The 72,089-nt window shown below is 39.2% G+C and overlaps 1 protein-coding gene across 1 annotated transcript; it reads left to right on the top strand.

Moving 5' to 3' along the window:
* Nucleotides 1-24,686: 24,686 nt before the first annotated feature.
* Nucleotides 24,687-71,409, top strand: RAB32 (RAB32, member RAS oncogene family). Its single transcript, XM_027850671.1, has 3 exons — nucleotides 24,687-24,939; nucleotides 67,180-67,457; nucleotides 70,164-71,409. Exons 1-3 carry the CDS (start codon nucleotides 24,687-24,689, stop codon nucleotides 70,308-70,310), a joined length of 678 nt encoding a protein of 225 aa, XP_027706472.1. The 3' UTR covers nucleotides 70,311-71,409.
* Nucleotides 71,410-72,089: the final 680 nt, after the last annotated feature.

The following is a 72,089-nucleotide window of genomic DNA, read 5'->3' as shown; positions in this document are numbered from 1 at the left end:
GTGTGTGAATTTATTTTCTTCTAAATGTGCGGATGGAGCCTTCCTAACCTGTTTTATAAATCCTTAAACCTCTCAGTAATCTAGTGCTGGTTCTCACCACTCTATTAAAATTACATTCTTGAAGGTCACCAATTTCCAAATTCAAATACCTTTTCTTAGATCATTCCTCTTGATCTCTCTGTTATTAAAAACAATATTCTCTTTAAAATTAAATACCTTGCTTGGAGGGAATGGGAGGGAAGGGAAGGAAGAGAAAGAAAAAGACATTGAGGGAAGGGGAAGGGAAGAGGTAAAGGGAAGATAGGGGAGAAAGGAAGGAAGGGGGAAGGAGAGGGGAAATGGAAAATTATAAATATAAAATATATAAAATTATACAAATACAATTATAAAAATTTGTAAAACTATAAAATTTGCAAGAGTCCTACACATTTGAGATTAGCAGACCTTTATCAGGAAAAATATGGGGATTCCTCCACTGTTCTTGTTCAACTTTTGTCTCAACTGTACTTCTCTACTCCCCTTTTTGCTTCCTTCTTTTTCTTCTACTCCTTACTCTACTCTTTACATTTTTATTAGGCCGTGTCCTTTGCAGTCCTTTCTTTTCTCCACCCAATCTCTTCTTTAGAAGATTGATCCATTATCATAATTTCAGCTATCAACTCTTTATAGATATTATATTTCTAACTTTAACTTCTCCAGACATCTCCACTTGGAACCTGACATTTTATCTCATCTCCTGGTTTCTTGTCCTATTCTCTACCAGTGACCATGTGATCACAAGCAAGTCTTTGACTCTCTTGATTAGATGATTCCATGAGTTCCTCTTGAATCTAACTTTTTGGGTGGTTCCTCTAAAAGCAAATAAACTATATTTCCCATCATATCAGCTCACTCTATTGACTTCTTTATTATTGTCAGGGATCCTATTATTATCCCCAAACTTTGAGGTACAAAAACACTATTGATTCCTCTTTATTTCTCATACCCCATACTCAGTTGGTCACCAAATCTTGTCAATTTTTTTCTTTCTAAAGAAGACAGGTAGGGCAGCTAGGTGGCACAGTGGATAAAGAATTGGCCCTGGATTCAGGAGGACCTGAGTTCAAATGTGACCTCAGACACATAACACTTACTAGCTGTATGACCCTGGGCAAGTCACTTAACCCCATTGCCTAACCAAAAAAAAAAAACAAAACAAACAAAAAACAAAAACAAACAAACAAAAAAAACTAAAGAAGATAGGTAATATGATGTATAGGTAGTTTGCCTTGAAATCAGAAAAACCTATTTTCAAGACTCATTCTGACTATGTGAATCTGGGCAAGTCACTTACTTTTTCAATGTTCTAGACAATTTGTTAAGACTGTAAGTTGCAGAGCAGATGTTGATTTGCGTTGTTGGAGAAGAAAGGTAGCCCATTATATGCCAGGAATTGTGCTAAATACTTTACAAATAATATCTCATTACTAGAGTGAATTTCTGCCCCAGAAGTTTCCTACACCAATGAAATCACAGATTTGGCTTAGAAAAAAAAAGCCTCTACTTTCCCTTTCCATGCCCACTGTCATCATACTAATTAGTGCAAAGAACATAAGGGACAATCAGTTATAAAGTCCAGAATTTAGTTGTTTTTTTTTTAAATGTCATGATACAGAACCCATTGGAACCCAACAATTATATATGCCTAAAAGTGATACCTCTCCTACCAATGTGGCCAATTTTAAAACACTTAGATTTGCAATAGTAGCTTTATTCACACTATTTTCTTTAATATCTTTAATATTTATTTATTAGTTGCAGCTAAGTATTTTTATTGAGTTTGACCAAGTGAAGTTATGAGACCTTTTGTAGCCATTAGCCATCTCTTACTGAGTCCACCCTCTCCTGTTTTCTTCAGTATCCTTCCTTGGCATCCTCTTACTTCTCCAAATCAGCCACTATTTTTGCTAGGAACAGAACTCTTCTCCCAATTCTCCCCCTTCCAGAGCAACCAAGAGGCAGGAGCTCTCTTTTCCTTTTAATACACAAAGATATGCATCCTACAGTGTCAGCTATGGGGAAAAAAAGTTTGCTGGTGATTAGATTTTTACATAACTTTTGGAATCCTGGAAGAGAAGCTGAATTATTCAATGCTGATTCAATTGTGTGAAAATTTAATATTTCATGTCATTATTACTGTTAATATTCTGGGAATTGGAAAGCCCAAGTATATCAACTAGATTAGATCTATCCAATGTGTTTGCCAGAGTGCTACTCTACATAAAGAAGGCAATGAACCTTAGGGAAATCACCTGGGAAGTTAAAGTCAGATGGGATACCTGCCTCCAACATAATAACAATTTCTTATGTATGTGGTACTTAAGGTCTGCAGGGCCCTTTGGGCACACTATCTCCTTTGAGCTTCATAACAATCCTATTACAAGCATTCCCATTTTACAGATGAAGAAACTGAGTTTCTGACAGCATAGGTGACTTACCTCTAGCTTTCATACCTAGTTAATATCAGAAACTCTACTCCAATTCAGATCTCCGCAGACTCCAAATCCAGCATTTGGTCTATTGCATTTGTGTTGTTTTCTCTGATGGAATATAAACAAAGGCCAAGGGCTATTTCATTGTTTGTCTTTTTATTACCATGCCTAACAGAGTGGCTGGAACAAAAAAGAGGGTTTAATTAAGGTTCATGAAGTGATCGACTATCCACGTCCTTCCATAAATCCTTCCCCAAACCTGGGACCTTCCTTTGGTTTTCTTGACCTTTCTTTGAGAACACGCAGGCAGATCTCAGACTCTCACCACATCAATCAATGACAAGTTACCCATGGGCTTTTCTAGTAACGGACATCTCTGATGACATCCTTTTCTTCCGTTTCTCTTGCAAAAGTCTTGAATAGAGTAAGTTGCGGCTTATTCATATCCACCATGTTTTTCTCTCCATTGCTCTTTGTGTGAGCCTCAGTGACCTACTGCTCATCTTGAACTGAATGTCTCATAGACATCTTAAACTAAATATGCTCAAAACCGAACTCATTCTCTTTTCCCCAAGACTCTGCTCTTCCTAATTTCCTTGTTATTGTTGAGGGTACCACCATCCTCCCATCAGGCTCACAACCTAGGTGTCATTCCGCTCCTCACTCTCACTCCCAGCCAAGTCCTGTTGATTCTACCTTCATGACATCTTATGCATGCCACTTCTCTCTGCCACCACCCTTAAGACTTAAGTGTGTGGGCCCCTATCCCCTTACACTTAAGTCTATTGCCATAATCTTATGGTTCACTTCTCTGGCTCAAATCTTGTCTCTTCCCACTCCAGTCTATCCTCCAATCAGTTGCCAAAATGATTCTTCCTAAAGGGTAGATCTAACTCCTTATCCCCTATTCCCCATTCAATAAATGACAGTGGCTCTCTATCACCTCCAGAATCAAATATAACTTTCTGTTTGTCTTTTAAAGCCCCTTCATAACCTGCTTCCTTCCTACCTTTCCACTCTACTTATACTTAACTCCCTCCCTGTACTCTGGGATCCAATGCCACTGGCCTTCTTGCTGTTCCTCCAGGCATTTTCACTGGCTATCTACTATGCCTCAAACTCTCTCCCTTCTCATCGCCACCTCCTGCTTTCCTTGGCTTCCTCCAAGCTTCAGCTAAAGTCCTACCTTCTACAAAAAAAGCCTTTCACAGGCCTAAATCTTAATGCCTTCCCTCTGAGATTCTCTATATTTTATCCTGTCTAAATCTCATTTGTACATAGTTGTGTGAGTGTTGTTTCCCCCATTAGACTGTGAGTCCCTTGAGAACAGGGATTTTTTTGCCTTTCTTCATATCTCAGGTTCTTGGCAGAGTGCCTACCACAGAGTAGTTGCTTAGGAAACTAGAAGGACAGGAAACTTCAGAGATTGCTGAGAGACAGAAGACATGAGTTGACCACTTCATTTCTTCTTGTGCACTATCATACCAGATCTTCTGACAGCCCTGGGGGAAAAATCTAGTATCTGTTATCCTTTGCCACTTAATCCATGAAGATTACTTTGTTCATATTCATGGTACGAAATCTCCAGACCACTTGGTGAGTGTTTGTTGACTTGACTATGGTATTCCATTACTGGCAGCCATATAGCACTATTCAAATTTAGAACACCCAAAGGGCAAGGGAGTCAAGCACTTAGGAGAAGGAGTAGGGATTTAAAATATACTGTCAGGGAAAGGTGTAAGTAAAAAAAAGAAGATGGGCTGATTATGTGATAAGATCAAAGTCACAAGTCAATAACCAACGGGCAACCTGGTGTCCCATTTATCTCCTTACAAAGTCAAGGGAAAGAGAAGAAGACCCTTGGAAGGCTGGATTGGCTCCTTGGGGCAAACCAATGTGAGGCCATGGATAGGAGTCATGCAGGATGAGTTTTGATCATTGTTGAAGGGAGTACCTTCATTGATGAAATCCATTTGGGTATTTATCCTAGAGAGTAGTAAGTATATTTTGACCAGCCTCTTCCCTCTCATTTTCATTGTATAAACAAACTGTATGAATGATCTGAGTAGCATTCATTTTATTACTTAAATGTAAGCTGTGATGTACACATGACCTAAGACTACTTTGTGTTGAAATAATTAATGAAAAAACATAGTTAAAACAATAAAAAGAATTCTCTGCTTTGTTATCTGTGGGCAAAAAAGTTGAAGGGTAGATTTGATTTAAATTTTACAATACAAGAGGAAATTACATGATAACTCTGTTATTTTATTTACCAAAATTATCAAGCCGTGAATCACTGAGTGATAAAATGTTTTCCTTTCATCCAATTAATTGTAGGTTCATTAGTGGGAATTTTTTGTTGTTGTATTAAGAGAAAATAAAGATCACCAGAGATTATGTATTCCATTTTTTTAAAAAAAAATTATTTTGTTTTAATTATGAACTTAAGAATCATGAACAAGTAAACCAATAGGGTGTTCCTTTCACTTTAGAGGATTTTGAATCCTGGTTGTTTCACTTACTACTTGTGTGATCTTGAGCTAGTCATGACCTCCCTGGGCAAATAGTTACTTCATCTATAAAAAGAGAGGGTTGGTCTCTATAGTTTCTAAGGTCTCTTCCATCTTTAAATATGTGATCCTTTTATCTACAGCCCTACATATTTCAAACAGAACTTATGCATTTCAAACCCTTCAATTTGTAGATGAAGAAATTCTGACTCATCCTAGGTTTCACAGTGGATAGTGGCAAAACCAGATTATTTCAGCTCTGATTGAAGTCATCACCTTCAAAGCCACTTAGTTATACTCTTTGTATAGTCCACTCATCCTTGTCTTAACCAGTAATTAATGTTTGCTGTATGTTCTCAAATGAAGTCTCTTTGCCTGCTGTCATGATTTTTCCTCACTAGTTTGAAAATCAGTCATAATTTTATCCCTTAATTGTCAGAAAATAAACTTCCCAACAATTAGAACTCTTTAAAAGTAGGATGGGTTGCCCCAAAGATTGTGAATTCTTTATCACTTGAGGTCTTCAAGAGAACATCATATGATCATTTGTAAGGGATTCCTATTCAGATATGAATTGTACTAGACAATCAATGAGATTCTTTCCAGCTCTAAGATTCTGTGATTCTTCCTTTGATATTTCATATTTGTAATTCATGGGGCCCCTTTCCTAATACTGTTGGGTAATATATCTCAAGTGCTGTTTTCCTGAGTCTGAGAAAAAGGCAGCATGTCATTATATTAATTATCTATTGAGGGAGTATACTATCTGAGTTGCTTGGGTGCTCATCTGCAAACTGGGTGAATATCTACTTGAGACACCAACCTCAAGGTCTCTGATTAACATATGGTATGGGCTTCCTGAAAGCCTGCATTATCTCCACTAGCCACCAGAGGTGTTCAGCCTGAACCCAGACTGCTCCTCCAACCACTGAAACAGTGGTTTCATTCTGATCAGGTCTAGAATTAATCCAGGGGGTAAAATGGAATATTACTCAAAGTATTAAAATATCATATCTATTTTCTGTACATAGCTCTAGATCCCATAAGTCTGTGTTCTCTTTTGGGTCACAACTCTCTCCAACACACACAGGACTCAGATACTTATTCTCTAATCACATAGTTTATTGAACACTGTGGGGAAAAAAATGAAAAGGAAATGAAAGGGCCAGACATCTTTATGTGGAACTATCCATATTTAGCCATTTCAAAAGCCTTCTCCTGATTGTTCTCCCAGAACTTTGGGGGGATTGAGTAGGAATTTCCAAATCACTGGCACCTAGAGCTCATGGAAAGGGTGTGTATGTCTCCAGAATCCTGTCTCTGGATCAGGTAACATAAGAGATAACATAAGAAAACAGGAGAAGAACAAAGAAAGAATCACCCAATCATAGATTTACAGTTAGAAGCAACCTCATAGGCCATGTAATCCAACCTTTCATTTTACAGATGAGAAATTGAGGCCAACAGAGATTAAGTTACTTGCCCAAGGTCACACAGGTAATAAGGGGCAGAGATGGGATTTGAACTCTGGTCCTCTTACTCCAAATCCAGTACATTTTACACTCTACCATCCTGCCTCAAATCAGTTTCCCTTTCCTTGCTCACAAGCCCATTAGGATATACGGTAGCTGGTAGTCTTCACACTCAGGTTCCTCTCTTGTCAGAGCTCCCATATCTATGCCTGCCCCAGATCAGAAACTCTCCTGTTGAACTGGTCTCTGGCAGGCTTATTCACCAGCCAATTGAGTCTCATTAGGTGCCCCCTTCAGCAGCAGTAGTCACTATGGACATAATTTCTAATAGAAATGCAGCAGGACCAGTCCAACAGCAGTTGTTCCCTAGGTGTAAAGGAAGCCTAACTCTCAAGGACTGGAGAAGAAAGAAGCAGCCAACCCTGAATGCAAAAGCATTCTGAGTGTGATACTGTGATACTGTGTCAGTGACAAAGTGTGTGAGTTTAGGGTAGAAAAGCTTCCTTTCCTCTCACCGTCCTAGAGAAAATGAGGGCAGTCTCATTTCCCCATGTCTCACAATTTATCTTTCATTGGCATCCCTTTGTGGAAACTTCCAAGGGCTTTGGGTCCCCAAAGAGATGAAAAGGCAAGGCAGAAGCACCTGCAATAAGGATAAGGGTATTTTTCACAGTTGTTTTAAGGCTGTGACTCAGTTTTTACATACATAAAAAGGAAATTATAATCATAGAATTATGCCTCTCAAAAAAAATATCCAAGTGAACTGTTATCTTCTATAGCTGGCGGGAGGGAAGGAGAAGAGAAGGTAGACAATGTATTGTTTCCCTCCTTGTAATGATATTGTTAATGTGCTAAATCTAGCCTTGAATTTTCCTCAGAATATTATGCATTGGACGTTTCTTCCATGATGTTTTATGACATGTGCTTCTCCACTCAATGGCATAAGTTGAAATAATAGACTTTAAAGCAAAACTTGCAAAGGTCTCACACTGTGCTTTCTTCTTGCCTGCTGCCCCCTTGAAATGAAGCATGGCATTGTGGGAAAAGAAGTGTCCTAGGAGAAAGGAGACTTGGGTTCTAGTCAGCACCAGGCTGATAAATGCTTAGTAATTAGTTCTCCAGGGGGAAAAAAATGTATGCACAACACACTTTAAAGTTTAACCAGCATTGTTAACATTTTATTTATCACTCTCTTAAGTCTACACAATTATCAAAACAATAAATTAAGATTTGTAGCATTTGACAATTTCTGGGGTGTAAATATGCTGAAAAGTTAACAATTGGCTCTAGCAAGCCCTTTCAACCTTAATCCAGCACACCACTAGTCCTAGCTCTGCTGTTGTTGTTTTTGTTGTTTGTCCTTCATTCTCAAAGAGGACCATGACATCAGAAAGATGTTGCCATGACTTGCAAGTGAGTTGGATTTAAGTGAGGGAGGGCTGTGCAAAGTCAGCCTCACTTTCTCCTCCAGAGCCATCTGGGTCCAGTGGCAAGATATAAATCAAGACTGGAAATGCCACCCCACCCCACCCCCAGATCTGTTAGTGAAATGAGGAACAACATGCCCATCATTTGCACCAACCCTAGCATAGTATTCACACTTCTCCCTGCAGCCCAGCATCCTCCCCACCTAGTCACCTTGGAACTGCTTTTACCTTCCCCTTGCACTGTGAATTTCTGACCTGGACTGGTTTCAGCTCTGCCTTGGAAATCCCCCTGCTGCCTAGTGATTCTAATAAAAGTAATCCAGTGTGGGCTTAAATATGGCTTCTGGGTACTCCACAGGTACTATTTATTCTACAGCTGCTGTTATGCCTGCCCTCCTTGCCAGGAAGGGCAACTACAATGCTACATACCAGACCTGCATCTTCCTCTTTAGACTCTTTCTTGCTTAAGCCTCTAATCTTCCAGTCTGAAGATTGCGTGACCTGAGTGACCTGAATGACTAAACTGAGTATGTATTTCCCACTCATTTCTCTTTCACTATCCATTCACTTCCCCTCCTGGCTAGTGTTTAACCTACATGATACATAACTCCTTTAAGACTGTTTATCTTATTTTTATTGATACATCTTTTTATATGACCTTAAATTCCAAATGCACACCCGTCCCCTCCCTTGCCACTGAGTCATTCCTTTCAGTAAAGTGCATATTTCTCCTTTTTTTCATACTTTTGAAAACTAGACCAGTGATTTCATTGGTATAAGGAACTGTCAATAAAACAACTTCCTCTCTCAATTCAGATCAGCTCCTTTTTCCATAAAACATCTTAATGAAGTCAGAAACTTTCAGCTTTAAGCCTATGCGTAAAGGAATTATTCCTTTTTTCCCACTTTTTCTTTGCAAATATTTTAAGCAGACAGAAGAAAACTACTTTACAACATAGTTGTACTGTACTTTCTTTTAAAAGTTTCTCTTTAAAGAAGTAGGTGGAGGCAGCTAGGTAATGTAGTGGTTAAAACACCAGCCCTGGATTCAGGAGGACCTGAGTTCACCCAGCCTCAGAAAAATAGCTGTGTGACCTTGAACAAGTCACTTAACCCTGATTGCCTCCCCAGAAAAAAAAAAGAAAAAGAGGTAGGTGGTCTCACATAAGGGACACATAAAATTGCTATACAAGTAGGTTAACACGTATTATATGAAAAATTGGAGGGGGGAGAAAGCACACAGGTATTTTCTCAAAATCTGCCCCTTATAGACATGAAATACATATAGTAGGTAATGAAATAAGTTCACTTTTGAAATTTTATTATTATTCAGTCATTTCAGTCATGTCTTACTCTTTGTGACCCCATTTGAGGTTTTCTTGGCAAAGATACTAGAGTTGTTTGCCATTTACTTCTCTAGGTTATTTTACAGATGAGGAAACTGAGTTAAACAGGGTTAAGTGACTTGCCCAGGGCTTCACAGCTAGGAAACATCAGGCAAGATTTGAACTCATGAAGATGAGTCCTTTTTTTTTCTTAATTGCCTTTTGTGAAACAAGACAGGATCACCAAAGCAGGAGTCAATAACTGGATGAGGGGCAGCTAGGTGGCACAGTGGATAGAGCACCGGCCTTGAAGTCAGGAGGACCTGAATTCAAATCCGGCCTCAGACGAAACACTTGATACTTACTAGCTATGTGACCCTGGGCAAGTCACTTAACCCCAACTGCCTAAAAAAAATAAATAAATGAAATAAAATAAAATAAAAAAACTAACTGGATGACTGAGAACTCCCTAGCAGACTAGACCAACTTTGCCAGTGAAGAAATAGTTTAAAAGGATAGTCAGTCATATGTTCCCTTATAAATGACTGTGTACCTCACCCATTACTACATCTAAAACACAATCAATACTATGCTGAGGGAAGGAAGTTGTATTTGGCTCTATGAGCTTATGCATATTAAGTCACTGTGCAGAGTAGAGAGAGAGAGGGGAGGGAAAAAATAATATGCAAACTGGCAGAAATTTCCATTCACTCTACCAACCTGTTCTACATTGATTAAAGCAAATTATACAAAATGAACATGGAATTAAAATGGAAATGATTAGATAAGCATACATTATGTATGGAAAATTATAGTAAAATTTAATAGCTTGAAAAAATTTTATAATTATCTAATGCTTTGATAGAACTACATAAAGCATAATTAATATGATAGTAATCCCAGGAGCATTACAGTTTTTTTTTTTTACTAGGGAGACAAAGCAGTGTGGTTTAAAGGGCACTGAACTGGAAATCTGGAGCCCTCAATTCTAACCCAAGCTTTGTCACTGCCCAGCTATATGACCTTGAATGCTGTGTGACCTTGAACAAGAACTTAACTTCTCTGTAAAATGAGGGGGAAGAGTTGGACCATATGATTTCTAAGGTCCTTTTTAACTCTAATAGGCTATGATTACAATTTTGAGCCCCTGAATATAGTTGGCATTGTTGCTGTTCATCCTTTCTTCTCGAAGACCAGTGACATCAGAGGGTAATGTCATGACTCGTGCATGAACTGTATTTAAGTGAGGCAGAGCTGTGCAAAGTCATCAACCTCACTCTCGCCTCCAGACTCACTAGAGTCCAGTGGCAAGACAAGAGGCAAGATGTGGTGGGAGATCTTAGCATTTCTTAAATAAGGTCTTTCCCAGGTTTCAGTTTGTCTGAGGCAGCACCCATTCAATGACTAAGGGCTAGGTGAGAATTGAGACAAAAGATGGCTTGATTTGCTATCACAAAGATATCAATCTGGGAGGAGAAGACCCTTAGAGCTTTTGGCCAGAACAGAAAATAACTGCTATTCATACTCATTATAAGCCATCAAGACCTAAACAATGAGCTGCCCAGGCTTTGGTGGCTACTGTTGAGCATTTAGTGAATGCAGAGTGAATTGGGTTTAAAGCTAGTCAAGTAGCTCCATTTGAAACACAGAGGGCTTTTTAAAAAACCTTTTTTCAGAGCTATATTTCAATAAACCATAAATCAAAACTGCACAGGACAAAAATAAATTGTCCCAAGTTCTTGAGAAAAATATCAATAATAAATTAAGTAAATAATTTTTTTTAAAAACCTAGCCCCCAAAATCCAAAATATCTTACATGTAGTGGTGGGAAAGGAGATAGGAGGAGGAGGAGGAAGAAGAGGATGAGGAGAAGAAGAAGGAATAGCAGCATTTTCTAACTTCTGGTCAAATTGTCAGGGTGAGTTCCCCGAGAGCAGCTACTCCTATTCTCAAATAACATGGTAAAGACAGTTAATATAAAACATTCTCCTACAAAACCTCATTCACTCCTTCCCACAAATACACACAGCATCCATGGGAGGAGTAACCTCAAACTTAGACCCTAATAGTAGTCAGGCACACATGTAAGAAATATGTGTGACAAAGGTTTAACCTACAAGACCTGCACTTGAAATCCTTCTCCCTGTGTCAGTTGCTGTTACAGGCACTGAAGAAAATATGATTGTTTCCTAAAGAGTTTTACTGGGGCAGCGAGGTGGTACAGTGGATAGAGCACTGGATCTGGAGTCAGGAGACCTGAGTTCAAATCTGACCTCAGACATTTAATATTTACTAGCTGTGTGACCCTGGGCAAGTAACTTGACCCCCCTACCTAGCAAAAAAAAAAAAAGAGTTTTACCACTTAAACAGATCAATATACACTATATGTGTACACATATACATATCTGTGTATATACATATATACATATAAACACAGAGCATAGTTCTAAGCATGTTCTAAGTCAAATTATATAAAAAAATTACTAAGTGCTTGCTATATTCCAGGCACTGTGTTAAGTACTGGGCATACAAACCTAAACAAGAAGAAAAACAGACACTGTCCTCAAGCAGCTTACAGTTTAATGGGAGAAAACAACACATAAAAGGAAGTTGAAAAGCTCTGGGAGGGAAACAGGGAGTGGGGAGGAAGAGATTTGATCTGGGCACTTTCTTTAAAATGGATATTCAGGGGGCAGCTAAGTGGTGCAGTAGATAGAGTACCAGGCCTGAAGTCAGGAGGACCTGAGTTCAAATCTGGCCTCAGACCAAACACTTGACACTAGCTGTGTGACCCTAGGCAAGTCACTTAACCCCAATTACCTTAAAAAAAAAAATCGAATGAGTAAAATGGACATTCAAGGAGGAACTGACCAATGAAAGGAAAGGTCCACAGGTGAAAAGTGATCTCATTTGAGAAAACATAGATGCTGTGTGTTTTTGTGGGAAGGAGAGAATGAGGTTTTATAGGAGAATATTTTATATTAACTGTCATTAGCTTCCATTTGCCCAATTCTAATTTTTAACAAATTGTTTTCTTCTATTAGATTTTGTACCTCCTTCCCCATTTGGCCAACTGTATTTTTTAGGGACTTGTTTTCTTCAATGTATTTTTTTTTTAGTTGGTCAATGTATTTTTTAGGGACTTGTTTTCTTCAGTGTACTTTTTTTCCTGTTGGCCAATTGTATTTTTTAGGGACTTGTTTTCTTCAGTGTATTTTTTTTCCAGTTGGTCAACTGTATTTTTTAGGGACTTGTTTTCTTCAGTGTACTTTTCTTCCAGTTGGCCAATTGCATTTTTTAATGACTCTTCTACCTCTCTCATTTGACTTTCAAAATCCTTCTTGAGCTCTTCCAAGAAGGCTTTTTGGGCTTCAGACCAGTTCATATTTCCTTTTGAAGTTCCAGATGTGGCTTTGTTGACAATGTTGTCCTCTTCAGAATTTCTGCTTTGATCTTCACTGTTCTCATCATATGAATCTATGGTATGTTTCTTTTTACTCATGGTGTTCGCTTATTTCCTGGCCTTTAAAGAGATTGAGTTCTCCTGCTGGGGAGCAGAGGGCACTGACCAAGCTTCTTGTGCTGGGAGCCGTGGGCCTGGTCACTGGCTTTGTGTGCTGGGGCCTCCAATGTTGGCAGTTGGAGGCTGTAGGGTTCTAGCAGCTTACCTAGTGTTGGGCTGGAATCAGCAACACTGGAACTCTAGGGGTAGGATTGGGTAGTCTGGCCCCTGGATGTTGCCTGCTTTTCCTTTCCTTTCACTTTCTTCAGCTTCTGTCAGATACATGTTGCAGGATGTTTGTCTGCCTGGGGCCCCTTGGAGGGCTTCACAGATTTTTGCTGAGGCACTGGGACACTGCTGGAGAATGCCGAGGCACCTGGTGGTTTTCTGAGCTGGTTTCCACCAGTTTCCCCACCCTCACTGAGGCACTCAGGGATCCAGGTGTTGCTGTTTGCCTGTTCTACCACCTGGGTTTCAGGATCTCCTCCTGGTATGCTAAAATGGGGCTTTCTGCTAACTTGCTGGGAGTCTCCTGTTCAGTACTGCTCCCTTTCCCCCAGGGCAAGATGGGCCTTTCCCATTAATCCCTCAAGCTACCTGGGCCACTGGACTACTGCACCTGTCTTTCTTCAGGTTCAGCTGTTCCAAGGTTTTTCCTGGGGCGATATTTTCTGGGCTTTCAGAGATTGATAAGGGAGGGTGAGAGTGATTTATTTTTTACTCTGCCATCTTGGCTACTGGAAGCAGAACTTATATTAACTATATTTACCATGTTATCTAAGAACAGGAGTAGCTGCTCTCAGGGGACCCACTCTGACAACTAGACCAGAAGTTAGAGAATGCTACTATTTTTTCTCCTCCTCCTCCTCCTCTTCCTCCTTCTTCTTCCTCTTCCTCTTCTTCCTTCTTTCTTCTTCCTTCTTTCTTCCTTCTCCTTCTCCTTCATGTTGGAGAAAGAAGTCTGAAGAGTTAGGAGTGGAGCTCCTGCAGGAATGCAATAGTATTGATTGAGTTTTAATTCTACTTGGGTATTAAATACCAAACATATAGCATATTTTATATCAGTGCTGCCCTTCATGTCTTACAAGATTCAGAGCTTGAAGAGACCTCAGAAATCAACCCTCATACAACACCCTCATTTTATAGAGGAGGAAACTGAGGTCTGAGAAGTCCAACACCTCCCTTAATATACCATGATGGGGGAGAGTTATGCCACAGGATGCAACCAGGATGTGATACTGAGGAGTCTGTGGCAGAGGATTAAAAAGACAGGTAGGAATACATATGAAGAAGACTTGGGGAATGGCACCCTGGGCAGTCTTCCTCTCTGGTAGCCTGGTTCTGACTACGACAGCCTGGCATCTCTTTCCTATTGTGGTCAAGATTCAAATTGGATGAGGGAAGAGAATAAGTGCTTACATGGAACCTTCTATGGGCCAGGCACTGTGCTAAGTGCTTTTTATACCAATATTATCTTAAATGATACTCCCAACAACCTTGTGAAATAGGTACTATTATTATTCTCATTTAAAGGAAACTGAGGCAAACAGAGGTCAAGTGACTTGCCCAGGGTCACACAGCTAGGGTCTGAAGCCACATTTGAACTTGGATCTTCCTGATTCCAGGCCCAGTGCTCTATCCACTCTAATGAGGACATGTGAAAAGTGCTAGACATGAATTAAGGCTGCCTGAATGGAAAAGAAATTATCACATGCAGATTGTCTATTACACTTATACCATTCTTCCAAACAGATTCACAGGGTCATAGGATTATAGCTTTAAAGTTGAAAAAGACCTCAGTAGCCAGCCATCTTATCCAACCCTTCATTTTACAGGTGAGGAACAGAGAGCAAGAGTCCCATTACTAGTCTCTGAGATAGGATTGGGATGTAGGTCTTCCTGAGTTTCCTGAGTTTCCTAAGCTCAGCCCTTTATTCACTGTGCGATGCTTCCTAAGTCACTGTAACAGGCTGGACACTGACCTCCTGGGAGTTTCTGTCTTACATGGAAGAGCCCTGGACAATGGTCTTGGCCAATTCCATGTTGGAGAGAATTAACTGTCCATTGATTTTGTCCAGTCTGCCAACAGGAGATTCTAAGGAGGATTATACTAATTGGATGCAATGATGTTAAATTGTTCTAATCTATCTCTACTACTTTGATTAAAGTTTTATTCAATAAAATAACAAATGATAATAGCTAACATTTATACAGAGCTTACTATGTTTCAGGCATTGTGCTAAGAGCTTTACAAATATCTCATTTGATCCTCACAGGTCACAGACAATTATCCAACACCTATACTCAAAGCCTTTCTGGCTTGGCTGGCTCTGTCAGAGTTTGTATCCTTTTGACATAATTTTTCAGAACCAAAGATCATCTCCTCACCTTGATGAGGCATCAGTGTTGGACTTTAGATGAGCTTCCCTATTGCACAAAAGTGAAATTCCATTTTAATAGATAAGTGTTTATTTTACAGGAAAAGTCATGTGATTAGGAAGCTATAATATTAAATAGTATTAATAATATTAATATTAATTAATTATTCATACTAATACTAATAAGCCATCCCAAAAATCAAATAATAAAAATAACAATCCTATTATTATCCCTACTTTACTAGTGACAAAACTAAGGCAGACAGAGGCTAAGTGACTTGCGCAGGGTCACACAGCTGGTAAGTGTCTGAGGCCAAATTTGAACTCAGGTCAAGCTCTCTATCCAGTGTATCACCTATGGCCTATTTTCTAAGTGACTTAATGGAACTCATTGGGGTAAGGGATGAGGAGAGTTTTCCTAGTAGGATGGGGGGTGATAGTCATAATCTGATTGGATAATATATGCCTAACTTAAGATCAGCATGAGAATCTGTACCAACCACAAAAGGGCAGAGCTAAAGGGAGAATGGCAGTTAGCTCTCAGAAAGATTGAGAGAGGCACAAAGAGCAGGGATGGTAACTCACAGCAGCCTCAGGTATTGGAAGATGCACTTGTCAACATTTGCTTGATAACACATACCCTGGCTTTAACTTCTAAAGAGGATTAGACATAGTGCCCTGTGGCAGCACACGAGTGAGTTACCCAAAGTCACACAGTAAATAGCAGAATCCAAAATGAACCCAGGTCTTCTGATGGTAAAATCAGTGTTTTTACAACTAGAACACATTACAGGAAGTTCTACTTATTTACATAAAATGTATGTATGTCACTGAGTTCTCATATGGACAACTAAGAATCAGAGAGAATCACTGATGTTACTGCTTGAGGAATCTCAGAGAACATCTAGTCTGCCCTCCCATCCCATTTTACAGATGTAGAAACTGAGGTAAGAGAGATGAAGTGATCTGGCCAAACCATGATTCAGTCCTAGGTCCTCTGGTTTCAAATCCAATATTATTTCATTAGATATTCTGGGGTATTTTAAAGACCAACTATTTCATCAGTGTGGGTACTGACTTCACCAACAGAGATTCCACTGCTCTATGACTTGGTTAATGGTCTTTAAGGCCATCTAGCTGAAAAATTCATCATCATACAAGCTGACCTGGTGATAAGCTTCTGAACTTAGCCAGCTCACAGACAATTATCCAATACCTGGCTTATACTCAAAGCCTTTCTGGCTTGGCTGGCTCTATCAGAGTTTGTATCCTTTTGATATAATCTTTAGGAACCAAAGATCATCTCCTCACCCTGATGAAGCATCAGAGTTGGACTTTAGATGAGGTTTCCTACTGCACAAAAGTGAAATTCCATTTTAAAAGATAACTGTTAATTCTACAGGAAAAGACATGTGATTAGGAAACTATGACAGTTCAAGCCTGAGTTGAACGGAAAACAGAGAAAACTGATGAAAGATGTGTATAGAATTCTGAACTTCAGAAATCCAGGACTGGATATGGAGTACTTTCTATGGTTTCTTGAGGGTTAACATGTACTTTCCACACTTTTCTGGAAGGAGGAAGAAAGCCAGAGGCCAGTCACCTTTAGAAATTCAGCTAAAGATTTGGTATCATGGGGATTTTCCAGCTAACATGTAGTCCCACCCTCTTAGAGATCCACTGGGTATGTGTCTTAGATGCTCTGACAATCAGAATAAAGAAGAAAATAGCCAGAGTGAAAGAATCATTAAATAAGGAAATAAATTGTATCTTAAGCAGCATATTAGAACTAAAGGAAATTTTACATTTACATAGTACCTTTTGTCTATAATCACTCATATCTTTTTATGGAATGGGGATGGTGGTGAAAGCTTTTATATATCTGGCTGATCTATAGAAAAAAGTTAGCAAAGGTCACATAAATAAAAAGCAATAGATTAAATTAGGGTTTTTGTGGGGGAGGGGAAGGAATGGAGAAAGAAAAACTAAATGTTTAACTTGTCCACTTTTTTTAAAATTCAACTTCATTTTATTTTTTGCTCTGAATTCTCTCCCTCTCACCTCCTCCTCTCCTTGACCCATTGAGAAAGAAAAACAAAATCCATTGCAAAAATATATAGTCAATAAAAACAAATTCCCACATTACTCATGACCAAAAAAGAAAAAAAAAACTCCTTAATCTACACTCTGAGTCACATCACTTCTCCATCTAGACTTGGGTGGAGTATTTCATCATGAGTGCTTTGTAACTGGGATTGGACATTGTGCTGATCAGAGTTCCTACATCTTTCAAAATTTCTTTATAATACTGTTGTTATTTTATATAAACTGTTCTTCTGTTTCTGTTCATTTCTTTTTGCATCAGTTCATTCAAATCTTCCCAGGTTTCTCTATATCCTGTCAGCATTTCTTTTAGCACAGCAGTACTTCACCACATTCATATACCATAACTTGTTTAACCACTCCCCAATTGAAAGGAATCCCTTCAGTTTCCAATTCTTTGCCACTAAGAAAAAGCTGCTATAAATATTTTTTGGACATATGGGTCTTTTTCCTCTTTCTTTGATCTCTTTGGGGTATAGACCCAGCAAAAGTATTGATGGATCAAACAGTATATATGCACAATTTAATAGTTTTTTTGACATAGTTCCAAATTGCTTTCCAGAATAGAAACATTTCATTAATGTACCTGTTTTCTCACAGCCTTGTCATTTTCCTTCTGCATGGTACAAGGTAGTACAAGCAGTAACTCAGAATTTTTATTTTTTAATTTGCATCTCTCCAATCATTAGTGATTGAGATCATTTTTTTTATATGGCTATTGATAGCTTAGATTTCTTCCTTTAAAAACTGTCTATTCATATCTTTGACCATTAATCAGTTGGGGGATGACTTTTATTCTTATAAATTTCAATCAGTTCCATATATATCTTGGAAATAAGACTTATCAGAGAAACTTTCTGCAAAAATTTTTTTCCAGTTTCCTGCTTCTCTTCTAATTTTAGCTGCATTAGTTTTGTTTGTGTAAAAACTTTTTAATTTTAAACCACTTGCCCCAATATAATGAACCACCTATGATGGATGCCATACTGGTAATAAGTAATACTGGTTTTATTTTACTCTCTGTGGTGGTTGGCATATAAATCCTCAATATCACATGTAATATAATTTGTGTAGGAATAGAAGTTAATTAAAAATAGATGTGCGCATGTATAAGACATAGTTCAGTCATATCCAACTCTTTGTAACCCTATTTTGGGGGTTTTCTTGGCAAAGATACCAGAGTGGTTTGTCATTTCTTTCTCCAGCTCATTTTATAGATGAGGAACTGAGGCACATGGTTAAGTGACTTGCCCAAGGTCACACTGTTAAAAGTATCTGAGGCCAGATTTGAACTCATGAAGATGAGTCTTCCTAATTCCAAGCCCAGTGCTCCATCCACAGTCATTTATCTGTGCCTAATGTACGCTTAGCCTCAGCTCTATAGATTTGGACATATATAATAGGTAGAAGAATTTTATCAGCTAGTTACTGCGATGGATAAAGCACCAGAGTTGGAGTGAGGAAGACCTGAGTTCAAACTCTACCTTAGACATTAATTTCCTAGCTTGGTGACTCTGGGTACATCGTTAAATTCTCTCTGTCTCAGTTTTCTCATCTATAAAATAGAGGTAATAGCACCTACCCCACAAGGTTATTGTGAAGATCCAATGAGATAACTAATATAAAGCACTTTGCAAACCTCAAAGCACTATGAAAATATCAGTTATTATTATTATTGTTATGGAGTAAAATGAATTCAAATTACTTGACAATGTATTTTGGCTACTTTATGTTAGAAAAGCATCTCAATGAAAACATTCTTATTCCATTTCTGTTCTGTGAAAATGGAAACAGTCATGGAGAAAAACAGTGGAAAAAATAGCTTGTCCAGAGACCCATAATTACAGTGTTGCACCAGACACAGCTCAACTGAAAAACAAACATTCATTTAAAATATGTTGAAGTTCCCTTTTTTATGTCTGAAAAATATTATTTAGTCATTTGCTAGTGACCACACCCTCTTTTCTCATCTTCCCTTATGAGCCTGTTGATAGGGAAATCTCTTCTTTCAATTTTTGTGGAAGTAGACACATCTTGGACTTTTCTGCTGGAACACTCATCTGATTTTTCTCATAATTCTCTTATCAAATTCTCTCCTTATGAAAACACGTTCTATTTAAAATATTTAATGACATCAGGTATAACAGGATGGGCTCCTTAAAAAAAGTATTATAATACAAACGTCTTTGAGATATAGTTTGTCAGAAAGACGCAATTTGCATTTATTACATTACCTATAATTCAGGAGGGCTTTTGCTAAGAATACCTTGGTCCTGATTACAGGTTAAGACAAGAAAGGGTGCTTTACTTCAGCAATCACCAACCCAATTTAGACTTATCTTTTTGCTTGAACGTGTAGTTTTCACCCTACCTTGCCAATGATCATTTTAACTTGAATGTAAAGAAAGGATGTATATCAGGTAGGGGAAAGAAGGAAGGGAGAAGGGGAAAAAATTGTTGTGCAATGAGAATCTCTACCCTGGGACTGTATATAAAAGATAGGGAGAGGGACTCAACATGAGATTTTATTGCTATAGAAAACTTCTGATGGGGAAGATAACTCTATCAATGCAGATCAACATCTGCCCTGCAACTTAGAATCTCAAAGAGTTTTCTGAGTTACTAAGAACATAAATGACTTGCTCAGGGTACCACAGCTCTTATGAATCAAAGGTAGGATTTCAACTCAGTTCTTTCTGACGCTGAGGCTAACTCTCTATCCATTGCACCACACTGCCTCATGACATATGAGGGAAACCCAGTAAATAAGGACAATTTTCATTCTCGCAAGCATTATTTAACCATGATGCATACTTTTAATATAATATTTTATTTTTCCCAAAATTGCATGTTAAAGCAATTTGTTATTTTTTTTTATTTTGAGTTCCAAATTCTCTCTTCCCCCTTCCCCCCGAGATGGTAAGCAATTTGATATATGTTATCCATGTGCAACATGATGTATATTTGTTCATTGGTTTTATTATTATGTTGTCAGAAGATGTGATATGGATTATTTCTGGAAACAATTGGCATCATTTTTGGTCATGTTTCTGAAATAAAGTAGTATAGTAGATAGTAGTACAGTAGTATAGTAGATAGAAGATATACTTATATCTGTTTTGACTATTAGCTACTCTGCATCTCTTAAGTGGGGTGGGGGGCAGTTAGGTGACACAGTGGATAGAGTGTAGGGTCTAGAGTGGGTCTAGAGTCAGGAAGACTCATCTTCATGAGTTCAAATCTGGCCTCAGACACTTACTAGCTGTGTGACTCTGGGCAAGTCACTTACCCTTGTTTGCCTCAGCTCCTCATCTGTAAAATGAGTTGGAGAAGAAAATGGCAAACCATTCCAGTATCTCTGCCAACAAAACCCCAAATGAGGTCATGGAGAGTAAGACACAACTGAAAAACAACTTAAAAAATGACAACTAATCTCTTAAGTGCATTTCAGTCCAACAAACACTTATTAAGTGGCTACTAGACACACAGCTTTGTTCTGTGGACTGGTAATACAAAAATAAAAACACAGACTTCTCTGCCTTGGAGGAACATAAACTCTTCTAAGTAGGACGTGACACGTACTGAAATAATAATGATAAAAGGTAGAATGTGAAAGGTGCAAAGAACAAATCTAGCCAACGTGCTCTAAAGAATATGTGAGGAAGGAGTGAATCCAGCTGGAAAGATCAGGGAAGCTTCACAGAGGAAGCTGTACCCGAGTAAAGAAGGATTTCAACATCTGGAAATGGGGAAAGAATGTATTCTAGAGCTGGGGAAAGCCTATAGGAGCGCACAGAGGTGAGAAGAGAGTGAAAAAGTTAGTAGGCCAATTGGCTGCAAGGTAGTATGTATGATGAGAGGTAATATAAACTAGGGCTAGAAAGGTAGGTTGGAGTCAAGTTAAAGAAGACCTTCAATGCTAGGCCGAGTGTGTATCTGTCTGTTTTTGGTTTATAGGCATTAAGGAACCTGGAAAGGTTTTGAGCAAAAGAGTGATGTGGGCAGACCTATGTCTTAGATATTTTGATAATCAGTCAGTCAATAAGCACTTATTAAGCACCTACAATGTTCCAGGCACATACATGTTAAGTCACTGGTAGCTGTATAAAAGATAGGCCAACAATAACAGAGACTGGAGACAGGGTCATCTGTTAGGAGGAAATTATCATAACCAAGGGAGATAGGGACTGGACTTGAGATTTCATGGCATAAGGTGAGGTACCATCATCTTCCAGTACAAGGTAGGACCTTCTATACAACTTACAGAGTTAGTTGCCTGGAAAACTGAGAGGTTAAATAACTTGTCTAGATTGACACAGCCAGTGAGTGTCAGAGGTGAGAGGGGCTCCTGGCTTTGAGGCCAGGTCAGTTTTTTTCCACTATACTATGGTATCTTCATAGTGAAGACAAAAAATAACGTAGGCCTGGACTATGAGGTGGCAGGGCTTGAAGAGAAAGGGGTAACCACAGAAGGTGGCATTCTGGGAGAAACTACACACATTCAGTATTATCTTTAGAAAAACAAAATCAGTAGAACTCATACAGACAAACGAATACTGTCCTCTTCAAAATAGTTACTTAAGGAAATTCTATGTTTATTTTAAAAGAACACCACATTGATTAAAATGAGCTGGTTCATCTGCCATGATAGAAAATCACTCCTGTTCATACTTTTATGATTTAACCAACCAACACAACATTATCGAATTTGATAACCTACCTCTAGCAACAGACTTGACCCTGAACGACTTTTGGCTATTTAAAAACAAAACAAAAACCAACAAAAAAAATCTTACCTTCAAGAATAAAGTTAACCCCTTTCCTCCCACTGAAGCACTCAAAATAATGTACTATAGGTTTTGAAAGCAATTTCAAAAGAGGAGTCCTCAAAATGTTCTCATCCATGACAGGGTCTTTGAACTCAATGGACAGAAGGCAGTCCTCCTGAGGAACCTGAAGAAGGCCTGAGGGAAGAGAAGTTGTTCTAGATGCTACCTTGTTAGAGAGTACTCTGCCTCTTTGGGAGACACAGTTATGTTGGTTTTAATGATACATGGTCCTAGGATTTTTAAATATCATTCTGAGTAAATTTTTGTTTTCAAATCTCTCTTTAAGGACATAGAATCCTAGTTCTGACAGCTTTATACAGTGTATTATTTTAGCATTAGACATGGGCATTCCTGAGGGCAAGGGATTAGAACTGACCATAGCTAACACATATTGGTAAAAGGTCTAAATTGAAATCACAGCTTTCCTATTTAGTATGTGTGACTAAGGGCCAGGAGACCATTTTGAGACTCAATCTCCACATCTTTATAAAAGAAATCAGCCATCTCCTTTCCTTAGGATCCCTCCAGGCATTTTCTGCTTACATTCCAACAGCTCTTCTCTTCCATGTAAGCCTTTACATGAGGTCCTAGGGGCAGGTACCAGGGTACCAGGCCTGGAATCAAGAAGACCTCAATTCAAATCTAGCCTCAGATACTGACTAACTGTGTGACTTAGGCAAGTCACTTAATCCTGTTTGCCTCAGTTTCCTCATCTGTAAAATGAGCTGGAGAAGGAAAAGACAAAACAATCTAGTATCTTTGCCAAGAAAACCTCAAATGGGATCACAAAGAGTGGAATACAACTGGAAAAAAAAAAAGACTTAAACAACTGAACAACAAGGCTTTGTTAAAACTAGTTATCTCAATCTCCTCTGTTCTTTGTCTTCCCTCTTAAAACAGCTGCTAAGATCAGTTTATCAGAGACTGCATTGGCCTATGGCCAGCATGAGCCCAGAGCTGTCCTGGAAATTTCTCGAAACTCCAGGAACATGGTTACTCAGAGACGATAAACTCCTTGGCTGTTTTCTAGCCACCTGGAGGCTCAGTGGATAAAGGACTTGGTGCTTTGATACCATGAAGCCATCCCTTTGTTGGATGCTGAACTGGAGGACCTGATGATTCAATGGTGCTTTTAAAAAGAAAGACAAGTTCTGCATCGAGTTCTCCTGAGGCCCTACAGGCACCATCAAGTAACTCAGAGATTTCTTCCAGAAAGGGATAAGGGTTACAGATAGGCAGGGCTGGCCTTTCTCCGCTCCTGAATCATGGCTACCTTTCTCTTAGGCAACTCCAGTAAGGGGACTCCATTAGGGGAGTTTTCACCAGGGCCTCTGGGTACCTCTTTGGATTAATAAATGCTAGTTGACTGACTTTGTGTACTTTCCCTCAAGCAGTTGATTGAGCATCAAGATGGACATCTAGGCTTGGAGGTAGAGAGGCAGAGGGGTCCAGGGTCCATTGAAAAAAGCTGACCGGAAGCAAGGAATTTCTGTCCTGAAGAAATGACCGTGATAAGGGGAGACCAAGGCCCTGACTTGGCCTGCCAAGGAAGCAGTGCAGAGCTGAGGGGAAATAGAAAATGCTTTATCACCAGTCCTGCAAACTTTACTTTCTAATGAAGTTGAAGCATCAGCTTCCCAGCGGATTATAACAATAGTTAGTGGTTGTTGTTGAATTACGTTTTGAAGTTGTTCTGCGGAGGTTTGCTATGAGCTCATCTGTTCAGTATTTCTTTTGCCCATAGGAATAAAATGCCTGTCTTATACCCAAATCATACTGTAAACTGAGTGCTTTATTTACTCCTCCCTTTAGGGAATACCTAGATATGAGTCCCAAAACCTATATTTAAATAATTTCTCCCTGGGCTGTCCTGGAGGGCGATTATGAGAGACAACCCAACTCTTCCCTCATTAGACACCAGGCTCCCCCCAGGCCTGAAACCATCTGCATCTAATGTCTGCAGCCACAGTAGAAAGCGGATGAGGTCAGTCCCCTAAAACCCTGAAACCAGCGTCGGTTCCTTAATGTTGGATTAGAAGCAGAGAGTTTTACGTAATTCCTCTGTGGGCAGAGAGGCAGGCACCCTCTCCTCTACTGCACCTCGTGGGGGCTCTAAGGAACCCTGGGGACAAAATGCAACAACTGCCCTAAGGCTTCGAGCCCGGTCTGCCCGTGGCCAGGCTCAGCACAGCCCTATTCAGCCTGGTAAGAAGCGTGTTTGCCTACAGTGAACCAGCTGGCCCGTTCTGCAGATTCATTCCCAATTTCCGCCCAGCCCAGGAGAGGGGGTGGGGTGCAGCGTCAATGTCTCCAAGTGAGCTCACTACTTTACTTGGCACCAAAGGATAGAGAGAAGGGAGGACGGGAAAGCAAACCGCGGCAGAGGAGCTCAGTCCTCCAGGCCGGGATGAGGAGGGAGTGGCCGGGGGGCCGGCTCCTCCCCCAACCAGCCCTTCCCCGCCCCGCAGGAGGGGGTTTTATAAGGCGGGAGGTTCCGGGTCCTGTGACTCGAGTCAGGTGGTGTGTAGGAAAGTTTCCCGAGAAAGTTGAGCGCTGCAGAGGAAAGTTCTGAGCTCTGGTGGCGCGCGGTGCGCCCGGCGGCAGAGCCGCGTGCGCTCGCGTCCGGATCGGGCAGCAGGGGCTGGGCGCTCCGGGGGGCGGCGGGGATGGCTGGCGGGGCGTCCGGGGAGCCCGGGCCGGGGGCGGCCGCGGGCAGCGCGGTGCCCGAGACCCAGGAGCACCTCTTCAAGGTGCTGGTCATCGGCGAGCTCGGGGTAGGCAAGACGAGCATCATCAAGAGATACGTGCACCAGCTCTTCTCTCAGCACTACCGGGCCACCATCGGCGTGGACTTCGCCCTCAAGGTCCTCAACTGGGACAGCAAGACCCTGGTCCGACTGCAGCTCTGGGATATCGCGGGTAAGGGATGCGGGACGCTCCCGGCCCCCCTCCTGACCTCTCGGCTAACCTCCCACCTCCTGCAGGAAGCCTTCCCCAACCCCTATTAATTGCAGTGCCTCCCCTCTGTTCGTTATTTCTCATTTATCCTGAATATAACTTTCTTTGTTTGCGTGTTATCTCCTCCCTTTGATTGTAAGCTTCACGAGGGCAAGCACTGTCTTTTGCATCTTTTTGTATCCCTAGCGCTTAGCACTGTGCCTGGCACATAGTAGGTGCCCAATAAATGTTAATTGACTGATTATGGATTGACTGGTTGTCCTCAATGCCCCCTCAGGCTTGGAGGCAGCTTCGAGGCGTCAGCTGTTTATTTATTTATTTTATTATTATTATTATTAATTATTTTTTTGCTTAGGCAGTTGGGGTTAAGTGACTTGTCCAGGGTCACACAGCTAGTAAGTGTCAAGGGGGCGTCAGCTGTTATATTGATTAATTGATTGTCCTCAGTCAGTTGGGGGCATCCACTCCGCAGTTGGGCCCAGAAGGGAGTTGTCTGCAGACGTTCACCTTTCCAAGTTTTGAAATTAAAAGACTTTAATTAATGCCTGCCATACTGTATAGAGAGCAGGCCTGGGGTCAGGAAGACCTGGCTTCAAATTCTGAGGAGGGTACTTAAAACCACTTAAGTGACTTAACCTTAGTGGCTTAAGTCAGTTCTCTCTCTGTCTCTCTCTGTGTCTCTGTCTCTATGTTTCTGTCTCTGTCTCTCTGTCTCTGTCTGTCTCTCTGTATCTCTCTGTCTCTGTGTGTGTGTGTCTCTCTGTCTCTCTCTCTCTGTCTGTCTCAGCCCGTGCTGTGTCCACTGCGCCACTTAGCTGCCCCCAACTTAGTTCTCCTTAAGACAAAAGTTGGTGGTGAACTGCTTTGACAAAGTTTTCTCTCTGGGCGTTTGCTGTGCCAAGGAAATCATAAATACAACCCTCCCTCTCCCTTTCCAACAAATAAATAAAACTCAGTGCTAAGTTACTGTCTTCTAGGAGTCTTCCTTCTGTTTGGAAGGCTAATTGGGGAAAAAACAACAAAAAACAAAACCACTGACAACAATAATAACAAGATTGGTAGGGAAGCATAACTCCTTCAGTGTCGTACTGAAACTTCTCTTTTTTTAAATCAGAATCCTCAAATCGCCCTGCTGAGTATACCCATCTTCCTGCCAGGTATGGGGTAGGAGAGGGAAACGTTTAAATAGAGTACTTTAAGATATCTGCTGGCTGGAAATTGACCAATGCAGGACCAGCGGCAAATTGGTAGTCATCTGGCCCTTTTAAATAGCAGTTCTTCACTGACTTAGAAAAAAGGAGCTCATGACAATTGAGTGTTTAATGGGATTTTAAAATGTGCCAGGCAGGAACCCTAGCTGGAGAGAGGGAAATGCATGCAGACTTCCTTGAGGGCTGCAACTTACTTCAATTTTCTTTGTATTCACATTTTCTTTCCCTGTGCAGGATACCCCTAGTAGGACAGTAGGCCCTTAAACCTGTGTTAATTACCAAGCACTGGGATATAAAAGGAGGCAAAAGACAGTTGCTCTCCTCAAGGAGTTGAGCTTATTTGAATTTGTTCAGAGAAACTCTTGGTTGAATAGGTTGATTGGAAAATTTTTTTAAGGAGCTGGAGGCAAGAACAAATAACCTTAAATCTAAGCTAACTCTAAGTCACACAATTTGAACTTATAAGAGTGCTCTAAAGTTTGTGGTGAGCTTTTGGGGATTGAAGTGGTCCAGGAATTCTTTCCAGAATTTTTTTTTTTAACATTTTATATGTGCTCTAATACTTAATAACAACAAAAGGAGGGAACAGGAGATTGATAGAACTGAGTGGGTCCTTATCAGTCAACTAATCCTCCATCTTACATAGAGAAATGAGGAAACTGAGACCCTTACAGGTAATTTCCCCAAGGTTACACAGGTGACTACTGTTAGAACCCCAGGTTCCTGCCCTATTTGGTTTAGGAATCCAAACCTAAAGATACTTTTGTATGAGAAAATATTTTCCTCTTTTTTTCATCTCAGTTATGGAAACGTTCATATAAATTGTGCTTTGCTTAGAGTCAGTGATTAACGTGAAATGAAGTTTCCAGACCTTGGCTCAGCCTTCCTCTCAGTGGCATTTCTGAAGTCATCCGTCGAAAAGTCTTCTTTGTAAGCCAGATATTTCTCTTTTGAAATACTTCCTGTGATTGCACAGAACACTGATGCACAGAACTCGGTAACTGCCTTGTTTCCTAACAAAATCTGTCCTTTTAAATAGTGCTTCAGCATGTGATCATCATTCTTTTTGAGGCCTCTTTTCAGTTGTGGTCTTCTGTCTAAATGGAATTTAAACATGGTGATTGACTCTTTTTTCTCCCAAGGCAGTATGGTTTAAGTGACTTGCCCAGGGTCACTCAGCTAGTAAGTGTCAAGTGTCTGAGAGTGGATTTGAACTCAGGTCCTCCCGACTCCAGGGCCACTGCTCTATCCACTGCACCACCTAGCTGCCCCTATTAAGTTTCATATAAGAGTATATTGCTCATATTTAAGAAGAGATGCATAGGAGGCCTTCAGTAATCCCTCCTTTACTTCAAGATGTCTTCCTCCAGTATTATTAACCTGAAGCAGGGGGAAACTAAATTTTAATCAAACTCCAAATAGAATCTTCCCTACTGTTCTTAAAAACCAATAAACCTGAGCTTTGTTGGAAAGGAAAGTTTTCAACTGTATTGATGTGTAAGTGGAAAAATGGAAATAGCAGATGATATAATTGTTAACATATTGGCTACCATTAGCATGGGGTGTTCTTGCTTTGCCTTGTTCTTACACAAATTAATGAAAAAGCAGTTATTGAAGACCTTCTATTGGCCAGACACTGTGGTAGAGATAAAAAGGATAAAGTGAGACAGTCCCTGTCCTTGAGGTACTTGAATACATTGAGAGTGATGTGTGTGTGTGTGTGTGTGTATGTATATGTATGTGTGTATATATATACTTGTACTTTAAAATGAAGGAGACACACAGTTGTTTGCAAAGTGATGCTAGTGTTACTGGGACCTAACACTTTTTATATTAAATGACTTAACTACAGGCCACTTGAATGGAGTAGTAATAATGGCTCCCAATTATGTAGTTCTTTAGGATCTCAAAGTTTGTTTGTCCTTGGTTCTCTAAGAGGACCAATGATATCAGGGAGGTGATGCCATGACGTGCAAGTGAATTAGATTTGAGTGAGGGAGGGCTGTGCAGTTTTACCAGCCTCACTCTGTCCTCTAGAGCCTTCTGGGTCCAGTCGCAAGATATAGATCAAGACCACTGGAGATACTTTTTACACAAAGGCCCGTCCAGGAGGTTGCTCAAGTACTTTTTCCATGCAGATGAGCTGTGACTTGAGAAGTTGAGTGACTTCCTTGTGGTTATACTCATTGAGTATCAGAGGAAAGGTTTGCACCCATGTCCCCAAATATCCAAGTCCAGAGCTCTTTCCACTACATCAGATTGTACCTATAGAAATCTAGGGACTCTTCATGTTTTGAATTTATGGGCCCAGTGGTGCTTGAAGCTGGGGCCTGATTAATTCCCTCAAAAATAGAAGTGTGGATTGCAAAAGGGTAGGTAGGTGCAGTCTGCCATTAAAACAATGAGTAATCTACGTGTTGTACTGGTTACTGAGCTTCCTACAATCTGTGTGCCTGGGGGCAGGGGGTGGGGGGAGTCTTTAACCAAGTCAAGTGGCAAGAAACGATTTTACCTTTGAAAGCTTTAATGCTGAGTGGCAGGGCTTCAATATTTAATATTTTCTGTAAACTATCAGAGTTGATTAATCTGAAATTCCTGTGAAAAAAGGCAGGAAAGAATTTGGTTAAGTAAAGTTATGAGTCATTCTGATATGAGACCTGTAAATGGTTTCTCACTGCATACAAAAGAGCCTAGATTTTAATGTAAATTTAAATCCCATTTCAGTGTTAGGGTGTTGCTGTACCTTGAGTTGTATTTGAGGTCTTCATTCCCCAAATCTTCATTAAGGTAAAGGCTTCCCCGCTCCATAGGATAGAGAGATTCTTAAGCCTGAAGTACTTTATCTTGAAGGGGGGATGGATGTGAGCTTATAGGAATGCCTGCTAAATTAAGATGGAGTCAGATGTGCTTTATAGACCGAAATGCCCCGTTAATCTTTTCTTGCTGCTTCCTAATTTATAAGAAATAGTATTTAGCATACTGTTCAATCAGTCAACAAGTGTGAGGTGCCAACTATACAAAGACACCCTATGAAACTATACTGAGAGAGAGCACATTCGTATCTAATTATATACAGATTAAAGAGAAAACTTTGTACAAGGGAGAGAGGGCAGTCGGACAGAAGACAGATCACCAATGGCTTTGTGTAGATGCTTGGGCTGTCTTGAAGGAAGTGGGGGATTCTTGTTAGAAGGATGAGGAGGGAAGTACATTCTAGGCAAGGGGAACAGCCAGCATGGCATGGAGATGACAGATGAAAGATTGCCTCTGAGGAAAAGATGACTTGCACTGGACAATGGGAGTAATCTATAATGAGACTGGAAAGAGATAGGGACCAAATTGTGGCGAACTTCCCCAGCAAAACAGAAAAGTTTGTAGTTGATCCTGGTATTAATAGCATTTGTTGAATAGGAGAGTGACCTGGTCAGATCTGTGCATTAGGAAAATCACTTTGACAGCAGAATGGAGAGTGGATTGAAGGGAAGGCTTGAGATACAACATTTGGGAGTCCATTACAGCTATTGTTGTTATTTTGTTGGTTCTTTCTTCTTGAAGAGGACCATGACATCAGGAAGATGATGCCATGACATGCAAGTGAAATGAATTTAAGTGAGGTTGGGCTGGGCAAAGTCACCAGCCTTACTTTCTCCTCTGGAGCCATCTGGGTCCAGGGGCAAGATATATATCAGGATGACTGGAGATGGTCCTGCATTGCAGTAGTCCAGACTGGAAGTATCCTTACCCTAGTAGAGAGAAGTGGTGAGATGGGAAAGATGTTATAAAAGGTCAAAATGGCAAAATTTAGTAACTGATCAGAGTAACAGGATAAGGGAGAATGAGGAGTTGAGAACACAGAAGTTACAAACTTGGGAGACTGGAAGGATGGTTGTCCCTATAATAAAGTAGGGAATGGGGAATGGAGGGGGGTTAATTTTTGTGAGAAAAACTATGGAGTAAGAATATGTTAACGGTACATAAAAAGCATGTATAACTCAGTTATTTTGGCAGTGACTAATAAGACCTTTTTGAAAACACTCCCAGCAGTATCATTTACAAATAGCTACGCAGTTCTGTCAATTTTCCTCACCATTTATCTAACAGCATCTTATTCCTTGCCATGTTTCTTTACCAGGTCTTCTCTGTTTTTGAGTCTTAATGTTAGGGATTTTTCAGTATGGATTAGATATATTCAGTAATTAAATAAGGCAATGTGATCTAATAGGAAGAGAAATAGACTTATTTTAAATGGCTTGAGTTTGAACAAAAATTTACACACTTAACTTTGGGTTTGAAAATGGGCAAATTACTTGATATCTGATCCTCAGTTTCTACATTTGTAAAATGAGGATAACGTTTATGTTGTTTACCTTGCAGGGTTGTTATAAGGAAAACACAGATGCAAATTAATATTGAATAGCTAAGATATATACACACACATACATACACGTATACACAGATACATATATGTGTATGCATATATGTGTACATATGTATGTATGTGTAGACACACATATTTGGCTACCCCAGTCTGATAACTTTAATAATATTTAATATTGATCCCTCTTCTCATCTCCTATTTATTTTCTCTTCATTTAGGGCTAAGTTTGTGGTAGACAATCACTTTTTGGAGAAATTTCCTCACTTTTTGCAATAGAAAGGATGCAGAAGTAAGATAATTGTCCAAGTGACATGTGCCCATGTATCATTGGGCACATCTTTGAAAAGTACTGACTTGTGACACCAGCCATAAAATACCATCAAAACTCAAGGGCATTAATAGGAGACTATTGATGTGGTTGCCATAGAGGAAGTTTATCAGTTTCAAGCCCTCTTGTGGTATGTGGCAGTTTAAGGGGAGTTCAAAGAAATTGGCAGGGGTCAGAAGTCACAAAATTCACCTTTCTGACTGGTTGGCCACATAAATGAATTTTCTGCCTAGAAAATTGTTAGACCTGAAGAGTAAGTATAAAACATTACCTCTTAATTTTTGAATTGTTGTCTCAAGGGTTAGATTGGGACATATCTTATGTGTTTGTTTCTGGCTAGTTGTGATATCTATGAATTTTCTAGGAAAGAAGCCTTTGTGGCATAGAGCAAGTAGAAGGTTATGGTGTCCGGCCTACTGCCTTTCAGGTCTTTACAATGTAATACAACTAACTGAACTCTAGCTAATCGTTCCAATATATTGAGCCAACACCTATTGGCCAAGTACTTGAATGTTTTTTACACAGGCAGTTATAACATGATTTCTTCATTGAGTCATGGAAACTGGTTTTTGTATTTGTAAAGAAGAAGGGCCTTGGAAGTCACATGACCTGGTTTAAAGTTCTGACTCTGCCATTTATTAGATGTGTGTGCTTGGGCAAGTCACTTAACCTTTGTGGGTTCCAATCTGCTCATCTATAAAACAGAAATGATAATACCTGCACCCACAGTTTAACTCACAAGAAGTGAAGAAAGAGTCATGTAGATGAATTATTTTATTTTTCCCTAACCCTTCCATGCCTCCTGATCTCAGCTACTGACACAGTATCAGAATATGTTAGAGATGGAAAGGACCTTAGAGTTCTAATTCTCAAGTTTTACAGAAGTGAAAACTGAGGACAAAGAAATGAAGGACTTGCATGGAGTCATCCAGCTAAGTCAGTGGTAGAGGTAGATCTAGAACCCACATCTTCTGACTTGCAGCCCTACAAAGGGCAACAATAAGAGTTTTAATATGCGTGTTAAATTGGCCAATGTACGGCTTGCATTCATAGGCTTTGCAAGCTTTAACTTACATACAGCTGTTGATTTCTACTTTACTTTCCATCCATCTAACTGGTTTTATATTTGTCTTCCCATTAACAAATATTTATCGCCTTCTGGCTGTTTATCTAGTATAATATCATTGAGAGATTATAAACCAATCAGGGCAAAGAATTATCAGCTTACCTAAAGGTAACTGAGATAATGATTTGCTAGTCAGTTGTTAGAGACCACTTTAAGATGTTACCTTAGGACTAATCCATAGGCTGGGGCAAAGCATTGTTCCTAATAAGAACCAGATTCTACCTTTGTAGCTCACATTTCTGTATTATATATTGAGAAGAGACCTCATGAGCAAGCTGGTTACTCATACAGGCATGAGAATACTTTACATCTTCAAACAATTTTGGATTTAAATTTTAACATTCCTTGGTGTCTAGCATTCTTTTAAAGAAGGAGTTATTGAGCTGGGGTCCATGATCTTTTTTTTTTTTTAAATAAAAATATTTTGATAACTATTTCAATATGAACATTTTCCTTTATAAACCTATTATGCATTTTATGCATTTCAAAATGTTCCTAGAAAGATCCTGTAGGCTTCATCTGACTGCCGGAAGGGTCTGTGACTCAGAAAAGGTTAACAACCCCTCTTCCAACGGCAGAATATTCAGGAGCACTTAGAGGAAGTTGTGGTCTTTAGAGCTATGTTTGCAGAACTCTTCTGATGTGGAGGAGAATTTGAAAGCTTTATATTGTGTGATTCTTAGGCCGCCTCCTGAAAGTGGCAAAGAATACGCCTTCACATCCAATCAATAAACCTTAGGGAAGGTAGGAGAGAGTGGGTTGAAGCTGACAACTGAGTTGAAATGTTACAATGCTACTAATATAGAAATTCTATGTTGAATTATGAAAAGGCAAGGTACAGGGATGATCCCAGGGAAAAAGGTTTTCTTGTTTGTTTTTAAATAGAAGGTGATAACAAGCAGTTTTGAGGTGGTTGTTTTGGCCTTTGATTAAATAATTAATTTTTAGAAAGGAACCCACATTATACTGCCCAGATATATAGTTGTATCCTCTTTATGTGACTTTCCTGGAAAAGAAGTAAATAACCATCAAGAAATTTATTGGATACTCATTTAAAAAGAGGAGAAACCTCCTTTTCTGTTCCCTGTATCAGTAGTCTAAGACTTAAATGATGAAACTGTGAAACTTTTTCCCCCCCTCAGTGTGAGGGACTGTCTGATGTTGGCAGCTACCAGGTTGGGCGCTGTGGCAAGAGTAGGGTAAGATCTGGGTATTTTGGAAGTTGAGGCAGGGGCTGTGGTAGGCAGAGTTGTGGTGAACTGGGATGGGCTGGATACGGAGAAGCCCTGAGGCAGTGGGCAGTGCTATGTGAGATAAGCTGGGTGCAAGGAAGTAGCCGGAGCTTGAGCTTCTGAGGCAAGGGGCGGTGCCACGTGAGAGTGGGACGGCAGAGGACTGAGTTCCCTTTGCTTGGTCCCCTCCCTATATGCAACGTCATCCCCAGACGCCTCTTGTGACTTTCCTGACTTCCTGGGTCCCTTTGTGCAGCACTGACCCCAGTCCCCTCCTCCCAGTATTCTGAGTCTGACTTCCTAGGTCACGTACTCTGTCTATGCGCTAATCCCAGATGCCTCCTCCCTGTATCCGGTCCTAGCCTCCTACGTCACTCCCTCCCCCTTGGTGTGCTAAACTCAGACAGCCCCTTCCGGTATCTGACCCTACAATCATTGGCTAGTAAGCGGGCTGGGGAGGAGGGGCTAGGTAGGTATTTAGGAACAAGCGTGGTCAGATCACACGCTCTCTCTCCTGGCTCCTGCTCTGTTGCTCTGGCCTTGCTGCTTGGGCTTGCTATGATGGCTTGCTGTGATGGCCTCTGAATAAAGCTCTGGTGTTGGCGCCTCCCGATGGCTCATCTCTGTGTGTTTATCCGGTTGAGGGCCGAAGACTCGGAAGTGAGTATGACTCTGGTAGTGTGCTCCTTATAGGAGGAGAGGGTACCGGCGTGCGGCCGGCAGAAGGTCGGCATGCGGCCAGTGCACCTCAGGACTATAAAATGCTGAAACTCCTGCTATGGTATTACTGAATACTAGTTACATATATTGGATAGCATCAGGGAACCTAGGTTCAAATCATGGCACTGATACTTAATAGTTGTGTGAGCTTGGGCAGGTCATGTAATCTCTAGCCTCAGTTTCTTTATCTGTAAAATAAGGATAATATTTTTGCCATCTATTGACAGGGATATTACTGTGAGGTTAAAATGAGAAGAAAGGTCAAGTGTCTGTAAAAACCCAAAAGTAATATGGAAATCCAGTCCACATGGGTAAAGATAACTGCCTGCAACAATTCAGATTCTGCCTGTTGGGATGGTGGGGGTATGGATGAGGGCAGTGGGATCTTCCTTAGTAAATGCCTCTGTTGGTCATTGTTTGGGTTTTGATGGGTCGGAGTGACTGTAAATACCAGTTTCTGTTCTGGCCAGAAACCCTCAGGGTCCTCCCCTCACAAATTGATTTTTTTTTTTTTTGAGTAGGTAAAAGAGGCTGTTTTTTGCCTCATTTCTTACCTAGCTTTAATCACTGAATGGGTGTTGCCTCAGACAAACTGAGACCTGGGAAAGACCTTATCTTAAAAAGTGCAAGGTCTCCTATGAATCCCAGGCCATCTCCAGTCTTCCTGATTTATGTCTTCCCACTGGATCTGGATGGCTCTGGAGGAGAGTGAGGCTGGTGACTATAAAGCCCTGCCTCACTTAAATCCAATTCACTTGCAAATCATGACATCACATTCCCATTGTCATTGATCCTCTTTGAGAACTAAGGACAAACAATAGCAAAGTAATGTATAAATGTGAGCTATGAAAAATAGAATTTGGTAATTTCCCAGAAGAGTTATTTAACACGTTTTTTCATGACCACATATCCCTTTAGGGAACCCCAAAAGATGCCTCATGGAACTCTAAAGTTTACCATTTAAAAGCTACCATTAACAGTGTACACGTATTCCACTGCTATTGAAAAATAGGTTTAAAAAATTTTTTTTTAAAGTTTGGATTTTTATTCCCATTAGACCATTTATGACAGAATTAATGACTACCTTTTTTTTTTTTTGTATATGATGAAAAAAGAAAAGACCAATTTTACTGGACTGAAGAATACCAGAAGGAGAGAGATATATGATGATATTGAGATTCAGTTTGTGAAAGACTTCCATAGAAGATTTGGTATTCTGTTCTAGCTGTTGCAGTCATGTTGTTTGTTGAGTAGGGGAGTGACTATCAGATGTGTGCTCCAGAGAAGTCACTTTGGTATATAGCAAGGGTTTTAAAATGACATCTCTAGACCTTGCTTTCACTCATTCAGCATACTCTTATTGAATGTCAGTTCTGCAGAAGACCTGTGGAGAAACTCCATGGTAGCCAGATATTAATAAGACCTATGCTTCCTGCCCTAAAGGACCTTAGGATCTAACAGGAGAGAAGATGACTGCAAATAGCCAGTTCTACCAGGTTATTGACAGATGCTCTGAAAATTCTAAGGAGAAAACATAACTGTTTTGAAGAAATCAGATAAAGGTCTCCATGGAGTGTCATTCTAGTCTAGAATATCTTATTGTGTGTAAAGTGCAACACCTAAAACTCAGATCCCATCGTAAAATCCTTCCCTTTTCTTGACATGCCTGTTATTGTCAACCAGGCCTTTGTCTTTCCTTTTTTCCAGCTAGTTGTTTTTTGTGCAGTCTTTTTTTAAGTCCTGTCCAACTCTTCGAGACTCCCATTTGGGGTAATCTTGTCAGAGATACTGTAGGTGTTTTTTATTTCCTTCTCCAGCTCATTTTATAGAAGAGAAAACTGAGACAAACAGGGTGAAGTGACTTGGCCCAGGGTCACATAGCTAGGAAATGTCAGAGGCTGGATTTGAACTCAGGATTTCCTGACTACAAGCAGAGTACTCTATCCACTGCATCTAGAGGTGGCTAAGTAAATTTTAGTGAGAGCACTGAGTGATGAGTCAGAAAATCTGCATTCTCCTTCCCAGTTCTAGAATTTTCTTAATGTATAATCTTTGGCAAGTTAATTCTGTTTCACTGGACTTCTTTTTCCAAATCTGTAAAAATGAGAGGGTTGAACTAGGTGGTCTCTAAGGCCTTTTCCAGCCCTGAAAGCAAATGATCTATCAGACTTTGGATTTCTGACTTTAATTCTTTTTTTCTTTATTTTGGAAGGTTTTAATTCATTTTTTCATTTAATAAAATCCACCTTCCTTTTCTCCTACTTCTCCCTGTTATGTCCAACATTGAAAAAGAAAGAGAAAAGAAAGGAAGGAAAGAAGGAAGGAAGAAGCTCTTATCATAAGTATGCATAGTCAAGTAAAACATTTTTGCATTGGCCATGATCATAAAACATATGTCTCAGTCTACATCCTGAGTCTGTCATCTCTCTTTTGGGCGATGGGTTGCCTATTTTATCATGAGTCCTGTAGAACTGCTGCACTCCAATTCTCCCACCAAGTTCTCATATCTACACTTCTATCTCTATTTTCTGCAAGTCTGCAAAAGTTACAGTGTCCTTAGGTCTACAAAATTATAATACCATAGGCCTTCCTCTTTCCAATTTCTGTTTCTCCCAAGTCTTTCCTTCCCTTCTCCCTGCATAATTTGTTGTTGTTGAGAGTCAGGTTCGACTTGGTGTGACATTTATTTTCTTGGCAAAGATATTGGAGTGGTTTGCCATTTCAGTGACTTGCCCAGGGTCACACAGCAGACACACAGTGTCTGAGACCAGATTTGAACTCATGAAGAGGAGTCTTCCTGATTCCAAGCCCAGTGCTCTATCCACTGTGCCACCTAACTACCTCCTCCCCATATACATACTCAGTAATCTTTTCTTCTATAATGCAAAGAGAATATGATTTTGAACTTTAAAAACTGGTGCTTCTTCAACCAAAGTAAAGTCTCTAGTTATCTACTGTAAGGCCTTCTGCCAGCTGACCCATCATCCCTCTCCAGCATTAGTGCTAGCCCTTTAACTGAAAAAAACCCCTGTTCCCCAACAAGCTCCTGTTTTCAAGTCTTCATGCATATCACTTACCAACAGTGCTAATTGCTCCTTCCTTGTGTACATGGTTATCTAAATACTTTGTGAGCATGGCTTGTGGATATACCTGGTGTGTTTGGCTTCCTAGTATGAGAAGCCTGTGCCACTGTTGCTCATGGAATGTGAGAAGCTTCCGGTCAGCTTTTATTTGCCATATTCAACAAGTAAATTCCTTTGAAGATTATGACTTTGGACATGCTAACCAAGTTTCCCATACTCACTCAGTTTCCCTCCCCTTAGTAATCATACTCTTCAAATCCAGTTTTCCTTCCACATTCAACCTGAAAGACCTAAATGGTTGAATACAGTGGAATTTCGGCCATGTAAATACAGGAAAAAGGCCATAAAATATGACTCTCAGATCAATAAGGACCAATCCAGAATGGATTGACCTGAATAAGACTGTAACTGTATAATGTTGAGATTCTGAGGGAATAATAGCTAACATTTAGATAGCACTGATAATGTGCTAGGCTAAGTTTTAGTTTTACAAATATTATCTCAGTTGAGCTTCACAACAACCCTGTGAGATAGGTGCTATTATTCCCATTTTACAACTGAAGAGACTGAGGCAAACAAAAGTTAAGTGACTTATCCAAGTCACACAGTTAATAAGTGTCTAAAGCTGGATTGGAACTCATTTTCTTGACTATAGGTTCTGCACTTTATCCATTGTACCATCTAGCTTTCTAATCTACAGGCCTTGGTTTAGAATTCAGTTGCTTGGCCCTGGGAAAGTTGCTTAACCTTTGTCTGCCTCAGTTTCCTCCACTGTCAAATGGGGATAATAATAGCAACTACTTCCCAGGGTTATTGTGAAGATAAAATGAGATAATATTTGTTGAGCACTTAGCACAGTGCCTGGCACATAATAAGCACATAATAAATGGTTGTTCCTTCCCTTTTCATTGCATTTCTAATTGCGCTATTAAAATTTGTTCATCTCTAACCTGAATTGCTACAGTTCAAATAGATGATATTTAATAAATTTGTGGGAGGCAAGTTAAAATGGAAGACGATGCTGATGCATTATCGCAATGATGGTGCTTTATCTTTTAAATATTCATGGTAGAAAATGAATCCCTTTCAAGAAAAAAAATATTCTTTGGCAAAACTTGTTTTTGTGTTCTGAGAAATATTGTCCTGAGAGATAATGGCTTGCTCTCTACTTAATGAGAGGAACATGGAAGGCGGTTTATTGGATAGATGCCTGTAAGAATTCGGACAATCTGAGAAAGGCGTGGACAGGATCAGATCTGTCCTAATGGAGGGGGCATCCTCATTAATGAGATCCCAGACCCATTGAGAGGCCATGGTACATTAAAGCTTAAGACACTTGTTTTCATTCTAACAACCTGTATAATTTTGGCATGCTAAATATTTGTGTGCTGCCAAATTCAAGTTCACAGTAGCTTCATAAAATAACAACATAATGTGTTTTTTTAAAAATAAATTTTTAGGAGCAGCTGGGTGGCACAGTGGATAGAGCTCTGGCCTTGGAGTCAGGAAGACTTGAGTTCAAACCCGGTCTCAGACACATACTAGCTGTGTGACCCTGGGCAAGTTACTTAACCCCAATTGCCTCACCCAAAAAAGAAAGAAATATTAAAAATAAGATTTTATTTATTTTGTCTTCTATTTCCTACGTCATCATGGTATCCCCAGTATCCACTGTATTGTGGAATATAGTGTAAAGTATTGGTCTAAGCCTGTTTTTTGCCAGCCTGCTTTCTAGTTTTCTCAGCAATTTTTATAAAATAAGAAGTTTTTTCCTAAGTAGTTTATGTTTTCCATTTTATCAAGTAGTGGGTTATTGAGTTCCATTGTTTCTGATTTTTCCTTCTCTGGTCTGTTCCGTTGATCTATAGGTCTCTCTATTTTTTAATTAATACCAAATGGTTTTAATAACTGCTCCTATTGAGGCAGCTGTAACAGTGGATAGACCTTTGGAGCTGGAGTCCTGAATACTTGAGTTCAAATCCAGACTCAGACACTTAATAGCTGTGTGACCCTAGGCAAGTCATTTAACCTCTGTTTGCCTCAATTTCCTCAACTATGAAATGTAGATAATAATAATACCTACTTCACAGGGTTGTTGTGAGGATAAAGTGAGAAAACATTTGTAAAAAGCACTGAGCACAGTTCTTGCCACTTAGTAGGTGCTATGTAAATTCTTAATCCTTCATTCCCTCTTTCCTACCTTTCTTCTTTTATAATATAGTTTGAGGCCCAGAAATGCTTTCCTCTTTCAGCTCTATTTCTTTTTTTTTCATCATTTCCCTTGATATTCTACATGTGATATCTTATTAACTTGGTACTTTAAAAATAGCAAAACCTATAGAAGGAGAACTTTTAAGTGTAATCTTTAATAGAAGCCCCATGGTCTCTTTCTAGTTTTATTCCCCAGTGTGAACAAAAAATATCTATCTTAGTGAATGAGTACTGTCCTCTTAGAATATCTGACTGTTTAGCTTTTTAATTTAGAAAACACTCATGGCATATAATTGCTAATTAGTTTTGTACTGGCCACAGACCATATTAAACTAGCAGGAGATACTTCTGCCCATAGAGTTTAAAGCAATATTTAAATACTTTAAAGTGTTTATATCCTAATTATAAAATTATTTATAGTGGTCTGATCAGCTGGGATTAGGATAATTTGATCAAATTATCTATATTTATATTTGTTATAAATAATTTGACCAAATTATATATAATATACTTTGATCAAATTATGGCTATAAAATTATGAAATGATTCATAGTGGTCTGATCAACCTAGATTAGAAAATTGGATCAGATTACATATATATATAACAATTTTACACATTTATATTTCTTATATATAATTATGTCAAATTGTATATAATATATTTTGATCAAGATATAGATATAATATTATGAAATTACTTATATATGTGTTCAAAGAGCCTTTTTAAATTATAGATTCTAGAAAGGTCTGGGGGGCAGAGCCAAGATGGTGGAGTAAAAGCAGTGACTTGCTTGAGCTCTCCCCCAAACCCCTCCAAATACCTGTAAAAAAATGGCTCTAAACAAATTCTAAAGCGGCAAAACCCACAAAAAGACAGAGTGAAACAATTTTCCAGCCCAAGACAACCTGGATGGTTGATTAGAAAGGTATATCGGGCAGGGAGAGGATCGAAGTGCGGCGTGGGAGTGCAAGCCGCACAGACCCTGGAGCAGGCCTCAGACGACTGAATCACAGGCAGCTGTGGTGGTTTCCAGGCTTCTCAACCCATGAAAGCTAAAGACAACTTAGAAGGTCAGTGGGAAAAGTCTGTGACTGGGGTGAGAGGTAGAAGCTAGGTCTCAGCTGCCCCTGGGGCAGTGGCTGCCTCCTGAGCTTCCAGCCCACAGACTGAGGGGGAATCGTGTGGCTGATCAGAGGGGATTGCAGGGATCTCTTTGCCAGTGCTGAGGCAGGAATCTCTTGCTTTGCCTGTGCTTGAATCTGGGTCACAGTTCTGAGGAGCGATCCTGGGGTGAGGAGGAGCGCTGGCCTGGTGGAGCTTGTTGTGGCGGTAGAGAGGAAACACCTCGCCCCTTATCATACCACCTTGGAAGAACTGAAAATTTACAGGTCCCTAGAAGTATCTCTGAAAACAGCTATATAAACCCCCAAAGCATGGAACAGTACATTCTCCACATTGGAAGCAGACTCTTACCTTAACAAAGAGTTTAAAACTCAAGTAATTGTCCGGGATCATGAGTAAGCAGCGCAAAAGAAGTCAGACTATATTATCTTACTTTGTTGACAAAGAAGATCAAAACATACAACCAGAAGAAGACAACAAAATCAAAGCTTTTACATTCAAAGCCTCCAAGAAAAATATGAATCAGTCCCAGGCCTTGGAAGAGCTCAAAAGGGATTTTGAGAAGCAAGTAAGAGAAGAAGAGGAAAGACTGAGAGTGATGCAAGGAAATTGTGAAAAACAAGTCAATAGCTTGCTAAAGGAGACCCAAAAAAACAACTTAAAAAATAGCCTAACTCAAATGGCAAAAGAGGTCCAAAAAGCCAATGAGGAGAAGAATGCCCTAAAAAGCAAAATTGGCCAAATGGAAAAGGAAGTCCAAAAGATTACTGAAGAAAATACTTCCTTAAAAATTAGAATAGAGCAATTGGAAGCTAGTGACTTTATGAGAAATCAAGACACTGTAAAACAAATCCAAAAGAATGAAAACTTAGAAAACAATGTGAAATATCTCATTGGAAAAACAATTGACCTGGAAAATAGATCCAGGAGAGAGAATTTAAAAATTATTAAACTATCTGAAAGCCATGATCAAAAAAAGAGCCTAGACATGATCTTTCAAGAAATTATCAAGGAAAACTGTTCTGATATTTTAGAACCAGAGGGCAAAATAGAAATGGAAAGAATCCACCGATCACTTCCTGAAAGAGATCCCCAAAGGAAAACTCCTAGGAATATTGTAGCCAAATTCCAGAGTTCCCAGTTCAAGGAGAAAATATTACAGGCAGCCAGAAAGAAACAATTCAGGTATTGTGGAAACACAGTCAGGATAACACAAGATTTAGCAGCTTCTCCATTAAGGGACCGCAGGGCATGGAATATATTATTCCAGAGGGCAAAGCAGATAGGACTACAACCAAGAATCAATTACCCAGCAAAACTGAGTATAATCCTTCAGGGGAAAAAATGGTCATTCAGTGAAATAGAGGACTTTCAAGCATTCTTGATGAAAAGACCAGAGGTGAATATCAAATTTGACTTTCCAATACAAGACTCAAGTGGAACATGAAGAGGTAAACAGGAAAGAGAAATCATAAAAGACTTATGAAAGTTGAAATGTTTATATTCCTGCAAGGAAAGATGATATTTGTAACTCATGAGACCTTTGTCAGTACTAGGGTAGTTGGAGAGAAAACATTATATGTATGTATATAGGTAGGTAGATAGATAGATAGAGGGCACAGGGTGAGTTGATCTGGAGAATACATTTAAGGGGTGAGAGAGAATTATACTAGGAGGAGAAAGGGAGAGGTAGAATGGGGTAAATTATCTCACAAAAAAAAAAAACAGAAAAGAAAAGGCTCTTAACAGTAGAGGGAATGAGTGAATCTTATTCTCATAGGATTTGGCTTATGAAGGGAATAACATATACACTCAATTGGGTGTGGAAATCTGTCTTACCCTACAGGAAAATTGGGGCGGGGGAAGGGGACAAGAGAGTAGGGGAATAATAGAGAGGAGGGCAGATTGGGAAAGGGAGTAATCAGAAGCAAATCCTTCTGAGGAGGGACAGGGTCAAAAGAAAGAATAGAAATGGGTGGGCAGGATAAGATTAAGGGAATTAGAGTTAGTTTTTCACAGCATGTCTACTATGGAAGTGTTTTGCATAACTGCACATGTATAACCTATGTTGCAACTTGCTTTTTCAATGATGGTTAGGTGGGTGGGGAGGGAGGAAGGGAGAAAATTTAGAACCCTAAGTTTTAAAAACACATGTTTTAAAAACAAAATGTTTTCACATGCATCTGGGAAATAAGAAATACAGGAAATGGGTTACAGAAATCTATCCTGCCCTACAGGAAAATAGAAGGGGAAGAGGATAAGAGAAGGGGGGGAGAGATAGAAGGGAAGGCAGACTAGGGGAAGGGGTATTTAGAATTTTTGCCATCTTGGGGTGGGGGGAGGGGCGAGATGGGGTGAAAATTTGGAACTCAAAATCTTGTGGAAGTAAATGTTGAAAACTAAAAATAAATGAATTTATTTAAAAAAAAAACAACAAATTATAGATTCTAGTTCCTTCCTATGGAGTGAGACTTAGCAGGATAATCAGAGTCTGCTCTGAAACACTCAGAATGGAGAATAAGTCTGCAGCCAGCATTAATCAGGAGACAGGCTACTCTTATTCTAGATGATAAAGTCTTTTTAAATTTTTATTTATTTTATTTCTAATTTGTGGAATAAAACAAGCATTTCCATAACATAGTATAATAAAAAAGATAATTGTTCATAAAACTGCAAATTATATACAACTGCTGTTCCTTTTAAATATATAATAGTAGTTATCACGTAAATTTTTTCCCTTTTTTTCCTTGCTACTCCCCACCACGATGGCTACCATTAGACACAAATGTGTGTGTGTGTGTGTGTGTGTGTGTACACATATGTAAAAATCATTCTATACATACTTCTGTTTATCAATTCTTTCTCTGGTTGCAGTTAGTGTCTTCCTTCATATATCCTTTGTAGTTAATTTGGGTCTTTATATTAGTCAAAATGACTTATTCACTCCTTGAAATTAAAGGTGTTACTATTAAATCTAAAAAAAAAAAATGACTTAGTGGTTTGATCAGCCTAGATCAGAGTAATTTGATCACCTTAATGTGTAACAAATTTCATATATATAATTTGATCAAATTATTCTAATCCAGGCTGTTCAGACCACTATAAGTCATTTCATAAATAGGATATAAACATTTAAAAGTATTTAAATATTGGTTTAAACTCTATGGGTAGACGTATCTTCTAGTATAATGGTCTGTGGCCAGCACGTTTATTTATTTATGTATTTATTTATTCATTCATTCATTCATTCATTCATTTATTTAGTGTTTGCTCTCTCCTCTCTCTCTCTCTCTCTCTCTCTCTCTTTCTCTTTCTCTCTTTCTCTCCTCCTCCCCCTCCTCCTCCCCCTTTTATTCTCTGGTCCTCAGTAAAGTACCAAGGATACAAATTTATGGAGGAGGGGTAATTAGGCAGGCAGTACTTAGGTCAGTACTATGTTATTTAGTGTAATCATTATTTAATAGTTCTAGTTTGGACAATTTGGTAAGAGGCTCTGCTAATTTGGAGGAGGGGGAGGTGCTATTTTAAGTAGCCACTGGGGAATATTAAACTGTCAACCCAAGTTTCTAGTGTGTGCTTTTGATGTTAGCTAGCTTACTGTCTTTAATACTATATGCCCTTGTTTCTAGAATGCTTGTTAAGCAAATTTCCTTCTTCCCTTCTGATCTCCAAGTATCACTGACCATTTTAGAATACACAGCTAAAATAGGTGACATGTGGACTTGGTATTTTATATGGCATTTCTTAAGCAATGACAGTGTTTTGTTACACTGAATGACTCTGCCTTCTGCGAACATGATTAGTAGCTCTGGTTCTTCTGAGCTAGTTCAGTTAGGCAGATCTCCATATCAAGGTCAAGTTTTAATTCTACGTGCATGTATGCTATCGTGCTTTCTATTCAAGCTAAGCGTAACATTTTATGTTATTTGTAAACTAAATTAAATTAATTTCTCCTTTAATCTTTCATGTTTCACTTTATATAATCAGAGGGGATAGGAACACAGCCAACTCAGGGTGCCATTTTCTTTAAGGAAGTGGGGTAATCAATTGACAGGTATTTCTTAAGGACTTGCGCTGTGCTAGGCACTGGTTATACAAAGACCAAAAATGAACTGGTCCCTGTCACTAAACTATACAGAGTAATTTAGGGAGAGAGATACTAACAACTGGGTGATTGGGACAGTTCTCATGTAGGGGTTACTTTTGAGGGAAGCTTTGGAGACAAGCAGGGAATCATAAGGAAGAAGGAAGTGTACTCAGACTTGGTAAGATAACACCCATAATAGGACTATTCTACAGATGGATACAGCTTATTTAAAAAAAACAAAACAGAATAGGTAAAATATGTGATAGCCTAGCGTAAATTAAGATTGTAGACTTATGAGGAAATCTGGAACCCAGAGGGACATAGCAGATGGGTGAAGGTCTAGGCAGGGAGAGACATAAGTAATTTTTACAGTGGCATATGTAATAAACCACTTGGACAGAAAGAGGAAATGGAATTTGAGAAACAGATTACAAGCCAGGTATAATACTGTAACATAATGTAGTAAGAATGGGGGACCTCAATTATTCAGGCATCTTCTGGAGCTCTTTGCCAAAAGCAGAGCAGCTAATAATTTCCTGATTTGTCTTAGTGCTGATTTCAGCCTTCACAAGGTGGAAGAAAGGGGAAATTCTATTCTAAGTCTGATTCTTATTGATAGAGATAAACTAGTTGCTGGTGCAGAAATGATGTGAATCTTGGTGGGAGATGACCACTGCATCCTAAAGTTTGTGTTAGAGGAGAAGAAATATTGGCTTAGACTGTCATGCTCCCTAGATTTCAGGAAAGTAAACTTCAGAGAGTTCAGAGGAAAAATTGGTAGTATCCAATGGAGTAAAATGTATCAGGGGAAATTTAGCCCAAGAGGCAGCTGGGTGTTCTGATAGATAGAGTTTTGGACCTGGAGTTAGTAAGAATTGCATTCACATCTGGCAGCAGATACATACTGTGTGACCCTGGGCAAGTCACTTGATCACAATTGCCTCACCAAAGACCAAAAAAAAAAAAAAAGCCATGTGGAGAGAAAAGGGATTGAAGAAGGAACAGGACCTTTACTTGGAGCAGATGGGATAATAACTGACAGGCTGCTTAATTCTTATTTTGCTCTTCTGTGCAAAGGAGAATGGCCTTTATATTAAGCATAATAGAACAAAAATTGGGGAGTTGTTGCCCAAGATAAGTGAGGAGATAATACGAGAATACCTAGCTGCCATTGATGAATTTGGGTTAACTGGATCAGATAGGTCCTGAAAGAACAAGTCAGTGTGATAAACCACCAAAAACCATTGAAAAATTCTGGAAAATGAGAGAAGTGCTACAAGATTAGAGAAAGCAAATATCCTTTTTCAAAACAAGAAAGATAATCAATTCTGCAAATTATAGGCCAGTAAACTTGACTTTGTTTCCTGGGGAAAGTCTTAACCAGATCATTAAAAAGATGGTTGATGAATAGATAGAAAAGGAAGCAGTGATTATAGAGAGCTGCTGTGACTTCATCAAGAGTAGGTAATGCCAGACTAACCTCATTTCCTTCTTTTTCTCTCCCCCCCAACCCCCCCATCATTAAACTAGTACATGAGAGCAATGACATTGATGTAGTTTATCTAGATTTCAGCAAAACTTTTGATAAGGTAGTTCATATAATTCTTATAGAAAAGATAGAGAGATAAAGATGGGTGATAATAATTAGATGGATTCAGCACTGCATTGGAAGGCCTAACTCAAGCAATGGTAACAGTGAAGGTATCCAGTGAAGTACCCCAGGGATGTATGCTCAGACCTGTGATTTAACATTTTTATCAGTTACTTGGGTAAAGGCCTTGGTGTGACCTGCAAATCTTATGGGCCAAGAGCCATAGCTAACACCGGATGATGGGATAAGGATCCAAAAAAGATCTTGACAGATTAGAACATTGGGCTGAATCTCAAAAAAAAAAAAAAAACAAAAAACCATTAGGGATAACTGTAAAGCCTTACACACCGGTATAAAAAACATCTTTATAAGTATAAGACAGGAAAGGCATAGTTAGATTATAGTTTTTGTCTGAAAACAGATCTGGCACACGGTTGACAAGCTCAATATGAGTCAGCAGTATGATATGAAAGCCAAAAAAGCTAATCTTGGACAATCTTTAGATTTTTAAAAAATAAATAGCTAATATTTAGCTAATAATTGTATATGTTTATAATATTTAAACATTTTTGTTTATCAAATATTTTAATATTTCTGTTTATACAGATATTTTTAATGTTTATACATTCATATAAATATTTTAATATTTATACACAGGCATTGCACAAAGTGCTTTACAATTATATCATTTGATCCTCACAACAACCCTTGGTGGTAGGTGCTATTGTTATCTCCATTTGACAGATTAGAAAACTTGGGTAGAGGTTAAGTGACTTTAACCCAGGGTCACACAGTTAGTAAGTGTCTGAGGCTGGATTTGAACTCACCTTCCTGACTGCAGACCCATACCACCTAAGCTGCCTCAAAGCTAGAGGAGCATAGCTTTCAGAAATAATGAGACAACGGTCTCCCTCTATTCTGCCCTCTTTGTTTTTCATTTGGAGTATTTCTGTTCAGTTTTGGACACCACAATTTATGAAGGACATTGATAAGCTGGACAGTGTCCAGAGGAGGGTTGGCAAGATGGTGAAGATCCATGATATATGAGGTTCTCTTGCTTGAAGGAAGTGGGCCTGTTTAACCTAGAGAAGACTGGGTTTGGGGAGAGGGGATGATAACTCTCTTAAGTTCTTTGAAGGGCTGTCAGACACGTTATGTTTGGCCCCAAAGGCAGAACCAGGAGCAGTGAATGGAAGTTACAAAAAGACAAATTTGTGCTTGGTATTGGAGGAAACTCCCTAATAGCTAGAGTTTTTGAAACGGTGGAATGGGCTGTCACTGGAGATAATGGGTTCTTCTCCCTTGGAAGTCTTCAAGCGGAGTTTAGACTACCACTTACCAGATGTTAAATCAGAGATTCCTTTTCTATATATGTCCAAGTAGATGGCTGCCAAGGTCTCCTCCAGCTATGGTTATGTGATTATGTGATTCATAGATTGTGAGCGCCAAGAGACTCCAGAAGCCATCCAGTCCAATACATCAGATTGTACAGATGAGAAAAGTAAGACCCAGAGAGGTCAGATGATGTGTCCAACATTGCAGAGTGTCAAAGCAAGGGTACCTGCCCCAGACTGAAAGGTCTTCAGTGTTACCACCGTATCTGTGAGAGAAACTTACAAATTTAATTCTAATAACTACTGTGAATTTGTTAGCAGGTTTGTGGATGTCTTTACCTGTGCACCTATAAAACCTAAAGGATGAGCATCAGATAATTTTTATTTTTTTCAAATAAACATGCTGCTCCTTTGAAAGCTCTGTTTGCAAATGCTGTCTTCTGTTGAAGCCTAATTGTGAACTTTTTAGGCATGACATGATAGTTTTCAGAGACAGAATTACAAATAATTGGTTGTAAATTTATAAGAAAGTGCTAGAAACCCACATCTTCCTGTGTAGGGCCCCCTTAAGAGGACTGAAAGTGTTCAGATAGTGCCTCAAACCAGCGTACTTTCCCATGGTCATGCAGCCTGCATCCGTGGCAGGAAGTCTAGTATACCATCTAAATGCCGCATTGTCTCTGCAGTTGGCATATATAGAGATGATAGAGAATCCCCATCCCTGCTTGCCTGTCCTTGCTGGTGTTTGGGAATCTTCACTTTGTTTCCAGTACCTACAGAGGAAGAAATGTCTTAGTTGTCTATAATATTCTCTTTTCAACACTGTATCTTGCTTTCTGTTTATTTTTTAGTTGATTACCATTTGTAAATCTAAAAATCGCTCTTATTAAAAATCGTTCACATAAACCATAGTAGAATATAAAGCACTTAGCACCATGCCCGGCACATGTTAGGGACTTAATAAATGCTTATACCCTTCCCAACCCTACCTCAGTACAAAAATATTAAGACAAATCCTTATCATTGTCATTGACAACTTGTAACTCAAACCGTAAATCAACAAAGTATTATTGAAATGCCTTTTTTGACTTAAAAATGAATGCCTTCTTAATTAGAAGATCTTAAAGTGTCTTGTATCTGATGGAACTGGTTCAAAGCTATTTCATCTTTCCCTTCCAAAAAAAAAGCAATTGATATTTCAAGCAGCAATAATTTCATCAGCTTTTTTAAGTGGCATCATATTTCATGGTACTATGGAAGACACACTGGATTTGTAATTGAAAGAACTAATTTAAAATCCTGGCTCTGCCATTTAAAACCTGTATAACCTTGAGCAATCACTTAACCACGTTAGGCCTCAGTTTTCTCAACATAAAATTGGGAGGGAGGTTAGCCTGGATGACTTCCCTTCCATCTCTTAGTATCTTCTCTGGCCATGGTGATTTCCTAATTAATGTATTACCATGATCATATCATGGCCCTCCTTCGTGGAACTTTTGGTGAATCCTCTCTCATTCAAGACTTACCTTTCCAGTTTTCTGAACTACTTTCCTTCTATGTACTCATTGTTCCAGCCAAACTGACTAACTCTCCATCTGTGTTTCTTATTCCAGACATGATAATAGCAAACATTTGAAGCTTTGTGGTTTCTAAATTTTTATTTTCTTCATTTACTCTTCACAATAACCCTGTAAAGTTGAGGCAGTTGATGATTCAGTAGATTGAATGCTAGGCCTGGAGTCTGGAAGGCCCAAGTTGTACAGATACTTACTAGCTTTGTAATGTTGGGCAAGCCACTTGACCTCTTTGCTTGCCTCTGTTTCCTCAGCTGTAAAATAGGATAATAATAGCACCTATCTCCCAGGGCTGTTGTGAGGATCAAGTGAGAAAATATTTGTTTGAGGCTCTTAAGATCATTAGATCTAAGGGTGGAAGGCAATCCTGAGGATATAGTCAGTCCTAACCTCCCCCCCACTTTGTAAATGAATAAATGGATACCCTGGGAATTGGGTGACTTGCTCAAGATCACACGGAGAGTAAACATGAAAAGCAGCATTTAAAACCAGGTCCTTTGACTCAGGAGTTAGCTCTTTCTGCTATAGCAGGCTGGGTTGAGAATTGTTCCTTGTAGCATCATAGCCAGAAATTCTATTTGAAAACTATTTGATGCTTACCTCTTCTTTTCAGTGAGGTGGGGGACAATTGCTTACATTTTCAGACTCTGCTGATACAGGAATTAGTTTCACAGAATTCTTTTTCTTTTTTAATCTTTGTGGCAAGGGATGGTTCACTGGGGGTGGAGTGGGATATATTTGGAAATAAAGGTCAATCCCTGCTGGAGGACTTCAGTCCTCCCAGGGATCCTGGATCTCATCAAGGTTGGAACACTCTCTAATGATACGGTTGATAATTTTTCCATGCATGGCAGGACGTGTGACTCCCGTCTGCATCTTCCTATCAATTTGCCATCAAGCACCATGTTTGTATTTGTTTTTTATGGCATGGCTCCTGGGGAGCCTGCAGGCTTGAGCATTAGTTGTCCCTTACAATCCCATATAACCAGCCCATTTTTTCCTGGTCCTACATTTCCCTGACATCCTTTACACTACTGCTACACAATCCTTGTAATTGTTGCAGCCTGCTCACACTTGCCTTTTGGGTGACCTCTAGGACACTGACCAAAGATTTTCCAGCATAGTAAGTGGCCCTGTAGTCACCACAGAGAACCTTAGGAGCTTTTTTTGATCCTTCTCGATCATTTTTCTCTGATACTCCCTCTAATGTAATGTCATGTAGTAAAATACAACAACAATAATAATAATAACTGGGGCATTAAAATTTGCAAAACTCTTTATAATATTTTATCTTCTTTTATCCTCACAACAACTTTGGGAGACAAATGCTGTCTTTTGTTCCCATTTTGCAGATGAGGAAATTGAGACTGATAAAAGTTAAGTGATTTGCCCAGGGTCACCAACATCTGATGCAGGATTTGATCTAGGTTCTCTTTTCACTTGAATTGTTATTTCTCTTTCCTTCAGTTCCTCCACCCCGTCCTTTTTGACTCTTTAACACCATCCTTTTCTCTTGGCATTGTCAATAGTCTTTCACTCGTGTTGGCTTTGTATGTCCCCTTTACTCAGATGACGACCAAGAGCTTATCTCTGATGCTTTCTTGTCCTTTACCTATGATATCCAGTAAGTTAATACTAATATTGTTTCTTACTAATGGTGTTTCCACAGTATCTTTCAGAATCATTCTGTCCCCCTTTATTCCCACTGCCACCAGTAAATAGAGTCCCTCAGTACCAATATTCTGAAATATATCATTAGGGTTTCCTTCTTTTACCCCATCCTAACCTTTCTCAAACTAATCCTCTTTCTGCATAGATTTGGCCATGGTTGTCTGCCTGTTGCCTAACAAGTACAAACTCATTTATCAAACCATCACTGCCTTTTGTAATTTGGTATCAGCTTAACTTTCTAGCTTTCTCTTTAAAAAAAATTTTTTTTTGTTTTTTTTTTTAACATCACCTCTGTTTCCCGGTGTATCTCCCTCCCTTCTCCCTAAGAGAGTCATCCTTAATAATAAAGAACAAAAACTTCACTTAAATCCAGTTCACATGCAAGTGGAGACATCCCCCTGTCTTTGGTCTGCTTCAAGAATGATGGAGCAACAAGAAAACTCATCTGTAAAATGGGGATAATAATAGCAACTACCTCCCAAGGTTGGTATAAGATTAAGTGAGATAGCATTTGTAAAGTGCTTAGCACAGAGCCCAGCACATAGTAAGAGTTTAATAAAAGCATGTTTCCTTTCTTTCTTCCTCCTGCTGTCCTACCTCCCTGCCTTTTCTCATGCTATTCCATGTAGTTGAAATATTTTTCTTCCCCCAGTTTTGCCTGTTGAATTCCTTCTGCCCAGCTCAAATGCTGCCTCTTTCATGAAGCTTTCCCTAATTTTCCATCTTCCTTTCCATCACCCCCTTACATTGTTAATGACCTTTATACCCTACGCATTAGGTCCCTTTTTTTGTACCTGTAATGTAGTGTTGTATATCATATATGTGTCACATTCCCCAGCCTTCATGGATTGTAAGTTCTGTGTAGTTAGGGAGCATGTATTAACTAGATATTTGCACACAGTGTTCAGCACCCAGTAGGTATCTGTTATTGGCATAATAGGTCTTTCTTCTACTGAGTTGGATTCAGTTAAGCAAAAACCCCTTCTTCCCACCCAACTTCAGTGTTAAGTCATTTATTCATGAGCTTGACTGCTTGGGAATGTGGGACACTAAAAACTAAAATCTTTGCTCCCCTGCTTCTGGGAATAAAAATATCTTTCTTTGGGATGTGTTGCCCAGCTTAAGCTATTGAAATTGGCAAGTTATTAAGCTTCAGGAAAAGCTAGATTTCATTCTTTTTTCCTGCCCTACATCTACCTTCCTCCAGATCTCATAATTAGATTAAAACAATCATTCTAGTGATATACTGATGATTTGTATAGCACTGTGATAGCTGATTATAACTTTGTTATCATTTAGATTAAAAATTACTTAATAACTTAGAATTCTTTGAAACCTGCTTAACAGGTGACCTACTTCTCATTTGGGTTAAATGAGTTGAAATCAAAAGTACTTAAAAGTTTGGGCAGAAGTAGGTTCCTTTTGTCACATGGCTGTTAAATATAATGAGTACATAGAAGACAAACTGTCAAAAATCACTGGGCGCACGTTCTGTCTCAGTGATTTCTGACCTGTTATAGTCTTGCTTGTGCTCAAAGGCACTGGAGTTGACTTGAACTGGTCATCTCCTCTCTGGATTTGGGAGTCTACCTGGTGCCCCTTTCCATTTCATTCTGAATAACTATAGTGCTGTTAGCACATCTATCCTCTTTCTCAGACTATGTCCATGTTTGATTCAAATTGATGCAGTAACTAGGATGGTCTAAGGCTTTTGGAGATGCCACTTCTGTTTTATGTATGAGGGTCACAGAAGGTAAGGACAAATCATAAAGTCATGAATTATGCTTTTGCTTATCCCTGTTCCCAAAATTACTTAAGGAGAAAGAATTTTACTGTAATCAGTGGTGTTAACAAAATGTTGGCCCAGCTTTAGTTTCCTGGTGTGCAGTGCAAGTCATATGAATTTGAAACAAGAAGGTAGTCTCCTCCCTTGTCTTGCAGATGTCAAGTTTATTCAGATAGTATTTACTCAGAGTTGTTGTTTGTCCTTCCGTTTAGGAGAAGACCAATGACATCGCAGAGTGGTTGGTGTCTTGACTCATGTATGAAGTGGATTTAAATGAGGCCCTTTCCTAAGAGCAGTATATTTTGCACTTGAAATTATATCTTTATAATTGAAGTTCCTGTGTGTCAGCAAACGGCAGGCCAGAATATGGCCTGCCACCTGTTTTTAGTTCATGTGCCTATGAACTAAAAATGGTTTTTATAATACAAAGCAGTAAATTTTATTTTAAAATGTTAAAAATAGGTGGTGGTCCATATTTTGGACTGTGGACCATAGTTTACCAACTACTCTGTTAGACTTGAAAAGATAACGATACATATTCTTTTTCCAGGAATACATAGAACTGTGGGGGATAGTTTAAAAAAAAAAGTAATAATATGTCGTCACCCCTTCTGTCCCTGGTATATATCCCTTTCAGTTCTTACAGTGAGCATAGAATGGGGAGACTTTCATTACCTTGTACCTGAAATAGCCTCCTTAACTGGTCTTCTTTCCTCTAACCTCTCCAATCTGGGATTCAGCTTGTGCTACCATTAGAACTAAATCATGGCTTACTCTGTCACATCCTGCTCTCTACACAATAAAAGTCAAAATCCCTTAGTCTGGCATTCGAGGCTGTCAACAATCTACTCCCAAGTTACTGTTGTAACTTTATATTCTACTACTTACTTAAGGCACATTATGTTGTAGCCAAACCATATTACTCGATGGTAGAGAAAACTAAATCTATTTTCATATTTTGTGCCATTATTTTCCAATGCAACCTTCCTGCTTCCTCCCCCCTCTCTTCCCCCCAGTTCCCTTTTAGACAGGGTAATTCTCTAGGTTCCCAACATTTCTTTTAAAGTCTCAGAATGTCTTATGGCTTAATTTAGCTTGGGAAAGGCTAAACTAGACAAACGACTTCACCTCCATTTCCTCATATGTAAAAGTGCATGCTCAAAAATAACAGAGCCAGAGTTAGAACTCAGGTGTTCTTGTACATAGTTAATTATATTACAGTACTTGCAATACCTACATAATAATAGCAAGCATGTATATAGTGCTTTAAGGTTTGCAAAATGCTTTACATATATTATCTCATTTGATCCTCACCACAATTCTATAAGATAGATGCTATTATTATCCCCATTTTCCAGGTAAGAAAACTGAGACTAAGAAAGATTATGTAACTTGCCCAGGGTCACTCAGGAAGTGATTGTCTGGAACAGTATTTGCTCATTCTGACTCCAAAGTTAGCATGCTATCCACTTCACTACCTGACTGTTTCGTGTCTTTTTTCCATACCTCCTCACAGAATGGAGGTGGCCCTGGGTTCGTCAAGGCTATGGCATCATAACATTAACTCTGGCTGGTCTCACCAAGCTGAAAGGGGTAAAATTATGAGTAGGCTTGATGTGAGGCAATGTGTATTTGAGGATCAGCCTACTCTAATTTGGAAAGGGTTGTCAGATGTGTTATGAATGACTCATTTATGGACCTTTACAACTCTCCGAGACCAAATATGAAGTTGAAAGAGACTATGATCACTGAACCTACTTCAACAGAATCATCGATCCTTTAAAACTTAAGACATAGACGTCTTGTCTCTCCTAGATTGTAAGCTTTTCAAGGGCAAGTCCCATGTCACATTCGTCATTGTATTCTTTCTGGCACCTAGTTCACACTGTGTCTCACAAAGTGCAATACCAGAAGATCTGGATTAGGAGTTAGGGTCCAGCGTCTGCCACTTAATCAGCTGTCTGACCTTGGGCAAGTCACTTAACAATTATGAGGCTGTTTCCAAATTCATAAAATAAGGGTGTTTTGACTAGAATTTGAAGGTCTATTACAACTGTCTATGCTTATGATTCTGCAAAAATAGACCCGGAGTATCTGTGATGATATCTAACATTCATACAGCACCATTTTGGCCACATGCATTCTTAGTCAACATTTATCTTTTTTTTTTCTTTTTCTTTTTTTTTTTTGGTGAGGCTTTTGGGGTTAAGTGACTAGCTAGTGAGTCTGAAGTCAGATTTGAACCCAGGTCCTCCTGACTCCAGAGCCAGTGCTCTATATACTGCGCCACCCATCTGCCCCTCAGTCAACATTTATTAATTGCCTACTATATGCCAGGCCCTGTGCTAAGTGCTGGGGTTATTAAGAGGCAAAAGATAGTCCCTGCCAGGCTTCAAGCAGCTCACGACTAATTGAGTAGACCACAAGCAAACAAATAGGTACAAACAATCTATCTACAAGATAAATAGAAAATAATTAAGAGAGAGAAAGGTACTAGAATTAAGAAGAGTTGAGGAAGGCTTTCTGTAGAAGGTGGAATTTTAGTTGGGACTTAAAGGAAGCTAGGAAAGTGAGTAGTTGGAGTAGAAGTGGGAGAACATTCCAGGCATGGGGAACATACAATGAAAATGCTAGCAGTTGAGAGATGGCCAGGGGAATGGGGGGGAGGGGTTTGTGGGGGGTAGCAAGGAGTCCAGGATGTAAGATATAAGAAGATTGGAAAGGTAATAAGGGGCTAGGTTATGAAGAGCTTTGAATGAGTATTTTGAGAGTATTTTGTATTTGATCCTGGAGGCAAAAGGTAACCATTGGAGTTTATTGAGTAAGGAATTGACATATTTGGACCTGTGCTTTAGGAAAATCATTTTGGTGACTGAATGGAGAATGGATTGGAGTAGGGAGAGACTTGAGGCAGGGAAACTCACCAGCAGGCTACTGCCATAATCTGAGGGGATAAGGGCCTGCACCACAGTGCAGGCAGTGTCAGAGGAGAGAAGGGGGCATATTCAAGAGACATTGCCAAGATGAAATCGACAGGCCTTGGCAATGGCTTGGATATGGTGGTAAGAGATAATGGTGAGCTGAGGTTGTGGGCCTGAGGGCCTCAGAGGGTGGTGTGCCCTCTACAGTAATAGAAAAGGTAGGAGGAGGGTAAGGTTTATAGGGAAAGATAATGAGTTTCATTTTGGACACACTGAGTTTAACTTGTCTTGGAGATGTGAGGTTGGAGTTCAGCAGAGAAGTTAAGGCAAGGTAAGTAGATTTGACAATTATCAGAGTAGAGGTGGTCATTAAATCAGTGAGAGCAGATGAGATCACCAAGTGGAATAGTATAAAGAGAGAAGAGAAAAGAGGGCCCAGGACAGAACCCTGAGGACACCTACAGTTTGAGCAGTTCTCTTGCTTGATTCTCACAAATTTTGTCAGAGTATCTAGTATGAGTATAAGTCTGTCTTACAGAAGAGAAAGCAAAGGGCCAAAATGGTTAAGAGGCTTAACCATACCACCAAGCTAGTAAGAAATAGCTAGCCAGCATTCAAGCCAACTTTTTTTGTCTCCAGCCCTGTACTCCTCTTTTATGATGTTATATTGTTCTGCCTTATGAGTAAGAAGTTAAATCATGTAAGATTTTTTTTAAAAATGCTCATAGAAACAGTTAAATAAGGTCTACCAAGCATGTACAACTTTGTTTCTAGCAAATTGTATCACCGTCATTTTGAAATTTTGGTGATAATTAGGCAGCAACAAGTGCGTAAAGTGGCAAAATCAAAAGTAAAGAACAGAAGGCATAGCCTGTAGAGGAGAGGAAGAACACTGGCCGCCATGATCATTGGGAGGCTTTGGGGGAAGATGTTAGACTTGAGTTGGGCCTAAGAAGATTGGTAGTACTTGGTTGGAGAGGAGTAGGTAGGCATTCCTGGATGGAAGACTGGAAGTGAACTAATGCACGGGGACTAGGAGGTGTCTGGGAGGTGTTTGGCTAAAAAATAACAAATGACTAGACTTACCAAGCTATAACTAAAAGCTCTTTTGGGGAATGAAAAGGTAGTATGGATCAGGATCTAGAGACCCTTTATCCTGTAGGTAATAGCCATTCAAGGCTTTTAAGCAGGAGACTGATTATAATGAAAGCAGAGTTTTGGAGAAATTAATCCCCATGGTATATATCAGCAGGATGGATTGGAAAACTGACAGAGGCTGATGAGGAAGCCATTGAAAAGTAAACCCAGATATGATGTAAAGATGGAGGAAATGGAGTAGTAGCAATAGAAAGAAAGGAGTAGAAGAAAGTCATTGTAAAGAGAAAATTTTTGGTGACTACATATAAAGGGAGAAGTAAAGATGAATCAGATTTCAAGACAGAACATTAGTCATGGACAGTAATACTATGGGTATCCTTCTGTGGTAACACTGGTCCTTCTGCTATGTACCCTTACTCCCAGGTAGATTTGTAGCTCCTACTCATCTTCATACCATGCTACTATGAAAGTGCCATCTTTTCTCCTCTTCTCCCCGCCCCCTCTCCTTACTCTGGGAACAGATTGGTCAATCTGGGAACAGAATCAAGTCAGCACTAGACTTTCTTCTGCATCATTCAATTGCACTGTGACTTTACCCTTTCCTAGCAAATACTTGGGCAGCTAGGTGGCACAGTGGATAGAGTGCTGGTCCTGGAGTTACAGACTCACCTTCCTGAGTTCAAATCTGGCCTCAGACACTTACTATCTGTGTGACCCTGAGCAAGTCATTTAACCCTTTTTGCCTCAATTTCCTCATTTATAAATGAGCTGGAGAAGGAAATGACAAACCACTCCAGTGTCTTTGCCAAAAGAACCTTAAATGAGGTCACAGAGAGTCGAACAGACTGAAAAATGACAGAACAACAACAAAATAAACACTTTCCTTTATGTGTTGTCTCCCTTTAATAGAATGTAGGTTCCTAGAAGACAGGAACTGTCTCTCTTATCTATATCCCAAGCACACTTCTTTCGTCAGTGCAGAGGGGAGGGAGGGTAGATTGCATTTTCTGTCAGGTTAATTTTGAGCTTATGAGACATTTAGTCTCATAATGCCTCTTGGCATTTGGAGGTTCAGGACTAGGGTTCATGGAGAAGGAGAGATTGGGAAGTTGCCCACAGAATAGTTGATGCTGTGAAAGTAGATTTCTTAGTCATGACCCTGTGCTGTTCATGTGGCATCCAAACGAGTTTCGTTTGGCAGTGGCCCGTAACCTAGGTAGAAGCTCTAAGTTTACAAAAATAGGCTTGGTAATTAAAGTCCGAAATAGAAAATTTAGGGGCTTCCTGCTGTGGATAGCATTTGGTTCCTTGGCCTGCCTTTAGCTGTGGAACAAGCATGTGTACAACTTACATCATATCCCTCTTCACCTGCTAGTTCTCCATTAGGCAGGCAGTTTTCCCTATGACCTTCGGAAAATCACTTCTCCTCTGGGCCTCAGTTTACTTATCTGTAAAATGAACAGGGTAGACTAGATCTAGCTCTAAATCATGTGGTCCAATAAAACTGAATCAAAATAAAAGTATTTAACTTCAAAAACTAGTCAGCCTGCCTCTAAAAATACATAATGAAATATAAGGGTCTTTGTAGTGAGTTACTTATTTTTTGGTCCAGTGACGCTGGCCTCCTTGTTTCTAACATAAGACACTCCATCTCTCCCTTGGCCTCGGGTGGGGAGGGGGGGCCGTCCCTGAAACACTCTCCCCTTCCTCATCTCTGTCCCTTGGCTTCCCTGACTTCTTCAGGTCCCAGCTAAAATCCTACCTTCTGTATATAGGAAACCTTTTCCAACCTTCCTTGATTCTGGGGCCTTCCCCTGGTGATTATTTCTTGTTTATCCTATTTATAGCTTGTTTATACATGGTTATTTGCATGTTGCTTCCCATTAAACCCTGAGCATCTTGAGAACAGGGACTTCTTTTACCTTTCTTTGTGTCCCCAATCACTTAGCATATTGCCTGGCACATAGTAGGTGCTTAATGTGGCTAGATAATCTGAATTTAGTACAAATATCTCTTTCCTCCTTTCCTTTGACTTTTTTCTTTTAAGCTATAACCTTTGGCCTGTTTTGATGAAATAGAGCATAGCAGATGTGTTACTGTTAGTTTTTGTTTAGAAAAGTCAGTCTTTCTTGTGCCATAAGCCCCTCATGTTTGGGGAGAAACTGTCACTTGAATTAGAAGTAGAACTAAAGGCTCTTGATTCCTGCTGAAGGTGCTTCCAAGTCTGCTCAAGTGCCTTCCTTTTCTGGGTGGCACAATAGATATAAACTGGGCCTGTATTTAGCAAGACTTGAGTTCAAATCCAGCGGCAGATACTTACTGGCCGGGTGATCCGAGCAAGTCAGATTGTCTCTGTTGGTCTCAGTTTCCTCACCTGTAAAATGAGGAGCACAATGGCATCTACTTCCCAAAGTTGTCGTAAGTATCATTGTGATGTGTAATAATTTTTGTAAAGCACTTAGCCCAGTGCCCAGCACACAGTAGGTGGTAAAGAAATGTTAGCTATTGTTATAATTCCTTAAAGGCTCTTGATTACTGGCTTAGCTCCTGGGTCTGCATAAGTGCATTCCTTTTCTAGGTGGTACAGCGGCTAGCTTGCTGGGCCTGGAATCAGGAACACTTAAAATCATCAGGAAGTCTTAAATTCAAATGCGGCCTCAAGACACTTAGTAGCTGTATGACCCTGGGCAAGTCACTTAACCACTCTCTGCCTCAATTTCCTCAGCCATAAAATGGGAATAATAATAGCACCTCGAAGAGTTGTGAGAATCAAAGGAGATGATATTTGGGGCAGCTAGGTGGTGCAGTGGATAGAGCTTGGCCTTGGAGTCAGGAGGACCTGAGTTCAAATCTGGCCTCAGACACTTGACACTTAGCTGTGTGACTCTGGGCAAGTCACTTAACCCCTATTGCCTCACCAAAAAGCAAAAAAAAAAAAAGGTATTTGTAGAGCGCTTAGCACAGTGCCTGACACATAGTAGGCTCTATATTAAATGCTTATTTCTTCCTCACCTGCCTCTGCCTCCAATTTGATCTTTACAACAACACGGTGAGTTTGGTGCTATAATTTATCTGCATTTTCCAGATGAACAACCTAAGGCTGAGGTACTATCTGAAGCAGAATCCAAATTCTGGTCTTCTGACTCAAGTCCAGTGCTCTCTATTTCTGTATCCTAAGTGGATTACCATTGAAAACAAACAATTAGCATCTGTAATTCATGGGGAAAATTGCTGTACTTAAAACATAATCCATATTAAAAGATTACTTTTTGCCAGTTGGCTCTACCATCCTTTTCCCAACTAAGCATTAGTTATCAATTCTGTACCATATTAGCTATTTGTTGTACAGTTTTAACTTCTGTAGCACCTTGTGCTGTACATAGGTGCATTTAAAACACACACACACATACACAATGCCTTTATAAATTCTGTTTGTATAAATCTTGGATTTAATTGAAATAGGCATGGGGGTTTGGCTCTCAAAGGGACCTTAGTGATTTAGTCCAGCCCTTTCATTTCATAGATGAGGACCCTAGAAAGATTAGGGCCACAGCCAGGATATGAATCTCACTCCAGAAAACAGTAGCTCCTTCCCTCCTTTTTCCCCCAGATTCACACAGATTGGGCCATTTTATGCCCACCATCTTTTACCTAGTGCTGCTGTTAGTTAGCGTGCCCTGTTCAACTCAGTGGAATTTTTTAAGCATTAGGTACAAGGACTGTGCTATGCCCTGATGGATTACAAGGACAGGCAAAATACAATCCACGCTTTCAAAGTTTGTGGTCTAATAGGGGAGTAGGGATCTATACACCAGTAATTGATCCCAGGGAGAGAAAAGTACAGAAGATAGGTCCAGGCAAAGTGCTGAGAAATTTGAGGGGAGAAAGCACGCCTTTGTTTTGAGATGGAGAGGAAATAATGTCAAGGAACAGAGGACTTATGTTGAAATGTGCTTTACACATTTGTAATGAGTTATCTTTTTCTTGCTTTCTCAGTGGATGGGAGGAAGGGAAAGAATTCAGAACTGAAAATAAAATAAAATTGAATTACAAATAAAAAAAGATCATGGAGAATTGGACAAATACCATAGGACTAGAGAATGGCCAATGTCCCTATTTTCTTAAAAGGGAAGATAATGGAATTAAAATATAAGCCAGTGTGCTAGATTTTGATTCTTGGCAGTGTTCTATAACACATTATTAAAGAGATGGCTAGTGAATTTTTTTTTTTTTTTAGTTTAAAGGCGTGTTTAATTAGGGGGGATCCAAGCTGAGCTTTAAAGCAAGGAAAGGACTTCAACAGAGCCAGCTCAGTTGTATTCTAGTTGTTAGCTATGGGGAATGACTTGAGCAGAGATTAGGAGATGTTATGATGAGACTAAGGATGGAAAGTAGTCCAAGCTGGAGAGAATCCAGAATATGTGAGGGGGAATAGCATTGGTCAAGGCTGGATAGATGGGTTGGAGCAGGAGTCTGGAGGTCCAAAATTAGGAGTTTACTCTTTATTCATTAGGCAGTAGGGAGCTATCAGAGGTTAATGGTTAGAGGAATAAACAATTAGAGGAAACATTAGGAAAATTACTGTCAACGGTTGCTTTTTTTACTGTATATACTAAATAATATCTACCAGACTCAAAATCATCCTGTTTTGCCAGCATCCTTTAATGAAAACACCAACTGTATCAATGAAACCATTTGATTTCACTTGTGAACTGTTCCCAGTTAACTAACTTGCTAATGATTGGTGGATATGTTTGGAAGAACTGGGGGAGGTAGAGTCTAGAAAAGAGAATTTGGGGGGGAGGCAGAGTGATGGCAACAGCCATTGATAGTTCGGCAGAAGACTTTTTTAGCCCCAAAGAGCAGGCTGAGATGCTGTAGGGGTATAGGAATGTTTTATTGTCAGAAACGCTGAGCTTGGAGTCAGAGGACAAAGTATAAATCCAGGCTGTCCTACTGACCGTGGCACAGGCTCCCCATGCCTGGATAACTTATTCTCTCTCTACCTGGGCTTTCTCATCTGTAAAATATCAAGATAAAATGTAGCAATTTAATTTTAAGAAGGCATGTTTTTGAAGACATACATTTAGAAAAATTATTGCCATTCATTAAGATGGTAACCAGTTGCTGACTCTAATGTTAATGTACTCTAATTGGTAATAAAATTGCCTTCTCTGTAACCACTTTACCAGTGAATGTGAGAGTGTCAAGTATAAACGTTTCTAAATTCTCTTCCATTCTGCCTCCAATATCTCTCATTTCAACCCCAACTACCACCACCTGAGTAGAGACTCTCATTACCAACTGCCTGGCTTATGACAGTATCCTAACAGATCTTCACACCTCTTTTCTCCCTTCTCCAATCTGTTCTTCATACCACTGCCATAGTAACATTCTTTACATAAAACTGTTCACATCACTTCTTTGCCCAAAAATTTTCTGTGACTTCCTGTTCCTTACCAAATACAAGTTCAAATTCTTTAACCTAGCATTTGAGGCCTTGCCTGGCTAGTCACTTAATAACTAGAATTTGAATAGTTCATTAAGGTTCTCAGAGTGCTTTACAAATATTATCTCATTGGATCCTTACAGCAACCCCAGGAGGTAGGTGCTATCTTTAGACCCATTTTACAGATGAGGAAACTGAGGCAGAGATTAAGTGACTTCCCTAAGACTCACATAATTAATGTCTGTCTGAGGCAAGATTTGAACTCTGTTCTTACTAACTCTGGGTCCACCATGCCACCTAGCTTTTTCAAATTTCTCTCACTAACCACTTCTGTATGAGCTTTTCTCTCCAACTAAAAATTCAACCCTTTCTCCCATACTGTCAACTGTTTATAGGCTTTTTTCCCCCTTCATGCTGTTCCAAATCCTACCCGTCCTTCAAAGCCCAATTTAACTCCTCCATCCTCCGGGAACTAATCTGTGCTGTCTTCAATCAGAAATCATCTTTCCATTCTCTTACTTTTCATAGTGTTTTGTGCTTCCCATGCTCTTACTCTGTTTTGTTCTTTCGCAGTTATGTAGCATTGTTTTTTTTTTTTTTTAAACCATGTGTGACATAACCAGTAAGCTCAATGAAGGCAGGACCGATATCATAATTATCTTTCTTTCTCTACCATTACCTGAAACAGTATTTTTACCCTAATTAAATGAGGGTTGAATGGCTGCAATAATTTGTTCAAAAGCGTCTGTATGAAGGCCAATTATGTGATTTAACTAAAAGGACAAAATGGTAGTCACTGGATGGAGAATGTAATGACTTTGGATCCCTTCTGTGGTCCATGTTTATCCCTTTTTTCTAGATTCTTTTATTATGCCTCTCTCAAATTAAATGGCTTAATCAAAGGTAAATCTTTTGTATAGCTAATATTTTTAAATGTTATCTCAGTGAGGCAAGTTTAAATCTTGTTCCTATCATTATTAGAGGTTTAAAAACATAGCCCAATAATGAATGAAACCAGTAGGGAGAGCCTTTTCAAAAGGAAATGGAGGAGAATACCAGTAAGACGGTCTTTGCCAAGCAGTCAAGTTGCTTTGGATCTGAGGGCTGTGTTCTGTGTCAAGCTCAGCACATGCTGTGGGTGCATATTAAATGTTAATGGAAAATGGAATGATGCCACCGTTTTAAAATGTCAGCATATGTAGTGAAATCACACACTAAACAGTTGGCTGCCCAGATTTAAGTTAGTAATAAAATATGAACATGAAAATGAGACCACACTCATGTATAGGGATTACAGGTATTTGACCAATTACTGCAATAGGTTTGGCTCCGACTGTGGCAAGCAGAGCTTCCAGTGAGCCTGCAAGGAGGGACTTGTCAAAAGGTAATTAAAATCAGCCATCTTAGCTTGATTAGTATTTTTCCTCTTTTTCTACTATTCCACTATGAAATACTTTTTAAGAGTATTAAAGTTTATAAACTTGGGGCATTTATGCATTTTGGATTGCTTGGCAGTGCTGACAGCCCAGGGTCAGGCTTTATTATCATCTTTTTGTTTTGTTTTGTTTTGTTTTGTTTTAAGACAATCAGGGTTAAGTGACTTGCCCAGGCTCACACAGCTAATAAATGTCTGAGGTTGGATTTGAACTTAGTTCCTCCTGACTCTGGAGCCAGTGCTCTATTTCACATCGCCACCTAGCTGCCCCTTTATTATCATCCTAACTTTGCGTTGCATTTGGTTTTCCATCATCTTCAACAACTGTTTATTGTCTCAGCTTGCTTAATTTATAAATATCTGTGGCACTGAGATCCAGATGTTCAATTAAAAATGTTAAATCTGATAACTAGACTTAATTAGCCTGGATGATTGTTAAAGAATTTGAGCTGTTTTGATATTCTTTATTTTTCAAAGACAACATTTTCCTAAGGCCCTGCAGACAGTGTGTGTTTCAGATACCATTTAGACCAGTGGTTCTTAACTTTTTTGTGTGTCCTGGGACCTTCTGGCAGTTTGAAGTCAGTGGACCCCTTCTGCGAATAATCGTGATGCATAAATACATAGGATTACAACTATTAAGTAAGTTGGATTATAAAGGAAACCAATTATAATGAAATACAGTTATCAAAATATATATATTTTTTAAACAAGGCCAGAGGGACAGCTTGGAGTCACAGTGGATACAGCACTGGCCCTGGAGTCAGGAGGACCTGAGTTTGAAGCCAGCCTCAGATTCATAACACTCACTAGCTGTGTAACACTGGGCAGGTCACTTAACCCCAATTGCCTCACCAAAAACAAAACAACAACAACAACAACAAAAAACCAAGGTCATAGACCCCAATTTTAGACCATGCACAGCATTGGCATTACCACAGTGTCTCTGGTGATGTTTTGCCAGCACATTTTATACTAAAAATTTCATAAGATTAGAAAGGAAAAATGTAAGTTTAAATCCATAAGATAACATTTTGTAATAGAGAAGGAAGAAAACAAATATATATTGAGAGCCTACTTTCGACCAGGCTCTGGGCTTACAAATACCCTCTCATTTGATCCCCACAACAACCCTGAGTGACAGGGGACTGTTATTATTCACATTTTACAGTTGAGGGAACTGAGACAAGCAAAAGGTAAGAGACTTCACCAGGGTAACTAACACAGCTAGGAAGTATGTTTCAGGCAAGATTTGAATTCAGATCTTCTAGTTTCCAGGCCCCAGCACTCTAGCCACTGCCACTAGAGGAATCACTTGATTGAGAGTTACCCGGAGCCCAAGCTGAGAACCTACCTACCAGCCGGGTGACTTGGGTGACTTAACTTCCCTTTCCTCTAAATGAGGATAACTCTTTCTACCTCAGAGGGAATTGATTTGAAAGATATTCAAAGCACTGTAAAAAAAAAAATCGAGGTCTTTGTTTATTATGCTGTAGGTGCTACAGTACTCTTGCCCCTCTGTGTAATCCTTTTTTTACTGTATGACAGACTCTTACTGCTTAAAGAGACTCTGCAATGAATCACTTTGAAATGCAAATATAGCTCCCTAATATATGCTTTTCACCTAGACTTTCTGGAGTAAAAGAGCAGCTCTGCCGTAGCTTCAGAAAACCAAATACACAAAACCCCAGAGGACTGGGCTGAGATGTGAAGGGAAGATGACTAAAGAATATGGGCTGGTAGAGGAGAAATCATCCTATCTTTGTTGTTTTTTTTTTTTTTTCTTCTTTCAAAATTTCCTCCTCTAATCTTCTGGCAAGCTTTATCAGTGCCTTACTCTTATCATCTTTCTGAAACACTCATTTGGTGCTACTGTTGAAGGGCTCTTCGTTTTTAACCTAGCCCTCTTGTCTCTTAATATCAGAAAAGGCAGCTGTTTTCATTGGCAGTTGTCCCCAGCACTGTTTAGGGCATGTGTGATTTAAATCTTCTTGTTCCATGTGCTTAAATTAGATTAGATAGTTCAAAGTGATTACAGATGGTGTAGTAGCTAGCGTTTATTTTATTTTTGTGTATTTGTACACATTCATATATAATTTTATCCTCATAACAGACCTAGGAGGTAAGGGTTGTTGTTATTATTCCCATTTTACATTTAAGGAAACTGAGGCAAGCAGCAGTTAAGTGACTTAACACATGGTTAGTAAGTGTCTGAGACAGGATTCAAACTGAGGTATTCCTGACTTAAGGCCCAGTGTTCTATCCACTGTACCACCAGTACTCATGGAATCACAAATATGGACTCCAGTATGCTATGTGGTATGGTAAGTCTGAGTTGGGAGGGAATCCAGAGACCATATAGTACTGTCTGTGTTGTTGGTCAGTTGTTTTTCAGTTGTGTCCAACTCTTCTTGACCCTATTTGGAGTTTTCTTGGCAGAGACTGGAGTGGTTTGCCATTTCCTTCTCCAGCTCATTTTACAAATGAGGAAACTGAGACAAACAGGGTTGAGTGACTTGTCCAGGGTCACACAGATAGTAAGTGTCTGAGGCCAAGTTTTAACTCAGGAAGATGAACCTTCCTGACCCTAGGCCCAGCCTTCAACCTGCTGTGCCACCTAGCTGCCCTAGGCTTCTTTAGGTCCCAACTGAAATCCTACCTTCTAGAGGAAGCCTTCCCCAACCCCCCTTAATTCCAGTGCCTTCCCTCTAGTAATTATTTCCTAATTATCCTATTTATAGCTTGCTTTGAATATACTGTTTAAGTGTTTTCTTTATTAGATTGTAAACTCCTTAGGGTAGGTATTGTCTTTTGCTGCTTTTTGTCTGGTGATGGCACATAATAGGTGCTTAATAAATGTTGATTGATTGATTGATACTATGTAGCAGGCACGGTGCAAAGTACAGGAGATACAGAGACAAAACTGAAATCATCCCTGCCCCTAAGAAGCTTATGTTCCAATGGGGGAAATCTTTTTAGTGGTTATCTAATATAAAATATAAACTCAGCCTATCATCTAAAAGTGTCACCAATCTGGCTTTTACCTACCTTTCCAAACTTATTTCATATTATTCACTTTTATATACTGAGGTAGCTACATGGTTCAGTAGGTAGAGAACTCTGAGCCTGGAGGTAAGAAGGCCTGAATTCATATTTGATGTCTGACACTTCCAGTTGTATGACCCTGGACAAGTCACTTAACCTTTATTTACCTCAGTTTCCTCATCTATAAAATAGGAATAATAATAGCACCTACTTTGCAGGGTTGTTGTGAGAATCAGGTGAGGTATGTGTAAAGTGTTTGATACAGTGTCCGGCACACAGCCTTATATGAATGCTTATTCCCTCCCCTTCCCCTACTGAACATTCTAACCCAACTAGTGTGCTGTTGTTGCCTGTGCATGGCATCCCTGTCTCCTATCTCTGTCTATCTCTTTGCTTCACAGACTGTTTCCCATGACTGGAATGAGTCCAATGCCTTTTAGAATGCGTAGCTGCCTCCTATGGAAGTCTTTGCTGAATTTTCTTCCCAGCCTTCCCGAGCTCCACATAATACCACCACCCACCCTTCCATCCCCCGCCAGTAATTACTGCTCTCTTCCTTTTCAAAGTACCTAGCATTTACTTATCTGTGTACGTGTTTTTATCCTCCCAGTAGAATAGAGGCTTCTTAAAGGCAAGGATTGTTTCAGTTTTATTTTGGTGTGCCTAGAACAAAGCCTTGAATATATTAGATACTCCATAAATGTTTGTTTGATTTGAATATATTAAAAAACAGACATTCGAATTGTGGATTTATTTTTCTTTTGTCGTAAAGATTCTCCCTTGTAAATGCGTTTTCAGGTCAAGAACGGTTTGGAAACATGACGAGAGTATACTACAAAGAAGCCGTGGGTGCTTTTGTGGTCTTTGATATATCAAGAGGGTCCACATTTGAGGCAGTCCTCAAGTGGAAGAATGATTTGGACAGTAAGGTACAGCTTCCAAATGGCATCGCAATCCCCACAGTTCTCCTCGCCAATAAATGTGATCAGAACAATGACAGTGGCCATAGCCCTTCCCAGATGGACCAGTTCTGCAAAGAAAATGGCTTTACCGGATGGTTTGAAACATCTGCAAAGGTAAGAGCCTGGATCTTCATGTGGCTTAAAGGAAAGAGAGCTGATGAACTCAGTGCAGATTGAAGCATACTTTTTTCACTTTTTTTATGTTTCTTGCTTTTTATTTTTATCTTTTTGCAATATGGCTACTACAGAAATATGTCTTGCATGATTTCACATCTATAATTGATATTATATTGCTTGTCTTCTCGGGGGCAGGAGGAAGAGAAAATTTGGAACTCAAGTTTTTAAAAACTACTAGATCTTTTCAAAAGCAGAAGCTGGATGGCTTGTGGAGGAGTACTTTTTCAGATACAGATTTGACTAGATGGCCTTTGAGGTCCCTTTGCTCTCCACGATTCTGTAAATGAACAAAAATGTATGATGGTTTCATAAAACCCACTGTTCTAACAAATGGAGGAAAGGAGATCTGTTCTTGCACATGCTGCAGAATGGTTCTATTGACCAATTGTAGATGGTAAGGCTATAAGAAAAAAATTCATCTCCGTAGATTTCAGTTCCTTTTCTGAATAGGGACTTGATTAATAGAATCACTGAGCCCAAACATAAACGTGAAGAATTTAGTCTCCTTTTCTCTTGAAACTTCAGTGGTGGGAGATATAGAAAAGAGGAGTATCCAGTGTCCATCTTGGAAGCTAGTTAAAAGGACATTATTGCATCAGTTGCAGAAATTCATTATCAATGAGTGATTTCTCTAGGATGAGAAGTTCGTGAATATTGCCTTTACAAATTAATTTATTCCATGAGGTTAATAGGTATTTGAAATGCCAGATTTAATATAAAGTATTTGTTATTGCAGAAGGAACACATCCATCACATTGAACTAAATATTTTGAAAGCATGTTTTCCAAGCGTAGTACTTAAGTCAAAACTATCCACTTTCTTGCAACTGGAGGAATGAGTAAAAGTAATTGGTGCTGATGCTGTGAGGGGTATCTAAGGATGAAAAGCATAGCTACTGTTCTATAGTACCCATTGTGTATCTAATGACAACTTATAAATCACGGAGGAGAATGTTGTGATAGCTGCTGATTCCTTAGGATGTTTTTTTAACAAAGCTCCACAGGTACCGTACTGTTCAAAATTAACTAATTTGTGCATGATACCCAAAAACAACAATCTATACTAAGGGGAAAAATAAAAGCAGCTGTGTGTAGAACTCATTACATACTTCAGTGAAGAGACCATTGGAAATATCATCACCGTTGGCTCACATCATATACTCAATGTTTGGGGCAAAAGGGACCTCACAATGAAACATTTGTCTGAACTCTTTCCTTTGGTTTAAGTGAGTCTCTTAGAGGAGTGGGCAGCTTAAATGGCACAGGGGCTAGAGACAGTGTCAGACTTGGAGTCAGGAAGACTCATCTTCCTGAGTTCAAATCTGGCCTCAGACACTACTAACTGTATGACCTCAACCTTGTTTGTCTCAGTTTCCTCATCTGTAGAATGAGCTGTAGAAGGAAATGGCAAACCACTCCAGTAACCCCCAAAATGGGGTCACAAAGAGTTGGACACAACTGAAACAAGATTGTAATAGTATAACATTGACTTCTTTCAGATCATACAATTTAAGAGCTATAGTAGTGTGTGAATTTAATTGGGACAGGCTATAGTTTAACATGCTTTCATTTTGTGACATCGACGCTCATTCATATTCTGTGCTCCTACCAATGACTTGGAATAGCTGATCCTGACCAACTGAAACCAGATTGAGCTTGTTTGTCCACCTTTAGTTAGTCTGCTGTCAGTTCATTGCTAAATTTTGTTCCACATGAGGGCTCTTTTTTGTTACGTTTTTACCGTAAGAATAGTTATTACTACGAAGACATGTGAAAGTTTTAGCTCTTTAAAAAGTACATTTCAGTGAATAGTAGAATACTTGTGGAGAGTTCAAGAACTTCAGCCATGATTCAAGGGCACAATGAAGTAGAAAGTCAGGTGCACAAAAGTGCTCAGGAAAATAAGGGGCCTGGGGGGGCCTGGGAAGGTCAAGAATTTACAGAAAATAAAAATAAAAAAATTTCAAAAAAAGATTTTGCAAACTATTGTTGCAAAACAGAGTAAACCTCAGAAAACAAGTAAAGATCTTCAAAGGCACCTGGCATGGTAGGGTTGTTAATGATTGATTTACAATGCAGCATAGGCTTCTTGAAATGGTAAGTATTTCTTTCCTGGTTGCAAACTGAGAGTTTAAAATTATTTACTTGGTTATGCAAAGAGGAAGCAGAAGATGTAAGATATCAATACAAGCATTGTCTCTGTGTCACATGTGCCTTCCTTCCATACCACATTGCCTCTCTCAAGGACTTCAAGATGCATAGGTAATATTTGAACTGGGAAAGCTAGAAAAAAGGAAGATTGTGAAAATTTAATGAGTGTTTGGAGCCAGTGATAAAATGCATTTTACTGTTAAAAAAACAGGTGTGTGTGTTTGTATGTATATGTATAAATGTGTGTGTTTTGTCTCTCTTTTAAGCTACAAATTCCATGAGGGCAGAATCATGTCTTAACAAAACTTGGTTTCTTCCTTACTGGGACAGAGCATGGTACTCTGTAGTAATTAAGTGCTTAAGAAATGTTTAAAACAAGGAACCCTTGGAGCATTCAACAAATCCTGTTCTTAAAATCTTTTCTCTGATTCTCCTAAAGAGCTTCAGTACTCTTTGAAGGATAAAACATTGGTTTTATTTTTCTTCATTTCAGGATAATATCAACATAGATGAAGCAGTTCGATTCTTGGTGGAGAATATTCTTGCAAACCATAAAAATTTTCCTAATGAAGATGATGTGGACAAAATAAAGTTGGACCAGGACACTTTGAGGGCAGAGAGTAAATCCCAGTGCTGTTAATGTTTCTCCTACTACTTTTTTTGGTATAAAATGATAGCTGACTTTATGCCTACGAAGACTTAAACTGAGACTGGATTCCAGATGAACTGCTGTATTGGGACTTTTCATATGGGTGGTTCTTTAAAATGGTGGTATCCCTAGGTGCCTGAACTTCTTAGTTGGAAATGGAACTTATAGTAAATTGTTCCATGCCAGGGTCCAGAACATATGTTCAAAGCTTGTCTTCTTCTTTAAACAATATCAAATGTTATGCTTTTTTTTTATTTTTTAAAAATAAGCACAGTTCTTCCATGTTTGGAAGGACTTCCAAGTTGAATTATTTTATTAAGATCATTACTACAGAAGAAAACTTTAATCCTGACTTTGCCAACAGTTTTTATGTATAATTTTTTTTTTCTTGAAGGATATTCTGGTAGTTTATCCCATTAATTTGGGCATTATAATTACCATTAGTCACAGAAGGGGTCACTTTTCTTGTTTAATAGTGTTTGGGTTTTTTAAATATATATATATATGTGTGTGTATATATATATATATTATATATATTCAAAAGTTTTGCATTCCATAGTAAACCTTTTCAAGGTCTATAATTTTAACTTTGTGCCAGTGATTCTGTATTCAAGCTTCTTCTAATCCATGTGAGCATTCATTAATCCCTTAATCTGGGCATGGTCATGGGAGACTTCCTGGGGATCTAGTCCTTTCCAGGGGATAACTTTGATAGTTAAGTTTAGACAGCCTTTTCTTCTTTACTCTCCAACATTGTGTGGGTTTTTGGGTGTTTTAAGAACATGTTTTGCATGTTCTTACCATAAAGATCTCATTTCAGAGTTAATCAGTGGTATAAGCCTCACCACTAATGGCATCCTGGTGAACCCAGATGACAAAATTAAAAATTGTGGTCAGTGGAAAATGAATTAACTAGCAAATGAACTAAAATGTTCTGCACTATAAGCTTTTGAGTAAGCCCTACCCTAAATATTTTGTTGTCATTTAAAACACAATTGTAGAGAAACTGAAGGCCCCAAAAGCCTAGTACACACCTAATTTTTTGAGTGAAATTGTCACTTACTGGAAAAGAATAAATGTTTTGACAAGATTAATATGGTTGTTGGGTAACAAGGAAATATTACTGGCCTTTTTAAAACTTCTTGGTGTCTACTTACATTAAAATATCTTGTTTTAAAGAATTCACTAGCTTCAGATAGACATGTCTTCTGCTTTATTTAAGAGAAGTTTAAATACTGTTCAGCAGTTAAATTCTTGTGTAACCTAACCATAAAGTGTACCCCTAGGCAGATAGGTAGTATATTAGAAATTATGCTGCAATTGGAGTTAGGAGTTGAATTCAAATCCTGCCTCATATACTTAATTGGGGAATATGACCCTAGACAAGGTCAATTAAGCACTCTCAGTCTCTTTCTTCAACTGTCAATGGTGATACTAGAACCTACCTCACAGGGCTATTATGAGGAAACATATATAAAGCGTTTCGCAAACCTCAAAACCCTATATAGATATTGGCAATTAATATTTTTAGAGAGAACACTTAGAGGAGAGGTGTGTGTGTGTGTGTAAGTATCTAAGGGTGAAATCCTCAAATTGCTGTGGTTTTTGTTATGTGTATTTGAATAATTAAGAACAGAAGAAAAAATGGCTTCTGCTTTGCCTCAGTTTTCATGGGAAAAGGTCAATTGTCATGAAATGCCTTATAAATGTCATATATCTTTTGTCTATCATTAGTACAACCTTAAGGTTCTTATTTAAGAAAGCAAGCAC

The sequence above is a fragment of the Vombatus ursinus genome, unplaced genomic scaffold (assembly GCF_900497805.2).
Source record: "Vombatus ursinus unplaced genomic scaffold, bare-nosed wombat genome assembly UNPS02009132.1, whole genome shotgun sequence".
Lineage (NCBI taxonomy): Eukaryota > Metazoa > Chordata > Mammalia > Diprotodontia > Vombatidae > Vombatus > Vombatus ursinus.
This window is presented reverse-complemented; position numbering and strand designations above follow the sequence as displayed.

Excerpts from the sequence above, each read along its gene's own strand:
- RAB32 (XM_027850671.1), top strand. The coding sequence starts at position 24,687 with ATGGCTGGCGGGGCGTCCGGGGAGCCCGGGCCGGGGGCGGCCGCGGGC. Across the intron at positions 24,940-67,179 it reads GCAGCTCTGGGATATCGCGG|GTCAAGAACGGTTTGGAAAC; the intron begins GTAAGGGATGCG and ends ATGCGTTTTCAG. Across the intron at positions 67,458-70,163 it reads GGTTTGAAACATCTGCAAAG|GATAATATCAACATAGATGA; the intron begins GTAAGAGCCTGG and ends TCTTCATTTCAG.